Source organism: Chiloscyllium punctatum, chromosome 10 (genome assembly GCF_047496795.1).
Source record: "Chiloscyllium punctatum isolate Juve2018m chromosome 10, sChiPun1.3, whole genome shotgun sequence".
Taxonomy (NCBI): domain Eukaryota; kingdom Metazoa; phylum Chordata; class Chondrichthyes; order Orectolobiformes; family Hemiscylliidae; genus Chiloscyllium; species Chiloscyllium punctatum.
In genome coordinates, this window is record NC_092748.1 from 118,303,028 (window position 1) to 118,375,116 (window position 72,089).

A 72,089-nucleotide genomic window follows, 5' to 3' on the forward strand; every position below is an offset into this window, starting at 1 on the left:
CAGCTCACTAACATCCTTTAGGCAAGAAAACTGCCATATGAAAAAAAATGGGAGAATTGTTGCAAACCTTTGGGTGAAATCTTTGAGTAAGGATACCAGTGCATTGGAGGCAGCTCAGAGAAGATTGGCCAGGTTCATCCCAGGAGGTGAAAGGCTTTTTTTAAGATATGAAGAGAGGTTGAAAACTTTAGGTCTGTACTCACTAGCTTCAGAAAAATGAGAAGAGATCTTTATGAGGTATACAGGATTGAAAAAGTGGATGTAGAGCAAATGTTTCACCTTGTGGCTGAATCAAGAACAAAATGTCAATTCTTTAGGATAAGTGTAGCAGATTTAAAACAGATAGGGAGGAATTACATCTCTCAAAGAGTCATGGAATCTGGAATTCACTCCCCAGACTGTGGTGGATACTTGGACCTGGAGTAAATTTGACAGATAGACAGATTTTTAATTAGTAATGGGTTGAGGGGCTATGGAGAGGGGGCAGGAAAGTGGGCTTCAGGCTGAGATGAGATCATCTGATCATATTAAATGACAGAATGGACTCTTGGTACTTCAGTTACTCTGGTGAGGACCACAATTGGAGCACTGCATACAGTATTGGGCAGCACCTATGGACAGAAATCAAAGTTAACATCTTGGATGCAGTGACTCTTCCACAGAGCTGAACGGTCATCTGACATGAAGCAATTAACTGATTTCTCTCCACAGATGCTACCAGACCTGAACTTTTCAGACAATTCCTGTTTTTATTTAGATTTTCAGCATCTACAGTTTTGTTTTTTTTAAATACAGTATTGGGCTCCTTATTGAAAGAAGGATGTTAATGTGTTGGAAACAGTTCAGGGAAGGTTTATCAGACTAATTCCTCGAATGAGTGGGCTATCTAACGAGGAACAGTTTTACAGGCTTGGCTTGGATCTGCTGGAGTTTAAAAAGAGTAAACCCGCGAAAATCTGATAGAGATATTTTGGAGACTGAACTGAAGAGTTTAATCATTTCAGCCGTAATGTTGCTCACCTGTACAAAACCCAAATGCATACACAATACACAACAAAATCAGAGGCAGCTGTGACATATAAAAGATTTATTGTTTTGGAAGTGCATACAATTTCTGCCACTTTGCAGTCGCACCATCCCTGCTGAGTCAGATCCTGTATTCAGTGTTAATGGCCATGGGAAGCAACAGCATAACATTAATGGATAGGGGGAAGAGAAGTAGCTGAAAGATGGAAAAATTTCTTAATCATGAGTCTGCTTAGGCACCACAAAAACGACAGGAGTTAACTGCAAGCAAAGCTCAGCTGGGAACCAGCTCCCATAATCAGAAGAAGAAGAAATTATTCCCGGTTTGCCCTCCAAAGGGCTCCCTCTGACCCCATGCTGGAGATCTGCGAGAGTATCAGCTTCAGGCTCATCGGCCCAAAGATTTATTATCGGGCTGAAAATGTCTTCCCCCTGTGGGCAGAAGACGACAATCAGAAACAATTCAAGATAACTGCTTCTTCCACACAACCTCCAGCCCTCCCCAGCTTAGTCCACTTATCCCTCACCAGTCTGGTTTTTTCATTTTTAAAATTTTTTTGAGAGTCCTTACACACACACTGCTCCAGCTCCCTCAGAACCAGCTCTCAGAGTGAACATAACCTCTTAAAATTTTTTTGTCCCTCTTTTTACCCCCCCCCCCCCCGCAAAACCGCCAAACTGCGGTAGTGCTTATTTTTTCCCCAGCACCCATGTTGCGTATGTGTGCAGACCAGTCTGGTTTTACCCACGGTCCCCCTTGTTTCCAAGCTGCACAGGGTGTCAGTGCTGTATGGGAGGTCAGACTAATGGTCGCTTCAAGGAGTTTTGTCATCGTGCTGCACACCGAGAACAAACTGCTGGTGAAAACACTGCAATTCGGCCTTTCACTGTCATCATCCCTCCGGCACGTCCTCACAGCACAATCCAGACAGCTGGCAGCCAGTTCCCAACACATCCCAGTATTCCAATAACCAGAGGCATAGAAAATACGGTGTAACTGAAGAAGTAAATGAACATGGTACTCTGCGAAGTTTGGTGGGTTCAATAAAGTTCTTCTCAGAAACAAATTCCCTGGAGTGGGCATGGGGAGACTGCTCACTGTGTTCGGGAATGGAGCGTCTTCCCACACTGTGGAAAGTGAACACATTGGAGGGCATCACCAAGCTCAGCAGAGATGTTTTACCGATCCTTGGAATGCCTTGTGAGAAAAGACTGGACAGACTGGGTCTGTATCCTATGGAGTTTCGAAGAGTTAGAGGTGACTGAATTGAAACATGTAAGATCCCGGGAGGACTTGACTGGGTGGATGTGAAAAGGATGGCTCCTCTGGTGGGAGAATCTACAACTAGGGGCGACTGTTTAAAGTAGAGGGTTGCCCATTTAAAACAGAGATAAACTTGGGAACATGGAACACTTGGACCATAGCACTTGATCCATTTGTCTGTCTGGGGCTGTAGTAACCTTAATTCAACAGGCATTTTAAAATAATTGTTTAATATCCTCGCTTACTCCTTCTGCCTTACACAGCAACTACGAAGTCAGAAAACCTCAAGCTTTTCTACTCCAACATTGAGAAACCAAGCTGAGGTTTAATTTTAGTTTCAGCCAGTGGACTGAAGCACTGAACTTTGAGCATTCTCCATCTGAGGGGAAGAGGGGACATTGTGGTAACGTCATTGGGCTGGTAACCCAGGGCTTCAGACCAAGGTGCTGAGGATACAGGTTCAAATGTGACCATGGCTGATGGTGAAATTAGAATCCAGTAATGAATTTGCAAGAAAAATCTAGCCTCAGGTGACGCATAACCACTGTCCATTGTTGTAATCATCGTCTGGTTCAGGAATGCAATTTGGCAAATTTCCATGGTCTAGCCTACAAGTGACTCCATTAAAAGGGTGAAGATTAGAGGGGTGCTGGAAAAGCACAGCAGGTCAGGCAGCATCTGAGCATAGAAGATAGAACATTACAACACAGTACAGGGGTTGCACCGACTTGTCATACCAATCTGAAGCCCATCTAACTTACACTATTCCATGTATGTCCAATGTGTGGGTCATTCTATTTAACCACAGTTTGCTTGTTAATTCACTTTTGCTTCATGTTGATTTTGAAAATGTGTACAAGATCAATATTTTAAGCTATTTTAGTTTTCTGGATAGTAAACTTTATATCTGATTGCACAAACCCGTGAAGTATTGTGTCACCAACCTCTATGCTTCAAAAAGTTAGCAATTCAGATTCAATCTTCATTTACTGATTTATTGTCCCAATCAGCTTTCCCAATCCAGTCCAAAGTTTAGACCACCATCAAGTACAGTACATGGTTGAGTGGCTTAAGCCCCTCTCCTCCCCCTTCCCACTCCAACCTCCCACCCTCAACACGCAACCCTCCACTCCAACCCCAACCTCACCATCAAACCAGCAGACAAGGGAGGCGCAGTGGTAGTTTGGCGCACTGATCTTTACACTGCTGAAGCTAGATGCCAATTCGCAGACACCTCCTCCTACTGCCCCCTTGACCATGACCCCACCTCCCACCACCAAACCATCATCTCCCAGACCATCCATAACCTTATCACCTCAGGAGATCTCCCATCCACTGCCTCCAACCTCAGTCCCACAACCCCTCACCGCCCGTTTCTACCTCCTGCCCAAAATCCACAAACCTGACTGCCCCGGCCGACCCATTGCCTCAGCCTGCTCCTGCCCCACCGAACTCATCTCTGCATACCTCGACACGGTCCTGTCCCCCTTAGTCCAAGAACTCCCCACCTACGTTCGGGACACCACCCACACCCTCCACCACCTCCATGATTTTCGTGTCCCCGGCCCCCAACGCCTTATCTTCACCATGGACATCCAGTCCCTGTAACAATTCCATCCCCATCACGAAGGCCTCAAAGCCCTCCGCTTCTTTCTCTCCTGCCGACCCAACCAGTACCCTTCCACTGACACCCTCCTTCGACTGACTGAACTGGTCCTCACTCCGAACTTCTCCTTCCAATCCTCCCACTTCCTCCAAACCAAAGGAGTAGCCATGGGCACCCGCATGGGCCCCAGCTATGCCTGCCTCTTCGTAGGATATGTGGAACAGTCCATCTTCCGCAGCTACACTGGCACCACCCCCCAACTTTTCCTCCGCTACATCGATGATTGCATTGGCGCTACCTTGTGCTCCCACGAGGAGGTTGAACAGTTCATCCACTTTACTAACACCTTCCACCCCGACCTCAAATTTACCTGGACTGTCTCAGACCCCTTCCCAGACCTCTCCATTTCTATCTTGGGTGACCGAATCAACACAGACATTTACTACAAACCGACCAATTCCCACAGCTACCTAGATTATACCTCCTCCCAACCTGCCCCCCGTAAAAATGCCATCCCATATTCCCAATTCCTCCGCCTCTGCCGCATCTGCTCTCAAGAGGACCAATTCCACTACCAAACTCAAATGGCCTCCTTCAAAGACCGCAATTTCCCCTCAGACGTGGTCGACGATGCTTTCTACCACATCTCCTCCACTTCCCGCTCCTCCGCCCTTGAACCCCGCCCCTCCAATCGCCACTATGACAGAACCCCACTGGTCCTCACCTACCACCCCACCAACCTCCATATAACATTGTATCGTCCTCCGTCATTTCTGCCGCCTCCAGACAGACCCCACCACCAGGGATATATTTCCCTCCCCTCCCCTATCAGCATTCAGGAGAGACCACTCCCTCCGCGACTCCCTAGTCAGGTCCGCACCCACCACCAACCCAACCTCCACTCCCGGCACCTTCCCCTGCAACTGCAAGAAATGCAAAACTTGCGCCCACACCTTCCCCCTCACTTCCCTCCAAGGCCCCAAGGGATCCTTCCATATCCGTCGCAAATTCACCTGCACCTTCACACACATCATTTACTGTATTCACTGCACTCGATGTGGTCTCCTCTGCATTGGGGAGACAGGCCGCCTACTTGCGGAATATTTCAGGGAACACCTCTGGGACACCCGGACCAACCAACCCAACCGCCCCATGGCTGAACACTTTAACTCCCCCTCCCACTCCACCAATGACATGCAGGTCCTTGGCCACCTCCATCGCCAGACCCTGGCCACACGACGCCTGGAGGAAGAGTGCCTCATCTTCCGCCTAGGAACCCTCCAACCACACGGGATGAATGTAGATTTCTCCAGCTTCCTCATTTCCCCTCCCCCCACCTTATCTCAGTCCCAACCCCCGGATTCAGCACCGCCCTCTTGACCTGCAATCTTCTTCCTGACCTCTCTGCCCCCACCCCCTCACCTCCTTCCACCTATCGTATTCCCAGCGCCCCTCCCCCAAATTCCCTCCCCCCTACCTTTTATCTCAACCCGCGAGGCACACCAGCCTCATTCCTGAAGAAGGGCTTATGCCCGAAACATCGATTCTCCTGCTCCTCGGATGCTGCCTGGCCTACTGTTTTTCCAGCACTACATTTTTCAACTCTGGTACTCCAGCATCTGTAGTCCTCACTTTCTCCTGGCTTAAGCCAATAGTTGCTAGAGAAATTGGGCAAGGTGCTCAGGTCCTTACTACCAATTCACAAAATGGCAAAATGCTTAAATCACCAATTTTCCATGTATTACTTAAAATAGTGGACCACAAACGGAAACAGTGTAGGAATGAGGCTTGGCTTTCAATTAAACACTAATCCAGAAGTCTAATATTAAGACAAGCACTTAGTCTTAAATTTAATATATTTGAACTCAATGTTTAAACAGTTATGTAATCTTGATTTCGAAGCGACTCGGATGCTGCCTGAACTGCTGTGCTCTTCTAGCACCATTAACCCAGTTATGTAATCTTGCAATGCGTTTAAATCATTTATAGATTGAAAACAATTGTGTTGAAAATGACAAGTCAAGCAATGCGTTGACTCAAGTGGCCTCCTTCTTTAGAGACCGCAATTTCCCTTCCCACGTGGTTAAAGATGCCCTCCAATGCATCTCGTCCACATCCCGCACCTCCGCCCTCAGACCCCACCCCTCCAACCGTAACAAGGACAGAATGCCCCTGGTGCTCACCTTCCACCCTACCAACCTTCGCATAAACCAAATCATCCGCCGACATTTCCGCAACCTCCAAACAGACCCCACCACCACCAGGGATATATTTCCCTCCCCACCCCTTTCCGCCTTCCGCAAAGACCGTTCCCTCCACAACTACCTGGTCAGGTCCACGCCCCCCTACAACCCACCCTCCAATCTTGGCACTTTCCCCTGCCACCGCAGGAACTGTAAAACCTGCGCCCACACCTCCTCCCTCACCTCTATCCAAGGCCCTAAAGGAGCCTTCCACATCCAAAGTTTTACTTGCACATCCACTAATATCATTTATTGTATCTGTTGCTCCCGATGCGGTCTCCTCTACATTGGGGAGACTGGGCTCCTCCTAGCAGAGCGCTTTAGGGAACCTCTCCAGGACACCCGCACCAATCAACCACACCGCCCCGTGGCCCAACATTTCAACTCCCCCTCCCACTCTGCCGAGGACATGGAGGTCCTGGGCCTCCTTCACCGCCGCTCCCTCACCACCAGACGCCTGGAGGAAGAACGCCTCATCTTCCACCTCGGAACACTTCAACCCCAGGGCATCAATGTGGACTTCAACAGTTTCCTCATTTCCCCTTCCCCCCACCTCACCCTAGTTCTAAACTTCCAGCTCAGCACTGCCCCCATGACTTGTCCTACCTGCCTATCTCCTTTTCCACCTATCCACTCCACCCTCTCCTCCCTGACCTATCACCTTCATCCCCTCCCCCACTCACCTATTGTACTCTATGCTACTCTCTCCCCACCCCCACCCTCCTCTCCACGCTTCAGGCTCACTGCCTTTATTCCTGATGAAGGGCTTTTGCCCGAAATGTCGATTTCGAAGCTACTTGGATGCTGCCTGAACTGCTGTGCTCTTCCAGCACCACTAATCCAGAATCAAGTGAATGTCTGCTGACATTTATTGATTTGCAAAAGTTTAGATTCTGCATTATCATAATGCACAGAGCAGGAAAAAAAAATAAAATCGACATTTCAGGCATGAAGGGCTTTTGCCTGATATGTCGATTTTTCCTGCTCCTTGGATGCTGCCTGATCTGCTGTGCTTTTCCAGGACCACACTAATCTTCACTCCGATCTCCAGCATCTGCTGTACCCACCTCCTCCATAAGAGAGTGGCTGACTCTTAATAGCACTCATTATGAGGCATTAAGTGCCAGCCCAGCCAGTGATGCCCATATTCCACAAATTTAAAAAAAGTTCACTTGGTTCTTTCCCACCTCTCCCCAGATTTCTGACTCCTCTGGTCACAAGTTCCCTCTGCCTGGAACCTAACCCAAGGAGTCAATCTGCTCAGGTGTACCCACTACCCTGCTCTTAGCCAGTAGGGAGCAAAGCGGTCCTTCGTTTCTTCATCAATGAAAACTATACGATAGCACAACTGCTGCAAGATTCAGCAGAAAGCAAGGATTGAACCTGGACTGAAGACCTTGAAGCATTAAACAGGGCTGTGATCTCTGGTTCTGTATAGGCGGGGTGCTTTACTTTAACTACTAATTTCCATGAGACTGGGTGAAGTCAGCTTGTGGTGAAACTATGTGAGCATATTGCAAATTGGATGCCTCCACTTGAGTAACGTGGTCAGTTGCCCTCCCTGTATCACTCACGCGTATATCTATCAGAAGACCTGACAGTCCTGGATTGCACTGCACTGTCTGTCCACTCTCTAGGCACTGTAGCTACTGGACTATCCCCAAAAGCACTCTGCCGCATAAAGCCAGAGTAGAGTCTGCCATGGAAATACCTGAAGGAAGGGAGAAATACAAAAAAGCACAATAACACAAAGCAACATGCAACAGGCAGAGCTACATGCAAAGCGTACATATGCTGACTGTCACTGACAATATAGGTAGATCCAGTAATGGCCCGTTTCACCCAGAGGTAGAATACTGGTGGGGACAGGTCTGTCACAGTGTTGCACCAGGGTGCAGTACAGTACTAGTGGGGTCAGATCCTTCACGGTGTAACACTGGGGCACAGTATGGTAGTGATGGGGACAGGTCTGTCGCTGTATAACACTGGGGTACAATGTTGGGGTTAGATCTGTCACTAATAATGGGAGTACAGTATGGTAGTGAAGGGAACAGGTCTGTCACTGTAACACTGGGGTACAGTATTGGGGTTAGATCTGTCACTGTTACATGTACTGGTGGGGACAGGTCTCGCTGTCAAACACGGGTACAGGAAGAGTGGGGTCAGGTTCGACAGTGAGGAGAAATCAAATATCTCAGCATACTTGCTTTTACTGTAAATTGCCTGGTTATTGGTTTTAATTTGCTAAAATATAACATGGAAGTTCACTGGATAGTTAAAGTGTGAAAAGGTGTAAAGCATTTTAAAAGGCAATGCAGATACCAAGCAGAGGCAGACGACAATTCATTTTAACAGAGTGGGGTATGCAAAACAGAATTCAAATTATACACAAAAATAATCTTTCATTATAAAAGTTTTCAGGCACAAATGTATGGGATGCAAAGCAGATGGAAAATTCTAAAATGTAGCAACAGGAGGGACAGCAAGGAACATACAGCAGACAAGGAAACTGGTCGAGTCATATTACCCCTCTGGCCAACTCAGCAAAGCCATAGCAGATAGACTGAGCTGTTAGGATCCTGTCTTTCAGCACATCAGGTACAATCATAACTTGATCGAGTTCTTAGTGAAGTCTTTTGCCACTGACTGAAGGCAATGGGCAGCGAGCCTCTCACACAGGCTTCCTGCCTGCTCCCATTGCACTGATTCCCTGCATTCTGCTGGGTCATGTGGGGCAGGACTGAAATAATATCTTATTCTATAAGATTCACTTTGGAAACCTACTACAGATCACTCTTCTACAGAAGAGTCATGTTGGACTCTAAACCATTAACCTGGTTTTTCTGTTTCTTGACAGATGCTAAGTTTCTCCAGCATTACTTTTATTTCAGTTATGTTCAAAGCTGTTTTTCATCTTCAAACATTTCTAGCGGGGAATGGCTACTGAACAGAAACAAGATTCAGGGACCTTTGGAGATTTATTACCCCATTCCTCCTTCACCCTAGTAACTCTCAGACAGTCTCTAGTGCTTGGATTAACTGACTCCAACTGAGTAGGTCCAGAAATGAAAGATCGAATTTTCCCAGCTCTTGCCCTGTGGCTGCATTCCTGTTTCTGTACCAGCAATTAAGCGGCTTAATTCCAACCCCCTCCCCTTCAAAAGGGGACAAATTCCAATAATTCCCATTGAATTAAAAAGTAGAAGAAATTCACCACAGGGTTCTGAATGTTCTGAATTCTTTCTCAGGTTACAGTGGCATATCATAAATCCAATTATTAATCATAGGAAAGTTATTCAATGCTATTTGCAAAACACACATTTTTTCCACTCGAAAGTAAATGTGAGACATCAATATGCCATTTGAAGCACAAAACTGTAGTAGTACAGTTCGGTTGATGCTGCTCCTGCACAAAGGCCTGCCCTTCAGATAACTCTTCCACAGGACATTGCTCCTCTCCCCCACCCTCCCTGCAGGCTCTGCTGCTTTCTACATACGAGATCTGTTTGGACCTCACTTGACAGCAGTGCGATCCTTATAGCAGCGTGGTTTGCTCCAACAGCAGAGACAAGCAGCTCAGGGACAGTGCACTGCTTCATGCTCATTTTCCCTGACCCAGTGAACCAGACAGATGATAAGCAATAATTACTCAGCCCCACCCTCCTGCCTGGTACTCACGACATTGTCTTCATCTCCTTCTTCTCAGTTTCTGGCCGCGCACGGTTCAGCACTTTCAGGAAGTCAGAGGTCTTGGCCCTCATACGAGTGTGGATATAAGCCTGCGAACAATAGAAAGACACAAGAGATTCCCCCTCAAACCAGTCCAATGCAGAACCTCAGGAATATAGACTATTCACCAGGTTTTAGAAGAGTAATGGATCCCCTGTAGGATTGTCCATTGCAGGCTATTTTTGGGAGGGAGAGGTGGAGCAGCCTGCAGATGTGACAAAGAAAGTTGGCAGGTGTTGGCATAGCGATGTTATCGCTGGGCTAGTAACTCAAGGACTAAGGTTCAAATCCCTCTACAGCAGATAATGGATGTTAAATTCAATGAAAATCTGGAATTGACCATGAAGCCATTGTCAATCAATGCCCTTGCGAAAGGAAAACTGCTATCCTTACTTTCAATTCCAGATTTTTATTGAATTCAACTTCCACCATCTGTTGTGATGGAGTATAAACCTTCATATTATCACTGGGTTAGTAACCCACAGATCATTTTGCCAAGACCTCCCAACTTTCTTTGGGCTGGTCAGTTGCATCAAACTGCTAAATCAAAGTCTCAAAATAGGACTGAGACTGGGCAGGCCACCACACAATGACCTAGACACCAAAAACAATGATCACAAATTCAGCTCTGTTGATGCTGCCAAATCCTTCCTACCAACATCTGGGGGCTAGCTTTATAACTGGGAAAGCTGGCTCTCAGCCTAGTTGAGCCACAGTCTGACAGTCACACCATCAGTTCCTAATAAACCAATGATCACTTTCATCTTGGAGAACAAGGGCAGCAGATGCATGTCCTGCAAGTTCCCCTCCAAATCATCACTACCCTGATTTGGAAATACATCACTGTTTTTTCACTGTTGTTGGGTCAAAATCTTGGAATTCCCTTCCCAACAGCATTGTGGATCTATTTACAGCATGCGGACTATATCATGGTTCAAAAAGCAGCTGACCACCACCTTCACCAGGAAAACTAGGCATGGGCAATGTAAAGCCTCGTCTCCTTATGGAATTTGGCTTGTCCAACATTACTATCTGCTGGGACCAGAACGAGTCACAGTCGAGATAAACGTCAGATAAAAGCTCTTTCTGAACTCGTGACTGATGAAAGGGACAGTTGTCAATATACTCTTCCTAAACAAGACAAGGTGGCAGATAACAATACTGAGCTTCAGTGTCTTGCAACTGGTTTAGGTTCATCATTCAGGTCAGCATGCTGAGAGTAATCACTTGGTGTGGCACCAGCACACTTATATCAATGCTTCATACTTCAGGATTGGAGGTGAATCAACTTATTTCAAGTTTTGTGGAAATCCCTGGTTGATTTCTTGTTGGAAAAAAAATTATTGAAAGGTTAATGTGGGCACTGAAGTTATTTTTTCAAAATCAAGGCTTTCCAAGAAGGAAGAACTGCTTGTCTAGTGTAGACAACAACTGGGCCTGTTTGAACAGGGGATGGACGGAGTGCACTCTGGGGAAACAGGGAACCATCTTGTTCAGCTCTGGGTGAAACCCAGAGTGATTGGAAGAACATGTCAATATTATAATGACCGCCAAGACCCCAGAAACAACAGTGAGATTAGTGGCTTACTCTTGCACAGTTAATCACTTCAAAACATTCTATGCTTTAACGTTTTGCCTTGAGGAATAGTCCTAATGGCCAGGATTTTTTTTTAATATAAAAAGTGACTCATGTCAGATTACCCCTTCAGCCTTGATCTTAACAGTATAATTTAACACTGAAGAACCACTTCCCCAAAATACAAAAAAACATGGTCAGAGCATTTTATAGAATCTTAGCACAAGAGACCACAGCCTCAAAAGCAGAAATTACTGGAGAAACAATACAATTACACTGGACTCAAAACATTAACTTTGCTCTTCTCTCCGCAGATGCTGCTTGATCTGCTGAGTTTCTCCAATACTTTTGTTTTTATTTCAGATCTCTAGCACTGTAGTATTTTATTATAACAGTTCTGTAAAAAAAACGTAATCCAGTTAGCCCCAGTGCTCGACTTTGACCGCATACAACCGACAGCATCCCAGTGGTCTTGTATAGGGAAGCAGCACTGGTTATAGCTGAAATTGATCATCAATACAAGCAAAGCACCTCCTCTTCCATCTGTACAGACTGTTTATTCCCACTGTTGAAACACTGGATACTGATGCTCTATTTGTCTCCTCACCTTGGAACACTTGATGTGGTAGTGCAGATAATCCCTGAAGGTGTGGATCAGGTTGATGGTATTGTCACGAGTGTTCGGACTGGTGTGTCGAGGGAACAGCACTGGCAAATAGAAATAAAACTGGTCAGCAGAATGGAGACAACACAGAGCACAACTCCCAGTCGTAGTCCTCTCCACCACACACTTTAACTGAGATAGCCCAGATTCCCAAAAGGGAGCAGCATTACAAAGCTCGAGAAATTGCATAAAGCAATTATGGGATTTCTGACATGTACCAGGCTAGCGACTAATAACAGATAGATTCACAAGTTCACACAGCACAGAAAAGGCCCTTCAGCCCATTGAGTCTGCACTGACAATAACTACCACAAAAGTGGATTAATCCCAATCTCCTGCACTTATCACATATCCTTGAATGTCGTGATAGTTCAAGTACTCATCCAAATTTTTTTTAAAGTTTGTAAGGTTTATAGCCTCCATTACCTTCCCAGACAGTCCATTCCAGATTCCCACCACTTGCTGAGTGAATATGGTTTTTCCAAATCCTCTCTGAATCTCATGGTCCTTACCATAAAACTGTGTCTTCTCAGGATTGACCCCTCAGCCAAGGGGAACAGCTACTCTCTATTCACCCTGTCCACACTCCTCAATCTTATGCACCTCAAATCATGTCCCCCTCAGTCTTCTCTGCTCTAAAGAAGGGCTCATGCCCAAAACGTTGATTCGCCTGCTCCTTGGATGCTGCCTGACCTGCTGTGCTTTTCCAGCAACACATTTTCAGCTCTAAAGAAAACAACCCAAGCTGATCTTGTCTCTTCTTATAGCTCCATTTGTCCATCCCAGGCAACATCCTGATGAACCTCCTCAGTACTCCCTCTAGTGCTATCACATCCATCCAGTCGTGTCTAGAACTACACACAGTACTCCAGCTGTGGCCTAACCAACACGCTGTACAATTCCAACATTAACTCCTTGCCATGACTGATGAAAGCAATTGTCCCACATGCCTTAACTATCGCATTCACATGCTCTGCTAACTTCAGGGATTTGTGAATAATTACCCCAAGACCCCTCTGTTTCTCTAAGCTACCCAGTTTCCTGCCATTCATTAAATACCTCTTCATCGTGCTGCTTCTTCTTCCAAAGTACATCACCTCACACTTATTAGGGTTAGAACACAGAACATAGAAAATGTACAGCACAGAACAGGTCCTTTGGCCCATGATGTTGTGCCGAGGTTTAATCCTAATGTAAAATATAATAACTTAACCTACGCAGCCCTCAATTCACTGCTATCCATGTGAATGTCCAGCAGTCGCTAAAATGCCCCCAATGACGCTGCTTCCACCACCACCACTGGAAACGCATTCCATGCATTCACAACTCTCTGCATAAAGAACCTACCTCTGATGTCTCCTTTATACCTTCCTAATATCTTTAAACTATGACCCCTCGTACCAGTCAGTACTGTCCTGGGGAAAAGTCTCTGGCTATTGACTCTATCCATTCCACTCATTATCTTGTATACTATTTGCCAATGGTTTGACCATCTGAACAATCTATATCTTCCTGTAACCATCTTCCTTGCTATAAATGATACTAATCTGCAAAGTTGTTTAACATTCTCCCCACATTTCCATCCAAATCATTTATGTACATAACAATAAAAAGGTCCCAGTACTGATCCTTATGGTACACTACTGGACACCAGCCTCCAGTCACTCAAACAGCCTTGTGTCCTATTAAGCCACTTCCTGATCCATCTCATCAAGTTTCCCTCAAATCTATATTCTTTAACATTCGCAATCAATCAGTCTCCTACATGGGACCTTGCCAGACGTTTTGCTAAAATCCATATAAACTACATCAACTGAACTTCCCTCATCTACACATTTGATCACATTTAAAAAAAATTCTAACAAATTGTATAACTATGTTAGACATGACCTCCCTCTGAAAGCCATGCTGACTATCCCTAATTAACCCGGGTCTTTCCAAGTGGGCATTTGCTCCTTTAAAGAAGTGAGCAAGTGTGAGATTCTAGTTTCGTACAGAGAATAAAATCACAAGATTTAACAGATTTGAAAAAATGATAATAAACTTTACTACATCAGGTTAGAACAGTAATACTTTGCAAGTTGTACATACAACTTCTATTTTAACATTCTCAATTCATGAGAAGTAAACATGAAGGAACAGAAAATGTGGTCCAACACCTACTTGTTTCAAAGAGGATAAAGCGTAAAAGTTGGGAGGTTTTCCTTAGACATTGTGTGGTACTAGACAGACTATAGCTGGAATACTGTGAAGAGTTTTACACAGTTCTCTAAGCTACCCAGTTTCCTGCCATTCTTTAAATACCTCTTCATCGTGCTTCTTCTTCTTCCAAAGTACATCACCTCACACTTATTAGGGTTAGAACACAGAACATAGAAAAAGTACAGCACAGAACAGGTCCTTTGGCCCATGATGTTGTGCCGAGGTTTAATCCTAATGTAAAATATAATAATTTAACCCACGCAGCCCTCAATTCACTGCTATCCATGTGCATGTCCAGCAGTCGCTAAAATCCAAGGAAAGGTTGGCATTGGAGGCAGTCCAGAGAAAATTCACATAGCTGATACCAGATACAGAGGGATTGTGTCATGAGAGGTTGATTAGGCTGGGCTTGTACCTATTGGAATATAGAATTTAAAAGGCAATCTTATGGAAGCTTACAAGATTCTTAGGGGACTTGATGGGGTAGATACAAAACAGTTACTTCCTCTTATGGGAGGGATGTTGAGGCTGGATTACTAAATATATTAAAGGCTGAGATAGATGGATTTTTAAACAGAAAGTAATTAAGGGTTATGGGAATAAAACAGCTAAGTGGAGTTGAGGATTTCCAGATTGGACGTGATCTCATTGAATGAGAGACTTTGCCTGTATCTTATGATCTCACATTTAACATTTGTAAAGTCCCATGATAGGGAACAAGCTGGATAGAGATTTGGGATGGATAGAGAGGGCGGCATCAGAAACATGGCAGCAGGGACACTCCGACATGTAGCTCCATCAGGAGGCACTAAATACCAAGGGCTCTACATGGCTCATTTCAAAAGTGGAAGAGGTGGTAAAGGGCCTGTGCCATTCTGCTCAAGTCCATTAGTAAGTTTTAACGTTAGATGGAACGGCTAACTGAGAACACGAGCAATTCAACAGATCAAACTGTAACACTTCGACACGTTAACTAGCAGGGCTTTACCTGTCCTCGATTTATTTGATGGGAACAGTGTAATGGGAGTTTTACTCTAAGTCTGTGCTGTCACTGACCTGGGAAAGTTTGATGGGAACAATGTAGGGCGGCATTTATTCTGTATCTCATCCTGTGCAATACACCTGTCTTACAAAGGTTTGATGGAGACAGTGCAGAGGGAAGCTTTACTCTATCTAAACCCATGCTGTCCCTGCCCTGGGAAAAGCATAGAGCAAGGCTTACTCTGTATCTACACCTGTGTGTACATATCCTGAGAGTGTTTGATAGAGTGTGTGTACAGAACATGACTTTATATTTAACCCTGTGCTGGACTGGTCCTGGAAGTGTTTAACATATGGAGAGACCTTCATTCAGGTTACCATCCTTTATGCTCCATTAACTCCATGAAGGCCCTTCCTAAACTCTTGGTTAAAGTTACTGTCCCGCTCCCTAATCAGCTGGGAACATGACCCAATATCTCTGCTCACAAGGAAACCTAACAGTGGGTGATGTGACTGCTGCTGCTGAGGGATTCCTGCCTGACAAATCCAAAGCTGGGGAGCCCTGAAAAAGAAATTGTTAAAAAAATCCTACATTTTAATTACATTTGTATTCAATAATTGCTTATAATCTTAGATTAACGTTTTTCAATTGCTGCATAAAACGTCAAGGTCGAACTTTCTCAAGCTGAACATGGCAGATTCTCAATCTCCGTTCACGCCAAGGATAAATTCATACACTGGTGGTGAGGAGAGAACTTACCGAAAGTGATGTAGCCAATGTTGTCACCCACTGCTGCGTCAGTATCCTTTAGCTCCAGAGGCGGCTCTCTGTGACTGAACAACACCTGCGGAGCTGTGTGACTGGCTCTCCGACCCTCTTTGAACTCCTGAGGTAATTGTAGAAATGAAAAAATATATCAGCAATGCTTACAACATGGCTGTATCCTGGGCTCTATATTCTTCAACTGACTGGCACAAGGGGAGATGTAGTTACCCTAAGATCTTTCACCAGCTGAACAGTGTTTTTCCATCAAGATTTGAAATGATTGTGTTCATTTAAAACACATGCCTCTGACTCAAGGGGGTTACCACACAGGGCACCCAGACCAGGGTTGGAGACTAGTCATTGAAACTCCATTCTCCAGGAGTTGGAGTATTTCCCTGGCACTACAAGCCCTAGCTAACGGAAGGTTATTTAGTCCTGACATGCTACAGTACAACACCCACTCTACTCAGACTGTTCTACATGTACGGTCCTCTCACACCACCACCCACTACCACCCCAAATCCATGCTCCTTCCCCAATGTGTTCCAACGACATTGCTGTAACCACCTGTAAATGTGCAACAACAGATCAATAAAGCACAGGGACAACAGAGGGATCTGCTGAAGTGACACCAGCATTAACCCTCCCATCCTGGCCCGGATTAAAAAAGAAAAAACCTGCGTGCACTGCCCCTGACACTGGCCTATTTCCAGTCTGACACTCAGTTGTTTGAAGAGTTTAAATTACAGTCAGCTAACACACAAATAAAAGGGAGACAAAAGAGACAACATTTCATAGTAAACAAAATGCAACTTTGATCACAAAGACTTGAATCAAAGGGAGAGTTCATAACAAAGCCTCCCTGATGAGCCTTGGTCACATCCGCAGGGAACATTGTTAGGTCATTTTGGGAGGATGCTGTGAGGAACAGAGCATGCAGTGAGGGGCAGGGATACAGCCCAGTGGCCAAGGGCAAACGGTCATGACCCACTCCTCCTACCTGCATGAAGACCTTCCCAATCACAACATCGTCGTCATCCTTGAATACTGTGCTGAACACCACGGTCACTCGATCCTTTTTCGCCTCCACGTACCTGGAAGTCAGCAGGATCACAGCTCAATCACAGGATCAACTTCCCACAGAATTGAAATATATACAAGTGCAACCAGGTAGAGGAACGGTCCAAGTGATTACATTGTCCCATGACAGAGGAGCAGCTGGGTTTGGCTGGGGAAGGAGTACTGTCGGAGATATTATAACTTTGTGTACAGAACCAGAGAGATACTGGGCCACCATGAAAACTCTCCAACAACAATCACATGTGACCCTATAATCTTGCAGGTCAAACGTCCCAGGATCTGCTCTGATCCAATTTGCCAGAAATCCTATACCCTTAACTTGCATGAGTTTGCAATGAAGCATAATTTTCTAAATGTTAAGATGTTATTGTTATTACTGAGACTTGGTTGAGGGAAAGGCATGATTGGCAACTAGACAGCCCAGGATATTGATGCTTCAGGTGGGATAGAGGGGGAGGTAAAAGGGGTGGAGAAGTTGCATTACTGGTCAGAGAATATCACAGCTGTGCTGAAGGAGGGCACTATGAAGGACTCTAGCAGTGAGGCAATATGGGTAGAGCTCAGGAATAGGAGGGGTGCGGTAACAATGTTGGGGCTGTACTACAGGCCTCCCAACAGCGAGCTTGAGACAGAAGTACTTGAAATGCATAAAGGTAGATAAATCCCCCGGACCTGATCACGTGTACCCGAGAACTCTGTGGGAAGCTAGGGAAGTGATGGCTGGGCCCCTTGCGGAGATATTTGTATCATCGATAGTCACAGGTGAGGTGCGGAAGACTGGAGGTTGGCTAACGTGGTGCCACTGTTTAAGAAGGGTGGTAAGGACAAGCCAGGGAACTATAGACCAGTGAGCCTGACCTCGGTGGTGGGCAAGTTGTTGGAGGAAATCCTGAGGGACAGGATTTACACATATTTGGAAAGGCAAGGACTAATTAGGGATAGTCAACATGGCTTTATGCATAGGAAATCATGTCTCACAAACTTGATTGAGTTTTTTTGAAAAAGTAACAGAGGATTGACGAGAGCAGAGCGGTGGGTGTGATTTATATGGATTTCAGTAAGGTGTTCGACAAAGCTCCCCATGGGAGAATGGTTAGATCTCATGGAACACTGAGAACTAGCCATTTGGATACAGAACTGGTGGAAGACAGAGGGTGGTAGTGGAGGGTTGTTTTTCAGACTGGAGACCTGTGACTGGTGGAGTGCCACAAGGATCGGTGCTGGGTCCTCAACTTTTTGTCATTTACATAAATGATTTGAATATGAATATGAACATAGGAGGTATAGTTAGTAAATTTGCAGATGACACCAAAATTCAAACTGTAGTGGACAGCAAAGGAGGTTACCTCAGATTACAACAGGATCTTGATCAGATGGGTCAATGGGCTGAGGAGTAGCAGATGGAGTTTAATTTAGATATTAAATTAGATTAGATTGAGATATTAGATTATTTAGTGTGGAAACAGGCCCTTCGGCCTAACAAGTCCACACCAATCTGCCGAAGCGCAACCCAGCCAGACCCATTCCCCTACATTTACCCGTTCACCTAACACTACAGGCAATTTTAGCATGGCCAATTCACCTAATCTGCACATTTTTGGACTGTGGGAGGAAACCGGTGCACCCGGAGGAAACCCACGCAGACACGGGGAGAATGTGCAAACTCCACACAGTCGCCTGAGGCAGGAATTGAACCCGGGTCTCTGGCGCCGTGAGGCAGCAGTGCTAACCAGTGTGCCACCATGCCACCCATAAATGCGAGGTGCTGCACTTTGGGAAAGCATATCAGAGCAGGGCTTATATACATAATGGTAAGGACCTGGGGGAGTGTTGCTGAACAAAGACCATGGAGTGCAGGTTCATAGCTCCTTGAAAGTGGAGTTGCAGGTAGATAGGATAGTGAAGGCGGCGTTTGGTATGCTGTCCATTATTGGTCAGAGCAAAGAATAGGAGTTGGGAGGTCATGCTGTGGCTGTACAGGACACTGGTTAGGCCACTTTTGGAATACTGCATGCAATTTTAGTCTCCATCCTTTCGGAAGGATGTCGCAAAACTTGAAAGGGTTCAGAAAAGATTTACATGGATGTTCCCAAGATTGGAGGATTTGAGCTATAGGGAGAGGTTGAATATGCTGGGTCGAAGGCTGAGGGGTGACCTCAGAGGTTTATAAAATCTGAAGGGCATGGATAGGATAAACAGACAAGGTCTTTTCCCTGGGGTGGGAGAGTCCAGAACTAGAGGACATAGGTTTAGGGAGAGAGAGGATAGATATAAAAGGGATCGAAGGGGCAACTTTTTCACACAGAAGGTGGTGCGTGTATGGAATGAGCTGCCAGAGGATGTGCTGGAGGCTGGTACAATTGCAACATTTAACATGCATCTGGATGGGTATATGAATAGGAAGGGTTTAGAGGAATATGGGCCAAGTGCTGGAAAATGAGACTAGATTATGTTGGGATATCTGGTCGGCATGGACTAGTTGGACTGAAGGGTTTGTTTCTATACACATGTAAAGAGATTATGGAAAGATACAGGAGCAACAGGGTGGTGATGATGGGAGTTTTTAATTTTCCTAACATTGACTGGGTGGCAGTGTTAGAGGTCTAAATAGAGCAGAATTTGTAAGCAGTATCCAGGAGGGTTTTATGGAATAGTAGGCAACTAATCCAACTCTGGAAGGGGCCATACTGGACCTGGTGCTGGGAAATGAGGTGGCTGATGTTTCAGTAGGGGATTACTTTGGGAATAATGATCACAATTCCATAAGTTTAGAATACTCATGGACAAAGACAAGAGAGGTCCTAAAGGAAGAGTGCTAAATTGGGGGAAGGCCAACTATAGCAAAATTCGGCAGGAGCTGAGGAATGTAGATTGGGAGCAGCTCTTTGAAGGCAAATCCACATTCGACATGTGGGAGGCTTTTAAAGAGGTTGATTATCGTTCAGGAATGTTCCTGTGAAAATGAGGGATAGAAATGGCAAGGTTAGGGAACCATGGATGACAGGTGAAATTGAGAGACTAGCTAAGAGGAAAAAGGATGCGTACGTAAGGTCAAGGTGACTGAAGACAAAGCTTTGGAAGAATATCAGGAATGTAAGACCAACCTCAAATGAGGAATTAGGAGGTCTAAAAGGGATCATGAGATATCTTTAGCAAACAGGGTTAAGGAAAATCCAAAAGCCTTTTATTCAGATATAAGAAACAAGAGGGTAATGAGAAAGAGGGTTGGCCCACTCAAGGACAAAGGAGAAAAGTTATGCGTGGAATCAGAGAAAAATGGGCGAGATTCTTAATGAGTACTTTGCATCGGTATTTACTGAGGAGAGGGACATGACAGATGTGGAGGTTAGGGATAGAGGTTAACAAAGTTTCCAGTGGCCGACAGGCAGACACTAAAATGAATCTTGCTGAAAGCAGAGACCACATCTGCTCGCCATTGCTGGACACTCACGTAGTCTCGTCATCATGGTAGTCAGCATAAGGAGGGAGGAAGTGTTGGGTATTCTAAAAGGCATTAAGTTGGACAAGTCCCCAGGTCCGGAGGGGATCTATCCCAGGTTGAAGGAAGCAAGAGAGGAAATAGCTGGGGCCTGAACAAATATCTTTGTAGCATTTTTGAACACGGGTGAGGTCCTGGAGGACTGGAGAATTGCTAATGTTGTCCCCTTGTTTAAGGAGGGTAGCAGGGATAATTATAGACAGGAGAGCCAGACGTCAGTCGTGGGGAATCTGCTGGAGAAGATACTGAGGAACAGTATCTATTCTCATTTGGAAGAAAATGGACTTATCAGTGGTAGGCAGCATGGTTTTGTGCAGGGAATGTCATGTCTTACCAAGTTCATAGAAGTCTTTGAGGATGTGACAAAGTTGATTGATGAGGGAAGGACTGTAGATGTCATATACACAAACTTCAGTAAAGCATTTGATAAGGTTCCCATGGTAGGCTGATAGAGAAAGTGAAGTCACATGGAGTCCAGGGTGTACTCGCTAGATGGATAGAAAACTGGCTGGGCAACAGGAGACAGTAGTAGTGAAAGTAAGTTTTATCAAAATGGAGAACTGTGACCAGTGGTGTTCCATAGGGATCTATGCTGGGACCACTGCCGCTTGTGATACACAAATGATCGGGAGGAAGGTATATGTGGCCTGCTTAGCAAGTTTGCAGATGACACTAAGATTGGTGGAGTAGCAGATAGTGAAGGGGACTGTCAGAGAATACAGCAGAATATAGATAGACTGGAGAGTTGGTCAGAGGAATGGCAGATGGAGTTCAATCTGGGCAGATACAAATGCATTTTGGAAGATCCAATTCAAGAGTGAACTATACAGTAAATGGAAAAGACCTGTGCAGAATTGATGGTACAGAGGGGTCTGGGTGCTCAGGTCCATTATTGACCTGCGTTGCCACCTTCAGGGAACAGTGTGGTCAAGGCAGCATATGGCTTGCTTTCCTTTATCAGACCGGGTAGAGTACAAGAGTTGGCAGGTCATGCTACAGTGGTATAGGACTTTGATTTGGCTACATTTAGAATATGGTGTACAGTTCTGGTCGCCACATTACCAAAAGGATGTGGATGCTTTGGAGATGGCGCAGAGGAGGTTCACCAGGATGCTGCCTGAAGAGGAGACTGCCAGCTACGAAGAGAGGTTGAGCAAGTTAGGATTAATTTCATTAGAAAGATGGAGGTAAAGGGGGACTTGATGGAGGTCTATAAAATCATGAGGGGTATGGACAAGGTGAATAGCAAGCAGCTTTTCTCTCCCCCCCACCCCTAGATTGGATTCCAAAGTCACTACATTAGGTCACTAGCAGAAAGACTTCTTGTGCTCGATCTGCAAACCCAATAGAGTTTACAATGAGAAATTTACAGAAGGTGGGAAGAGCTTGAAGCAAGGGAGGTTAACAAAGTTTCCAGTGGCCTACAGGCAGACACTAAAATGAATCTTGCTGAAAGCAGAGACCACATCTGGTCGCCATTGCTGGACACTCACATAGTCTCGTCATCACGGTAATGGATCAACGCTCGTTTCTCTCCTTCCTTGCCTTCCACCTGAAAGTTAAAGTACTTCTCAAAAACAGAGGCGAAGCAATTTCTTTTCAGCATGCCAGCCTGGTGCACCAATTCATCTTTGTTGGCTGGAATATTTTCCAGATCAAACAGCAGAGATACATTGTACCCTGAAAAAGACAAAGGCAATCCTCAGTATGGCCCAAATTCAAGAGCTAAGATCATTCCACTCTGCAGCACTGGGTCAGATGCTGAAATAATCCAACAGGGTCATGCCAGTATTTATGCTACAGTCCCCTCCCACTTCCTCACTGAGCCCTATTCCTCTATCCCACGTGCTCCTTTCCAATTTCCCCTTAAATGTAACTTCTCCATTCATCTGAACCACTCTGATAGTGATCTGCACATTCTCATCATCCTCTGCATGAGCTAAAGAGGCCCATCCTCCCATGATATCTATTTGGTATCATTGCTGTAAGTTATTCTTTGGACTTTCGTCAGTGCCTCTTTTATATTACAGAGACACCAGAACAGTTTGCAGGACTCTATGTGAGGTCCAACTAAGCAAATGTGGTATTAGCTTCTCCCATCTATCCTGCTTTATTTGACCTTTCTTTCTGGTCTTAGTAGTAATTTCTAGACCCAGTTTCCCCATGTGACTCCATCATTTCAGATCCTTCAGTTTCCAAAGTAAGTCTCTACTTTTTCTATTAGTCTTGGCATGAGAGTTCCCTCTTCGCCTTGCTCCTGTGACAGCGGGACCCCACTGCCCCCTCTGTCACACTTGTGTCCCTCTCGCTGACCCGCTGTCCCAACCAAAAACCCAACCCCACCCCCCGGCAATTGTGCCACAGTGTCTGATATTTGACTTTTGGTGCAACAAGCTCATATTGACATGGGAATATGCAAATGAATCAAGATCCAACCAACAATTGAGAAACAGAAGAAATGCTTTTGAAGTTATGCAAATTGCAGCACGTCACACAAACTCATACATCGAGTCCAGCAGCTCTTACAAACACTTGTTAACAACCATGGGGTGCTCGGACGATGCTATGTAATCATGTGACCCTGCTGGGCAAAGTTCCTCGATTGTGTCCCTCCTGCTGCAATCTGATTGTGGCCTAATCCAGAACAAACCACCGAGTGATCATCCCACCCAGCTTCCAACTACATTGGGTTGCGTTTGGGTGATTTAATTTGGTTCTGAGGGGATTTAGACATACAATACTAACCGGATCGGAGCAGTGACACCCATGGACTCCAGCGTATGGCTTACCACAGCCCTGTGTATCAGGGAGTCAGAGAGATCAGTACCTCATACAGCAAATGGAAGAGAGTTTCATAATGCTGGACTAAGCATCTACAATTGAATAACCAGCCTCAGGCCGATCAAAGAGGATGTGGAGAAATGGGGAAGCAGTTTTGTTTTGCCTTTACTCCCAGCAAGCAGATGTTCTCAGAATGACAAGTGCCCAATGTAAAATGAGATGTATCAATACCTGGAATAATTGTCATTGAAAACTATTCTTTATTCCATAGCAGTGATTAAACCAGCCCCACACCCACTGCACAAACAGGATACAAAACAGCAGCAGCTAAGCACACAGCTTTGGACAATCTACTTATTTGACATTTTCAGGTTAGGAAACACCTACCCAAACACAACAGTGTAATAGTGCAATGACTGCACCATCATATACAATGCCAGCTCAAATTGCACTGTGACAATGAGAATTTGAATTCACTCAGGACAATTTACAGTCAGAGGGTCAGCAGCTTTTCCCCATACATTTACACTCCTCACTGATTATCCCCCACTCTCCTCACAATCAAACAAAAGTGACTATTTATCACCTCACACAGGAGCCTGCAGTGTAGGTGGAGACGAGGTGGGACAGTGACAGATAATTAGAGCTCAATTCCAAATCAGCCTAATCCTGACTTCACTCAGTCATGTCGAACTATAACAGTTATAAACAGCTAGTGAGTGGGAATTGGAAGCCTGGTCAATTTGACCGCTCATATTTCAGATTCAATGGCTGACATCAATAAATCCCAGTCTGTGCAGACAAGTCATTCATTTCATACAACAGAGAACAGTTAGAAATACTTTACCATCCTCAGGAGCCACAAGGTAAGAGCCATAAACTCTCTTCAGTAACTGCAAAGACAGACCACAGCAGACAGTTAATATGCGAGAGAGGCAAGTTTCTTCATTAAGCTCCCTAATTTAATAGGAGAGTCTGGCAAATTGTTATTCAGCCCAGTACTCAAACTAAAATGCTAAAATCTTTCAACACATCCATTTTACCACTAATTAAGTTCCTTTCAATCCTGAGGATTTGTAAAGATTAGAGAGATCTTTACTTCAAACTACATTGTAAGCACCCCACAAATACTTGTTAGGGACACTGTACAGGGAGTACAGTGTATCCCCGCTGTATCGAGCCTGTGCTGAATCTGTCCTTGGAAATTGTTAAGGAGCAACAAGAGAAAACTACCCGACTCCATCCTCCCCTATCTACTGGCTTCAGATAGATCAGCCCACGGCATTACTGGTGAGAGTTTTCATTCAACAATCATTGTGGAGATAAGGCCCTGTCATGCTATGTAGCACAAAGCTAAATGGGCCAAGTTTCAAATAGATCCAGGAACTCAAAACTGGGTATCACATCCATGAGGCCTCCACGGTCTATCTGCAGAAATGAGACCAACCCCCATAAATAGTAACCTAATGTCCACCTAACTCTCTCTAACCTTGGTTCAGTGAAGAATGCAGAAAAGCATCCAGGTTTCAGTGACAAATGGCAAGCAATATTAATGCCAAGTAATTATCATTTCCTACAGAAAAGGATCAAATCATCCTCCCTTGGCTTTATCACTGAATCTGCTGTTTCAACTTCCTGGGATTACTACTGACAATGAATGGAACTGAACTTAATATAAATACTCAGGTTACAAGTGCAGAGGACAGTAAGCAACTACCTAGCTCCTCAAATCCTGCCCATCATCTACAAGGCACAGGTCAGGAGTGTGATGGAATACTTGCCTGGTATCCCAGCCACACCTTCAGCATTTGTTTCTTTCATCAGCTACAAACACAGCAGCAGTGGACACCATTTACAAGATGTGTTGCACTTACATCTGCCAAGACAAGGTCTTCTATCAGAGTTGGGGGGTCCAAAACTAGAGGGCATAGGTTTAAGGTAAGAGGGGAAGAGTTAAAAGGGATCTAAGGAACAACTTTTTCATGCAGAGTGTGGTGCATGTATGGAAAGAGCTGCCACAGGAAGCAGCAGAGGCTGGTACAATTACAGCATTGAATGGGTATATGAAAAGGAAGTGTTTATAGAGATATAGCCCAAATGCCGGTAATTGAGACTACTGAAGAACCTCGATTATCGGGAGGAGGCCGAGATCCCGATGGAAACATTACATCAAAGACGTGCTCCCAACACTGATTGTGTCTTTGTTTACAGTGATTAAAAGTCAACTTTGCTTACTGAAATGCTGCCGAGAACTGCCCTGGGCTGATTGGAGCCCAGGCACCATCTCCAAAAGACTGATCTCCTGCTCCTCCACCCCCACCCCCCTACATTTTCCCTGGATTTTTACACAGGCATGTATCCCAAATCCCCCTTCCCCAGATAATCTCTCCAATATTGTCCTGTGCAGGATAAAGGTGAACCTGTCAAAAGGTTGTGCGAGACTGTGTGTGTACGCGTGCATGTGGTATTTGGAGACTCATCCTCCCCTCTCTCTGGGAGAGGGAGGAAAGAAGGGGCCAGTGCTGGATGGCGTTGGGGGGGGAGGAAAACAGTGTTGGATGGCGTTGGGGGGGGGGGGGGGGGGCAGTGTTGGACGGCATGGGGGGAGGGGGCTGTGTTGGACGGCATTGAGGGGGAAAGGGGCAGCGTTGGATGGCGTGGGGGGGGGTAAAGGGGGGCAGTGTTGGACAGGGGATGGGGGGGTGAAGGGGGCAGTGTTGGATGGTGTTGGGGGTTAGGGCAGGGTCGGGTGGGGGGCAGTGTTGGACAGGGTTGGGAGGCAGCCATGAGGGTCGTGTTGGATGGGGGTGGGAGTGTGGGGGCTCGTGTGCTGTGCTGCTGCTGCCTGGTCTCCTGAATAGGGAGCGGACTCTGAGCCCCAGAGGAAGGGCATTGAATCAATTCATTGAATAATCAATTATCCGAATGAAATAGTGCCCGTCCATCTTGTTCAGATATTCTGCACATTTATTTAGGATATCTGGTTGGCATGGAGGAGTTGGATCGAAGGAACTGTTTCTATGCTGTATATCTCAATCACTCTATGACTCCATGCCCAATACCATTTTCATCTAGAAGGACAGGAGCAGCAGATTCATGTGAACACCACCTCCTGCAAATTCCTCTCCAAGGCACTTACCACCCTGACTTGGAGATCTACCCCTATCCTTCAGGGTTGCTGGGTCAAAATTCTGAACTGAAATTCAAAATAGGCAAAAAATGCTGAGTTAGCCAGCTATGTTCACATACCACAAAATAATACTTTAAAAAAACTGTGCAGAGCGCATTTTACCCTGTGCTGCCCCTATCCTGGGAGTGTTTGATGGGGGACAGTGTAGAGAGCTTTACTCTGTATCTAACCCTGTGCTGTCCCTGTCCTGGGGAACAGTTGAGTGCATTTTAGTTTCAGTTTGAAACAGGAGATGCTTTACTGTGTACCTAACCTGACCTGTACCTGGGAAATGCATTAAACCTATTTTGAGAGATCGAATCTCTCTCATCCTGATAAAATTCAAAAGTTCAGAAGATAAAATTACTAAAGTAGAACATTGATACTTTTTGATCATACATTGTGAACTGGAGTGGGTGGTGACTCTGCAGAACAAGGTAAGAACCTCACAGCAGAAGCTGATTTAGGAACTGAGTCACAACTTCCTGTCTTACAAACAGCAGAATGAAATACCATAAAAGGATTAGTTCGGGTGTGCTCTTTGCTTAGATGAAGGCTGGTTCTAACCACAGACTACACTTTATAGTTAACTGCACACCCACAAAGCAGAGTTCCCAACACAGCCATGCAGGCACAATCCTGTCTTCCACAAACCCCACATCTCCCAACATCACTATCCCTCATCCATCCAAACCCTGTGCACTATGTGGCTACTGCTGGGTTGGAGCAATGGAGAGGGCATTTTTGGGGGCAGGGTGATTGCAAGTTGAGTCAAGGTAGGATCAATGCAACAATCTCTTCTCATCAGTTGATCAGCTAATTAAATTTTCTACAACACTGCACAGATCATTAGAATGGGCAGTGAACCGGAGAGAAAAGGGTGAGGAAGGAGGAAATTTAGCAGCCACTAAAAAAAAAATAGGCGTAGGGAGGCTAGGACAGGCTTGAGACAGGATCTTCTTAGAAACCAGCTGAACTGAAAGTTATACTAGTTTGATCTTCTCAACTATCAATATCAATCAAATATCCATTTCTCTCAAAATGTAACCAGCATTGCCAGGGAAGCTTTCATACAGCCCCTGATAGATCAGAGGGAACCCTGTGGCCTATGATTCTTGCTACATTGCTGTCGGAAGATGTTCACCACAGATCATCAGTTAACAACTTCACCTTTTGCTGCACTCGAATGAGAATCAAAAACCGTTGACAGGAAGTCATCAAGGAGGGAACTCTGGGTTTTAAATTTACAATTTAAGTGAAAGTAGCCAAAGAGCTTCACATGGTCTGTGGCATAACTTGCTCAGTCAGCTCATGGACAAGATAACAATGAAGATTAATGCAGAAGCAAAGTTCCAAATTCATTCCCAAGGTTTTATTTTTAAAGTTCCACTCTCGGGATATTGTTGTCACTGGTGAAGTCAGTATTTGTTAGCTACCTCTTGCTGCCCAAGATGGTGGTAAGGTGTTACCTTCTCAAACTGCTGGCAGTGTTTTGATATTATGGTTATGAGTCAAACCCCTTCACAGTGTAATCAAGAGTCAGCCACGTTGCTGTAGGTCTGGCAAATTTCCTTGCCTAAAATCATCAGTGAGCCACTGGGGTTTTTATGACCATCCATGGTACCCCCTCCATGGTCAGATAGTGAGCTGATACTGGTCAGCAGAAACTAGGAACTCTAGGGTGCTCAAGGAGGGAACGATGGAGCAGAGGTAAGGAAAGTGATCCTGTGCTCTACTCCAAGACTGGTTTAACAAGTTCTTGGTTTTCCAAGAATGTGACGGTGAGCACAAGGGGGCATAGCTTTAAATTGAGGGGTGATAGATGTAGGACAGATGTCAGAGGTAGTTTCTTTACTCAGTAGCAAGGGTATGGAATGCTTTTCCTGCAATGGTAGTAGATTCGCCAACTAAGTACATTTAAGTCGTCATTGGACAAGCATATGGACGAACATGGAATAGTTTAGGTCAGATGGGCTTCAGATTGCGCTGACCAGTCATACCAACAGAGGGCCGAAGGGCCTGTACTGCGTTGTAATGTTCTATGTTCTATTAACATTCTCATTCATCCAACTATGTGGGAATAAGAACAGTTTAAGAAGCTGGTTTCCTACTTTCAAATAAACACAATCCTTCTCCTCTGTAACCTCATTCAATGAACCTGACCTCCTTCATTCCTGCTTTCACAATCAATCAATTCCCCAGTCACTTCTCTCACTGGGCACATTGCAGTGGATGAATCATAGAATTTGTTTTCCCTGAAGCTTCAAACTCAGGTTATCCCCAGAAAGGGAATATCTCAAATTTCACACCAGGGTGGTGAGACCATTTGGCCCATCATCTTCCTGAAGGTTCTTTCAAAGAACTCGAATAAAGGTAAAATACTGCAGATGCTGGAAAAGTGAAACAAACAAAATGCAAAACTCAGCAGGTCTGGCAGCATCTGCAGGGAGAGAAACTGAGTTAACGTTCAGAGTCTGGTATAACTCTCCTATAGAAATACTATCTCTATTTCTTTCTCTGCAGATGATGCCAGACCTGTGAATTTCTCCAGCATTGCGTGTTTGCTTCTTTGAAAAAGAGCTATCCAATAAACTGCACTTTGAAAGGATAGTGGAGGTAGGTTGAGGTAAGACAAGAATGACCCACTGTGCTAATCCACCTTCACACCGTCTCTGGCCTGGATACCATGAGAGCATAAGTTGTAGGAGCAGCTGTTCAGCCCCATCAGCTCAGCTCTGCCATTCAATGAGATCATGGCTGTTCTGATAATCTTCAACTCCACTTTCCTCCCTTATCGCCTAACCCTTGACTTGCTTACTGATTTCTGGATTAGTGGTGCTGGAAGAGCACAGCAGTTCAGGCAGCATCCAACGAGCAGCGAAATCGACGTTTCGGGCAAAAGCCCTTCATCAGGAATAAAGGCAGTGAGCCTGAAGCGTGGAGAGATAAGCTTATCTCTCCACGCTTCAGGCTCACTGCCTTTATTCCTGATGAAGGGCTTTTGCCCGAAACGTCGATTTCGCTGCTCCTTGGATGCTGCCTGAACTGCTGTGCTCTTCCAGCACCACTAATCCAGTATTTGGTTTTCAGCATCTGCAGTCATTGTTTTTACCTTGCTTACTGATTTGTCCATCCCAGCATTCAACAGTCTGAGCTCTTTGTGATAAAGTATTTGATAGATTGACAGCCTTCAGACCAAATTCCTCCAGATTGCTGTTTTAAATGGGTGACCCTTTACTCTGAGATTATGCACTCAATCCTAGACATTCGCACAAGGAAACAACTTCTTCATATCTAACATGTCAAGTCCCTCATAGTCTTATACATTTCAATAAGGTCACATCTCATTTTTCTAAATTCCAATGAGTATCAGTCTAAATGACTCAAGCCCTCCTCACATGAAAGTCCCTCCATACCTGGAATTAACCTAGCAGTGGTTTGACTTGTATCTTTTAATTTTAGCAAGACTTCCCTATTTAATCTCTGATGTAAAATCCAACAGCCAATTTTCTTTCCCTACTACCCTCTGAACTTGGATGCTAGCTTTTATGTAATTCAAGCACAAGGAGCCCCAACTCCCCCTCTGCAACATAGAACATAGAACATAGAAGAATACAGCGCAGTACAGGCCCTTCGGCCCTCGATGTTGCGCTGATCAAAGCCCACCTAACCTACACTAACCCACTATCCTCCATATACCTATCCAATGCCCGCTTAAATACCCATAAAGAGGGAGAGTCCACCACTGCTACTGGCAGGGCATTCCATGAACTTACGACTCGCCGAGTGAAGAACCTACCCCTAACATCAGTCCTATATCTACCCCCCCTTAATTTAAAGCTATGCCCCCTTGTAATAGCTGACTCCATACGAGGAAAAAGGTTCTCACTGTCAACCCTATCTAACCCCCTAATCATCTTGTACATCTTTTTACAGTATTTTTCCATTTAAATAATATTCAAGTTTTCTATTCTTCCTGCTAATGTTCAAACGTTACAATCCCATCTGCCAAGGTTTTGATCATTTAAGTTTCATGTAAAAACACCAGGTTAATTAAATGAAGTGACATCTGATAGCAGAGTGGCAAGCTCACTCTGCATAGGGTCATATCGATGAAGAATTCATCGATCATTGAAGACCAGAGATAACTCATCATGCAAAATATTTTTGAAGGATTTTTGAGTGTTATGATAATAAAACTAAGGGAGGAAATGCTGGAAATCCTAGGGGTGGAGAGATGGACAACTCCACACATTTGCTCCCAAATGACCCATACTAACAACATCTCATCTTCACATCCAATCCTTCCATGGCCGTATGCTTTTAATCAGTAAAATCCTACAGGCTTCTGAGAGCTCTGCCAATGTCAGTACATCTGATGTTTAATTTCCACTATCTGCAGCTCCCTTCATCCTCAACATCTCTATCTCTCTTTTCATCTTTAAGGCTAGCTACAAACATTTTGGTCACTGGACCTAATATTTTCTTATGTAAATAGTGCCATTTCTTTCCCCCCAGTGAACTTCCATGAGGTGCTATGGGATACCTTATGAATTTAAAGGCTATCCATAAATGCAAGATGTTAATATTTGAGAGCGAAAACCTTCCAGCCAACTTGGTTACAACTTACCTCATCTGCTCCATGGTCCTGCAGCTCTTTGTAGAACTTTAGGGCAATGCTGACCATCACTTTGGTCTTGTCCCCATTTGGGTTGGAAATGTGATAAAGGACGCCATCAAAATCTGGAGCAAAACGGAAATGTAGGAAAACGTTCAAAAGGAACCTTGACACATATTGGTGCTCAGTTAACACACACCCAAGACCCCTCCGAAAAGAAAATCACCCTATCTCTCCAAACCACACAAATGGTGTGCCAGACATGAGAGGTAGAGACAGACAAAGGGATAAACCAGCATCTTCCACTTGGACATTATGGTATCATCTTTGGATGTAGCTGACATTACATTGGGATTAGTTGGGGAGCACAGGAAATGTAATGTGCTCCTCTCTGCCCTTCGGATTCTGCACAGAGCAGAAACCAGAGCACTGTACAGCACAAGCACGGCAGTCAGCTTATAGAACCAGGAACTGTGACACATCTGGAGCTACAACGTACACCAAAAGCTATTAGCAAACCATATACATTAAATGCGACCCCAGGATGACACATCACCTCCCTGGTGCCAGGGTCAAGGATGTAACAGAGCAGCTGCAGGAAACCCTTCTAGGGGGAACAAAAGAGGGATCAGCCAGAGGTCAGAGTCTACATTCTTACCATCAACATCAGTGGGAAGAGGCAGGAGATCCTGAAGGCAGATTTCAGGCAGTTACGAGGAGAAGAACAAAGCAGGATTGCAACAACAGTAATCTCCGGATTACATTCAGCGTTGTATGCGACCTTGTATAGGACAGGAGGATTGGCTGATTGATTGAATACATGGCTGAAGAACTGGTGTAGAAAGACCAACAGATTTCCAAGGATTTGGAACAGATTCTGGTGCAGGACCAGCTGGACAGGATACAGGACTGGGACTGATATCCTCACAGGGAGACTTGCTCGTACTGTTGGGGTGGGTTTAAACTAGTTTGTCAGGGAAGGGAGATGAGAATCTGGGGGTAATCCAAACTGCAAAAAATAGTTGGTAACAGGAAACTGAAAAGAAGGTTTATAGGATCCTTGGGTTTAAAGATGGAGGCTGAGAGAATGAAAGCAAGGAAGTAATGCTACACCTCTACAAATCGTTGGTCAGACGACATTTGGAATGTGTTCAGTTTTGAGCACCTTATTTAAGGAAGGATGTTAAAAACCTGGACAGCGTGCAAAGTAGATTCACTAGAAAGATACTAGGAATGAGGGAATTTAGATGCAAAGAAAGATGAGAAAGATTGGGTTTATTCTTGTTGGAACAGAGAAGATTAAGAAGCGACCTTATTGAGGTGTTCAAAATGAAGAACAATTTTGACAGGGTAAAGAAGGATATTCTGTTTTCATTAGTTGGTATGTCAGTAACTAGTGGTCACAATTTCAAAATGGTCAGTGTGAGATCTAAGAGTAAGATGGGGTGAAACTTCTTTACTCAGTTGTTAGGATTTGGAATGCGCTGCTTGGGAGAGCAGAGGGGACGGATTCATTGGAGGTTTCAAAAAACAGCTGGAGATATATTTGAAAGGGATGAAGTCAGAGGATTATGGAGATAGGGTTGGAGAATGAACTAGAATGGGCAGCTGTTTCGAGAGCTGGTAAAGACATCATGGGCCAAATAGCACCCTTCTGTCCTGTAAAATGCTGTGATTCTATGGCAAAACACCAGGAAGACTAGAAGACAGGAGAAACAAAATTGAGCATCAAGTATGCTTCGAAAGTAGAACAATGTCAAAAAGTGAAAAAGTTAAAGGGCATTCTATCTGAAAGCACACAGTATTCTCAACAAGCATATGATTTGAAGATATAACTGGAGTTACATAGTTATGATCCAATTGCCATTACAGAAACATGGCTGCACCATGACAGGACTGGGAACTCCACATTCAATGTTTAGGAAGAACAGTAAGGTGGTGTTGGGCTAATAAGGAATGGGATCAGTACATGAATAAGGGAGGATCCCAGATCAGAAGAACAATGAATGGAATCTGCCTGGGTGAAATTAGGGAACATTAAAGAGGCAGCAGACCATGGCTGAGGTGATTTCTAAGCCACAAAGTAGCAGTGGGGTGGGGCACAGTATGAACCAGGGGATGAGAGACGTATGTATCACGAGAGTTATCGTGAGTGACTTCAATCGGAACGTAGACTGGGTAAACCAATTGAGCACCAAAGCTGCGGAGGATGAGTTTCTGGAGTGTGTTCAAGATGATTTGCTACAGCAGATGTCGAGGAGTCGACTGAAGGGCAGGCCATTTTAGATTTAGTTTTCTATCTCTCAACCTTCTCAAAAATCTAGTTTTCTGTAACAAAAATGGGTGAGTTAACAATCATGTTGCAAAGGAACTCTTGGCGATGAGTGACTGCAATGTGGCAGAATTTTACATTATGTACATTAAAATGAAGTCGTTCAATCTAAAGCAAGGATGTTAAATGTGAATAAGGACAATTATGAAGATGAGGCACAAACTGGCCGATGTGAAATGCGAAGATGATTTAAGACATGACAATGGACAGTCCTTAAAACAGTACATGACTGACAGCAAGTATACAATTTGTCACATGATGCAAACATTCAATAAATGTTACTCAAGCTTTGCCAACAAAGGATGTCAGGACTGTATAAGATTAAAAGAAATAGCCTAAAAAGTTATTAGAAACAACAGTAAATTGGAAGATTAGGAGGCTTTAGTAAACACAAAGGAGGGCCAAGAAACTGATGGGAGAATAGAATATAAATGTAATCTCAAAAATAACAAAAATGGACAGTGAAAGCTTCTATAGGTATGTAAAAATCAAATCTTCGGCTAAAACAAACGTGGGTCCATTGCAGGCAGATCAGGAGAATTTATAATGTGGAAATAGAGATATTAGATTAGATTCCCTGCAGTGTGGGCACAGGCCCTTTGGCCCAACCAGTCCATCCCGACCCTCCGAAGAGTAACCCACCCACATCCATTTCCCTCTGACTAATGCACCTAATGCTATGGACAATTTAGCATGGCCAATTCACCTGACCTGCACACCTTTGGACTGTGGGAGGAAACCGGAGCACCCGGAGGAAACCCACGCAGACACGGGGAGAATGTGCAAACTCCACACAGTCGCCAGAGGCTGGAATCGAACCTGGGACCCTGGTGCTGTGAGGCAGCAGTGCTAGCCACCATGCCGCCCTGGTAGAGACCACAGAATCCCTCCACAGTGTGGCAGGTCATTCAGCCCGAGACCGCACTGACCCTCCCGATAGCACCCATTGCACCTCACTCCCATAACCTTGGCTAACCGACCTAATCTACAGATCCCAGGACACGATAGGGCAATTTAGCTCGACCAATCCACCTAACCTGCATATTTTTGAACAATGCGAGGAAAATCACGCAGACATTGGGAGAATGTGCAAATTCTGCAGAGACAGACACCCGAGGGTGGAAATGAATCAAGTCCCAGCAACTGTGAGGCAGCATCTTCTGGAACTAGAATTCTAAGTAGTGAGAGATAATTTGGAGATGAAGACAATTTTAATTAGTATCAAATGTTTCACTGGAGATAATAATGGGGTTGAAAGTTGATAAATCCCAAGTCTATATCCCAGAATGTTGAAGGAGGTGGCTTTAGAGATAATCAATTGCAGAATCGATGGAATTTTAGAAGATAATCAATGATTCCAGCAGATTGGAAGGCAGCAAACGCTATTTAATTGAGTGAGAGAAAGAAAGCCAGGAACTACTATCCTGATTCTATGACTTTACCTGTCAGTGTGACATCAATAGTAGGGATTGGGCAGTGAGCATGGACCTGTATTCCCTAAAGTTTTGAAGAATGAGGGTTGGTCTCATTGAAACTTCCAAAATATTAAAAGGGATAGCCAGGGCAAATGAAGGTAAGCTGTTTTCCCCTGGTTTGGGAGCCTAGAACTAGTCACCATAATTTAAAAACAAAAGGATATACAAAATAAGAATGTTTTTGTTGCAAACCCTTGGGATTCGCTACCCTAGAGGGCTATGGAAGCTCAGATTTTGAGCATTTTTAAAGGTAAAGATTGATAAATTCCTGGAGATGGCAAACAGGGTTATGGGGATGGGGTGGGTAAAAGACAACAAGTAGCAGGCAGGCACGAGTGGGTGAATGGGTGGGCGACAGGTTTAGACAGTAGATTTGGATTGGCTCAGACTTGGAGGGCCGAAGGGCTTGCCCCTGGGCTGTAAATTTTCTTTGTTCTTCTTTGACTCACTCCTGTTCACATATGGAATGCTGCGTTTCATATACAGAGGCATCATGTACAAGTAGTAGGGAGGCGGTGCTGAACATTTGTAAAGCATTCATTAAATTCTAAAGGGGAGTCCTTGAACGGGTGCAGAGGAGACTAACTAAAGTGCTTCAGTTTAGCTACAAGGTGGGACTGGAGAAACTGGGGCTGCTTTCCTTGGAGTAGAGGAGCTTGACAGGAGATTTGATCAAGCTGTATCAGTTTGTGAAGGAATAGATAAGTCAAAAAAGGGATGGTGCTGCCATTGGCTGATGGCAGAGTTTAAGGCTTTTGGGCGAGACATACAGGTTGTGAGGAGGATGATGATGAGTAGCAATATCCTGAGACACGCTCTGCCCATGATGAAGTGGAAGCAGAGACGATGAATGATTTCAAAAGGAGACAGGACGGGCACTTAAGAAAATAAACTCTCCCAGACTACTGGGATAGACAGGGTGAATTGGAGTGAATGGATTGCTCGACAGAGAGCTGGCATGGACTTGACCATTTCCTCACGTGCTGTTATGACTCAAAAGACGTCAAGGCAGAAGCAACCTACACTGAACCGACATGCGGACCCTCACACCAAGCTGCTACCATAGCAGTGATATCAGCGGAGAGATAGCCAGGCCAAAGCTTACCTGCAAATGTCACTTCCACTGTGTCAGGTTTGTTCCTGCAGAGAAAGAAAGTGTTAGCTCAGACAGGAATTTAAACAGCAATATACACCCACATAACTAAAATTGTAATTTCAATCAACTGTAGTCCCCATCTCTAACAGTCCTTCTCACTAGGAAGGTCTGTGCATTATTTGACTGTGTTCTCAGGGTCTGATCAATGTCTCTCCCGAAACTGATGCAGCAAAAGGAGATTATTTGCACCTTGCTGTGTGCACCTGCCCGCATGACGTGACTTCTCTGTGTTATCTGAAACAATGATCCCAAGTGATGTAATGCCTTTTTACCAATGCAAATTTACACAAAGGATTAATGCAGCTGTGTGCGTGTACCTCTCCAACAAGATTCAAATCTCTCATTCTACACACATTTCCTTCTCCTGGTGTTGAAACTTGGGGCCATTTAACTGTCTGACTCACTGATTCTTATCCATAACTCAACCCTGTGGGTTCACCCCACACAGACAACTCTAACCTCTCACCAGGGGTTTGGTATGATTTATTGTTGTCACACGTACAACAATGAAACAGACTGATAAGCTAGAAGAGATATCTGTTAGGAAGGAAGATGTGTTGGACATTTTGAACAACTTGAGGATAGACAAGTCCCCCGGGCCTGACGGGATATATCCTAGGATTATGTGGGAAGCAAGAGAGGAAATTGCAGTACCGTTGGCAATGATCTTCTCGTCTTCACTGGCAACGGGGGTGGTACCAGGGGACTGGAGAGTAGCGAATGTTGTGCCCCTGTTCAAAAAAGGGAATAGGGATAACCCCGGGAATTACAGGCCAGTTAGTCTTACTTCTGTGGTAGGCAAAGTAATGGAAAGGGTACTGAGGGATTGGATTTACGAGTATCTGGAACGGCACTGCTTGATTAGGGACAGCCAGCACGGATTTGTGAAGGGTAGGTCTTGCCTTACAAGTCTTATTGAATTCTTCGAGGAGGTGACCAAGCATGTGGATGAGGGTAGAGCAGTGGATGTAGTGTACATGGATTTTAGTAAGGCATTTGATAAGGTTCCCCATGGTAGGCTTATGCGGAAAGTCAGGAGGCATGGGATAGAGGGAAATTTGGCCAATTGGATAGAAAACTGGCTAACCGGTCGAAGTCAGAGAGTGGTAGTAGATGGTAAATATTCAGCATGGAGTCCAGTTACAAGTGGAGTTCCGCAGGGATCAGTTCTGGGTCCTCTGCTGTTTGTAATTTTTATTAATGACTTAGATGAGGGAGTCGAAGGGTGGGTCAGTAAATTTGCAGATGATACAAAGATAGGTGGAGTTGTGGACAGTGAGGAGGGCTGTTGTCGGCTGCAGAGGGACTTAGATATGATGCAGAGCTGGGCTGAGGAGTGGCAGATGGAGTTCAACCCTGCCAAGTGTGAAGTTGTCCATTTTGGAAGAACAAATAAGAATGCGGAATACAGGGTTAATGGTAGGGTTCTTGGTCAGGTGGAGGAACAGAGGGATCTTGGGGTCTATGTACATAGATCTTTGAAGGTTGCCACTCAGGTGGATAGAGTTTGTAAGAAGGCCTATGGAGTATTATCGTTCATTAGCAGAGGGATTGAATTCAAGAGTCGTGAGGTGATGTTGCAGCTGTACAGGACTTTGGTTAGGCCACATTTGGAGTACTGTGTGCAGTTCTGGTCGCCTCACTTTAGGAAAGATGTGGAAGCTTTGGAGAGGGTGCAGAGAAGATTTACCAGGATGTTGCCTGGAATGGAGAGTAGGTCGTACGAGGATAGGTTGAGAGTTCTCGGCCTTTTCTCGTTGGAACGGCGAAGGATGAGGGGTGACTTGATAGAGGTTTATAAGATGATCAGAGGAATAGATAGAGTAGACAGTCAGAAACTTTTTCCCCGGGTACAACAGAGTGTTACAAGGGGACATAAATTTAAGGTGAAGGGTGGAAGGTATAGGGGAGATGTCAGGGGTGGGTTCTTCACCCAGAGAGTGGTGGGGGCATGGAATGCGCTGCCCGTGGGAGTGGTAGAGTCAGATTCATTGGCGACCTTTAAGCGGCATTTGGATAGGTACATGGATGGGTGCTTAATCTAGGATAGAAGTTCGGCACAACATCGTGGGCCGAAGGGCCTGTTCTGTGCTGTATTGTTCTATGTTCTATCTATGTTCTATGTACCTAAGTACAGTGAAAAGTTTTGCTTTGCATGCAGTACAGGCAGGTCATACCACACAAAGATCACAGGGTGATTGAACAGAGTGAGGAATACAAAGCTATGGCTGCAGAGAAGGTCCACAAGAAGCAAGATCAACATTAGATTTGAAACCAGAGTGTTTTGTTCAGAAGTCTAATAGCAGGGAAGACACTATTTTTGAACTTATTGATATACGTATTTAAGCTTTTTATCTTCTGCCTAATGGAAGAGATTAGAAAGAAGTTTGCTGATCTGTCTTGCTTTGAGAGCCCAAGGTTAATTCTGCCTCCACCCCTATGCCCACACACAATGTGATTTTCAGACCATCCCCAGCAACCTAGCACAGGGCTCAAATCTAATAGAGACCAGATCCGTAGTGTGATGTGATCAGACACTCAGTTCCCTGTGCTGTTGTTAGTGACTAGCTTTTATTAACAATTAGCTTTTATTTAAAAAATAACAATAGAGAGTGTGGAGAACAAGCTGGTTTCCCAGGAGTGCAATGCAAAGTCAGTTTTGACATTTACTGCTTCGCCCTCTCCTGACTGGGGAAACCAAACATGCAAAAAATCAAGAACAGGTACTCAAGTTAACTCTCAGCAGTGAACAGCCTACATTCAACATGGTTTTAACTCCCGACTTCTAACAATTCATTTTATTTTCGAACTGTTTTGTACCTCAAACCAGCTCAGTTGCGCTGGTAAGATTTGGTACAATTTAGATCCCCTATTTCGATGCCAGACACAGGCTGCAACCAGGCCATGAGTTTCACAGGCACAAAGTGCCCTGGCTATCTTACCCATGGGACCCAAGTGCCAGTTCAGTGTGGGCACAGAGATTACATCCTCCCTCAGTACCAGATGTCAGGTAAGAGGAGTGCACAAAAGTTTCCTTACTGATCTGAATCAGAACATCATCGGTTCAAGCCTGTTCCAGATTCATGAGAAATAATTCAGACTGACAACTGAAAGTAGTGCTGCACTGATAGAGCAACAATCCCTTCTCATTCACCAATCTACTGTCCCAAGAATCAGTCTACTGAATTACTGATGCACTCCTGCTAATGGCATTTTTAAGTAAGGAGATTCAAACTGCACACAATACTCCTGATGTGGTCTCACAAAAGCCCTATATAGCTGCAGTAAGATGTCCTTGTCCCTATACATAAACCTGAATGGTTGCTGTGTCTGCTTGCTTCCTGTCAGTAACCAGTGTACCAGGACACTCAAATCCTTTTGGACATCAACATTCCCAAATCCATTGCTTTGGAGATGATGGAAAAGTAGTTTGCCTGGATTAGAGAACATGAGCTATAAGGAAAGGCTAGAAAAACTTGGATTATTTTCTTTGGAACAGCGAAGGCTGAAGGGAGACTTGAGATGCAAAGATTGGGTTGATGTTCAGAATCCTTTTCCCCCAGAGTTGACATGTCTAATACTAGGGGATGTACCTTTAAGGTGAGGGGTGAAGTTCAAAGGAGAGGCAAGTTGTTTTTACAGAGAATGGTAGGAATCTGGAACACACTACCAAGGTTAGTGGTGGAGGCAGATATGTTAGGGGCATTTCAGGGGCAAAGAGTCTTGGGTGGGATGCCAACTGGCTTCATGGCCACTTGTTTTCACACTGGGGATTCTTTGATAAATTCAATGACGATGTTGTCCAATCCCACTGATATTTTCAACATTTTCTGATATTGAAACAGATCGAGTCAACTCTAAGTTAACCAGTTGGTACTTCCCTGTATTCTCCTTCCCACCTTTTCTAAACAGTGGAATTATATTTACTACACTCCCAGCAGCTGGCACTGTAGAATTTTCAAAGATGATAACCAATACGTTCATTACTGCCACTGGCATGTAGGTTATCAGGCGAGGGAGTTATATCTATTTTCAGTTGTATTAATTTATCCAGTATTTTTTGAAATTTCACCCTCACTCGATCCTTGGTTCCCTATCATTCCTGGGAAGTTCTTTTTCTGTGAATTCAAAACTAAAATCTTTGTTGTCAATCATACTCCTCCTATATTCTTCTTCACTAATATTTTTCTTTTTATGTACTTATAAAAGTTTTTACAGTATGCTTTATATTCTATAGAATACTACAGCACAGAATAGGCCCACCATATAGAATCATAGAATCCCTTCGGCCCAACAAGCCCACACTGAGCCTCTGAAGAGTTTCCCACTCAGACCCATTCCCCTACCTTATTACTTTACATTTAACCCAGACCAATGCACATAACCCTACATCCCTGAACACTATGGACAATTTAGCTTGGCCAATTCACCTAACCTTTGATTTGTGGGAGGAAACCGGAGCACCCAGAGGAAACCCACACAGACAAGGGGAGAATGTGCAAATGTCACACAGAATCTCCCGAAGCTAGAATCAAACCCAGGTCCCTGGCACTGTGAGGCTAACCACTGAGCCACCATACCACCTATATTTGCGCCAACCATGATGCCATTCTGAACGAAACCTATCTGCCAGCACATGGTCTATATTCCTGTATTCCTTGCTTGCCTCGACCTAAATGCCACAAACGTGTCAAAAGATTTGCTTCTACCACTTCCCTTGGCATGGTGTTTCAGGCATCTACCACCCTCTGTGTAAAGAAATTTCTTGTATATCTGCCTTAAACCTTAGCCCCTTGTTATTTGGCATTTCCACTCTGGGATAAAGACTCCAACTAACCACCCTATCCATGTCTCTCAATTTTATATACTTCTGTCAGGTCATCCTTCAGCCTCTGACGTTCTCGCAAAAACAATCCAAGTTTATCCAACCTCTCCTTACAGCTAATACACTCCAATCCAGGCAACATCTTGTAAACTCTCTTCAAAGTCTCCACATCCTTCCTGTAGTGCGACCAGAGGTACACACAATACCCCCAAACTCGAGCTAACTAAAGGTTTACACAGGTGCAACATGGCTTGCCAATCTTTAGACTCAGTGTTCTGACCGATGAAGACAAGCACGCCATACACCACCTTTACCACCTTATCGACCTGTGCTACCAGTTTCAGAGAGCTCTGGACTTGCAACCCAAGATCCCTCTGTTTATCAACATTCCTCAGGGTCCTGCCATTTACTGTAGAATTTCCTGTCGCATTTGACCTCAAAAATGCATCACCTCACACTTGTCCAAATTAAACCCTGTCATTTCTCTGACCAAATTTCCAACTGAAGTATATCTTGCTGTATCCTTTGACAACCTTATTATCACAACTCCAATTGTCATGTCAGTGATCCAAACAGCTATATTTTATTTCATCCAATTATTTATATATAAAATTATAAACAGAGGTATCAGCACTGATCCTTATGCAACATCACTGGGCACAGGCCTCCAGTCAGAAAAACACTCTTCTACAATTACCCTCCATCTCCTATGGCCCAGACAATTTTGTATCCAATTCACCAATGATCCCATGCAACTTAATCTTCTGGAACAGTGTTCCATGAGGGACCTTATCAAATGCTTTATTAAAGTCCATGTTGACAACATTCACTGCGCTATCCTCAGTTATCTGTCACTTCCTCAAAAAAAACCCAGTCATGCTTGTGAGACAAGATCTCCCCCACAAAGGCATGCTGACTATCCCTAATAAGTCCATTATTTGCCAAATGTGAGTAAATCCTGTAGTTAAGAATCTTCTCCGATAATTTCCTTACTGCTAATGTAAGGCTCAGTGGCCTATAATTTTCTGGATTAACCTGCTGCCCTATCTAAACAAAGGAACACTGACTAATCTCTCGTCTTTTGGAACCTCAGCTATGGCTAAAGATACAAATATCTCAGTCAAGTTCCCAGCAATCTCCTCCCCTGCTTCATTATCCTGAAATAGGTCCCATCAGGTCCTGGGGTCTTCGTATTTTTCATGACACCCACACCTCCCTCCTCAATATCGACTGACTCTGGAATATTAAAGTACTCCATCCGAGACTCACCATGTTCTCCTTTGTGGACATGGATGCTAAGTACACACTAAGGGCATAAACTCCCTTTGTGCTTAATTGGACCAGAGTCAGCCGCTTGCTTCTAATATACATATGAAATGCCTTGGGATTCACTTCAATCCTACTTGCTAAGGACACTTCATCGCTCCTTCTAGCCTTTCTGATTTGTGTAAATCCTTCTCTGCTTCCTTTATTTCTCAAGGGCCTTCTCTCATTTCGGTTTCCTTAACCTTACATATGCTTCCCTTTTCTTTTTGACTAAACTTCCAATATTTCTTGTCACCCAAAGTTTCAGAATCTTGCCATCCTTATCCTTCATTTTCACAGGAATAAGTTTACTCTCATTCTCACGGTGAGGAACCACTGAGAGCGGCCATGGAGTAGCACTGGACAAGATAGGCACCCAGGGAGTAGGGTGGATCAGCTCATATTTAAGACAGCCTATTGTTACAGAGCAGCTGGTCAACTAGGTGAGCTTCACGGTGCTGAGTACAGGATTTGTAAGTGATTAAAAGATCAATGCCCTTGGAGCCTGCATTGCAGCATGATCCTGTAATACTACCTGACATTCACCTACCCACCTCAATGGGGCCACTGTGAACCATCTGATCATTCTCCACATGTGGAGCAGGGATCAGGCGTTGATTAGGAATACAGGTGTATGTGGCAGCCATTTGTCCCTTCCAATCAATCACTCAGCCATTCTACACCAGGTAGGATGTATAGTTCAACATCAGATGGTTTCTACCTCAGCACCTCCATATCCTTCAGATGCAATCAGGGGTGAACACAGTAATATTGCCAAAGCATTTATCCAATCTGTACATTGCAAGGTCCTAGAAGCAACACTGATACCAGAGATCAAGTGGTCAGCCTCAGCCATGGGGCAAACAACCATCTACTGGGGACACGGGATGGCTGAGGGATGACACAGAGCAGAGCAGAGGCTGGGTGGGGGGAGTGCAGAACAGTGAGCAAAGACGGGGGGGGGGGGGGGGGGGGGGGGGGGGAGAGAGGGAGGAAGTAGAGAACAGTGAGCAGAGACTGGGTGATAAATTTAGATCCAGGCAGCTTCAGATGATCAGGGCAGACATGGGACAGAGAACAGAGGAGGGGGAAAGCAAAGAGGAGATCAGAGTACCCCAGGGCTGGGTTAGCGGGGGGGGGGGGGGGGGGGGGGGGGGGTAGAGGGGGGGGGGTGGGGGTTAGCGGGGGGGGGTGGGGGTAGAGGGGGGGGGTGGGGGTTAGCGGGGGGGGGGGGGTGGGGGTAGAGGGGGGGGTGGGGGGTAGAGGGGGGGGGTGGTGGGTAGAGGGGGGGGGGGTGGGGGGTAGAGGGGGGGTGGGGGGTAGAGGGGGGGTGGGGGGTAGAGGGGGGGGTGGGGGTAGAGGGGGGGTGGGGGGGAGAGGGGGGGGTGGGGGGGGAGAGGGGGGGTGGGGGGGGAGAGGGGGGGTGGGGGGGAGAGAGGGGGGGTGGGGGAGAGGGGGGGTGGGGGGGAGGAGGGGAGGGGGGTGGGGAGGGGGGGTGGGGGGGAGGAGGGGTGGGGAGGGGGGAGGGGAGGGGGGGTGGGGAGAGGGGGGGTAGGGGTGGGGAGAGGAGGAGGAGGGGGGGAGGGGAGGGGAGGGGAGGGGGGGAGGGGAGGGGAGGAGGGGGGGAGGGGAGGGGAGGGGGGGGGGAGGGGAGGGGAGGGGGGGAGGAGAGGGGAGGGGGGATGGGGAGAGGAGGGGAAAGGGGGTGGCAGGGGGCAGGGTGGGGTGGGGGTGGGGGTGGGGGTGGGGGTGGGGGTGGGGGTGGGGGTGGGGGGGGGATGGGGGTGACCGGCTCAGGCCGGACCCGGGGCCTCCCGCTGATACAGAAACAGTCCCCGGGCCCGTACCCCGCGAGCGCATTCTCCAACTTGAGGCTGAGGGTCTCCTCCACGATGCGGTTGTTAATCTCCAGCAGGATCATGGCGGCAGCGGCAGGGAACCCGGGCTCACTCTCGGCCTCTCCTCAAAACCCAGAGTAACCGGAAACAAGGCCCGGACACGCCCGCAGAACCACTTCCGCATCCGCTCAGCGCGGCATAGAGGCCTTTCACTACCCCGCGGCATCCTGGGATATCTCACCACCATTGTTGCATTCATTTCTCCAGCTTCCTGAAAACCTTCAGAGAGATATCGTCATCTCTGCAGAGGTGAGATAGGTGGGCAGAGGAGAGAGGGAGATGTACGAAATTAAACAGATCAGCTAAACATTCGGTTGATGGATGCTTTCTCAACGCCTTTAAAAACTCGAGCAATAGCTTGAGGCCTCTGAACTAGCATATGAACCTGGACGACTTAGAGGGTAACAGTTGTTAAGCAAACACAGAGGCAGAGCAAGTGAGGAAGAGGGAAATGAGGTAAAATATAGATTTGTCATAGGGTGAAAGGTGGGAAATATTAAAAGAAACAAAGCGTTGAGTAGAGGAAATGTACATCTTGAGGGTCATTTCTGATTCGATGCCTTTGCAGCAATAACCAGCATGAAGCAGGATGGATTGTCCCTTCCCAGTTTTTCAACGTCTTCATTGCTGCAATGCTGAAGGCAGCCAGAGATACATGTCTGCAGATATTAACACTAGGTTCCATTCAGGGAAGCTCTTGGTCTCTTCAGACTGCTGCTTCTGAATCCTTCCCACAACAGAAAACATCCAGACTATTGAAACCACATTCTTGTGTGCTGTCAAAGACAAATTAGTATCTCCAAAACTGAGGTTATGCTCTAGCCAACATCAAATAGCGGCTATGAAGCACCAGCCATAATTGTATATGTTACAATTTTCAAGGTTATAGAAACAATATCATAACATGACTGCAGTATAATAGAAAAGTCACTTGATGAAGATATCCATGTATGCATTCAGAAATCATAATGCATTTTGTCTATAATTGAGTCCATGGTTATGTATGAAATTCACTGAAGTCTAAATCAAATTCTGTTCAGCTGTTCTTAACAGCCTGCTGTATGGCAGAGAACACTTGGTATAACTTGTAAATGTTGATGTTCAGAGATACTGAATGCAGAAAGAGGGTATAGGGTCATATTAGACCATAAGACATAGGAGCAGAAAATAGGCCATTCATCCCATCGAGTCTGTTCTGCCATTCAATTATCCCTGATAAGTTTCTTAATCCCACTCTCCCGCTTTCTCCCCATAACCCTTGATCACCTTGATACTCGAGAACCTACCTATCTCAGTCTTAAATATACTCAATAACCTGGCTTCCACAGCCTTCTGTGGCAGTGAATCCCACAGATTCACCATTGTCTGGCTGAAGAAGTTTCTCCTTATCTCTGTTCTAAAAGGTCTTCCCTTCATTTAAGGCTGTACTGCTGGGTTCTAGTCTTCCTACCAATGGAAATATTTTCTCAAAATCCACTCTGTCCAAGTCATTCAGTATTCTAGGCAGAAGTGGGTACTGCAGATGCTGGAAATGCTCGAGATTAGAGTTGTGCTGGAAAAGCACAGCGGGTCAGGCATCATCCGAGGAGCAGGAAAATCGATGTTTTAGGCAAAAGCCCTTCATCAGGAATGAGGCTGGGAGCCTACGGGGTGGGGAGATAAATAGGAGAGGGGTGGGGCAGGTGGGGCTGGTGGGGGAAGGTAGATGAGAGTGCGCTGGGTGAATGGAGGTGGGGGGTAATGGTGATAGATCAGAGGGGAAGGTGGAGTGGATAGGTAGGAAGATAGATAGACAGGTAGGACAGGCCAAGAGGGCAGTGCTGAGCTGGAAGGTTGGATCTGGAATAAGGTGGGGGAGGGGAAATGAGGAAACTGGTGAAATCCACATTGATGCCCTGGAGTTGGAAGGTCCCAAGGTAAAAGATGAGGCATTCTTCCTCCAGGCGTCGGATGGTAAGGAATTGGTGATGGAGTAGACCCAGGACCTGCATATCCTTGATGGAGTGGGAGGGGGATTTGAAGTGTTCAGTCATGGGCAGTGGGCTTGGTCAGTGCGAGTGTCCTGGAGGTGTTCTCTGAAGTGCTCTTCGAGAAGGTGTCGTGTCTCCCTAATGTAGAGGAGGCTGCATCGGGAGCAATGGATATACTAAATGTCCATTGATGGATGTGGAAGGCTCCTTTGGGGCCTTGGATAGAGGTGAAGGGGAGGTTTTGCAATTTCTGCGGTGGCAGGGAAAGGTGCCGTGAGGGGAGGGTGGGTTGGTGGGGAGTGTGGACCTAATGATCTAGTCAAGAGGAAGAAGGAAGCTTACTGAAAGTTGAGGAGGCAAGGATCAGACAGGGCTTTAGAGGGTTACAAGGTAGCCAGGAAGGAACTGAAGAATGGACGTAAGAGAGCTAGAAGGAGGCATGAAAAAACTTTAGCAGGTAGGATTAAGGAAATCCCTAAGGCATTCTATGTTTATATAAGGAACGAGAGGATGGCCAGAGTGAGAGTAGAGCCAATCAGGGATAATGGAGGGAACTTGTCCCTGGAGTTGAAGGAGACAGGGGAGGTCCGAACGAATACTTTGCTTCAGTATTCCTTAGTGAGAGGGTGTTGTTTGTGAGGACAGTGTGAAGCAGGCTGATGTTAAGAAGGAGGATGTGCTGAAAATTTTGAAAAACATAAGGATAGATATGTCCCCTGTGCCAGATGGGATATACCAAGATTACTACAGGAATTGAGAGAAGAGATTGCTGCATCTTTGGCAATGATCTTTGCATCCTGACTGTCCAGTGGAGTAGTGCCAAATGATTAGAGGGTGGCAAATGTTATTTCGTTGTTCAAGAAAGGGAATAGGGATAATCCTGGGAATTACAGGCCAGTCAGTCTTACATCAGTGGTGGGAAAATTATTGGAGAGGATTCTGAGAGACAGGATTTATGATGACTTGGAAAACCATAGTTTGATTAGAGATAATCCACGGCCTTATTGAATTATTTGCGGCTGTGACAAAACATTTTGATGAAAGTAGAGCAGTGGTGTATGTGGATTTTGGCATGATGTATGATAAGATTCAGAAAATAAGGAAGCAAGAGATACAGGGAAATTTGGCTGTCTGGATACAGAATTGGCTGGCCTATAGAAGACAGAGAGTGGTATAAATGGAAAGTATTCAGCTTGGAGATCAGTGACCAGTGGTGTTTTTGCAGGGATCTGTTCTGGGACCTCTTCTCTTTGTGATTTTTATAAACGACTTGGATGAGGAAGTGGAAGGGTGGGTTAGTAAGTTTATCGATGGCATGAAGGTTAGTGGAGTTATGGATACTGTATAGGGCTGTTGGTTGCAATGGGACACTGACAGGATGCAGAACTGGGCTGAGAAGTAGCAGATGGAGTTCAACCTGGAAAAGTGTAAAGTGTTTTATTTTGGAAGGTCAAATTTGAATGCAGATTACAGGGTTAAAGGCAGGATTCTTGGCAGTGTGGAGGAACAGAGGGATTTTGGGGTCTATGTCCCTAGATCCATTAAAGTTGCCATGCAAGTTGATAGGGTTGTTAAGAAGGCATATGGTGAGTTGGCTTTCATCAGCAGGGGGATTGTGTTTAAGAGCCGCAAGGCTATGCTGTAGCTCTATAGAGCCCTGGTTAGACCACACTTGGAATATTGTGTACAGTTCTGATCGCCTCATTATAGGAAAGATGTAGAAGCTTAAGAGAGGGTGCAGAGGAAATATACCAGGATGCTGCCTGGATTAGAGGACATGTCTAATGAAGAAAGGTTAAGGCTTTTCTCATTGAAGCGAAGAAGGATGAGAGGTGACTTGATAGAAGTGTAAAAGATGATGAGAGGCATGGACAGAGTGTATAGTTAGAGCCTTTTACCCAGGGCAGAAATGGGGGCATCATCTTAAGGTGATTGGAGGAAAGTTTAGGGAAGATGTCGGAGATTGGTTCTTTACACAACAGTGGTGGGTGCGTGGAATGCACTGCTAGCGGTAGTAGTCAAATCAGATACATTAGGGACATTTAAGCTACACTTGGATAGGCACATGGATGACAATAAATTGAAGGGGATGTAGGTTAATTTGATCTTAGAGTAAGACAACATCAGTGGCCGAAGAACGTGTACTATGCTGTACTGTTTATTAGACTGGTTTCTTGATTGAGGGGGTTAACAATGAAAAGCTGAGTAAATTGGCTCTCTATTCTCTGGAGTTTAGAAGAATCAGAGATGACCTAATTCGCTTGCAGGATTCTGAAAAGACATGACAGGATAAACACCAAGAGGTCATCTTCCCCAGATCATTGGGAATTTAGAACACACGGACACAGTCACAGCAAAAGGAGCCAATCATTTATGACTGAGATAGGGAGAAATGTCTTCACTTAGAGGGTTGTAATCTTTAGAATTCTCTATCCTGGAGGATATCCATTGTCCAATGAATTTAAGGTTGAGTTAGAAAGATTTTTGCTGTTTCTGGGAATCAAGGGGATTGGGAAGTGATCAGGAAAGTAGAAGTGAATGATCAAATCAGCCATGTTTATTTTGAATGCAGCAGCAGGATCCATGGTGAATTCCTGCTCCTACTTTCTGAGACTTGCTTGGGTCTACTACAGATGCCACATCAAAATTCTGGAATTCTTCCACCAATGTGTCTGAGGGCTGGCATGAGAATTCAATGTTAAGACAAAATCACGATGAGGTCCTTTGTCTTGCTAGGATCATGAACTTAAAAAATTCAACACAGGTGAGTAGGCCATGTCTCTGACATGGATGTTTACAAAATCCTCACGTAATTCATCTTTGGGAAACCATCTTGGGACAATTTACATTATGGTGGTCAGTACAAATAATACATGAGCATGTTAATAGAACATTACAGGGCAGTACAGGCCCTTCGACCCTCAACGTAGGCCGACCTGTGGAACCAATCTGAAACCCACCTAACCTACACGACTCCATTTTCATCCATCTGTTTATCCAATGACCATTTAGATACCCTTAAAATAGACGAGTCTGCTATTATTGCAGGCAGGATGTTCCATGCCCCGACTACTCTCTGAGTAAAGAACTACCTCTGACATCTGTCCTATATCTATCACCCCTCAATATAAAGCTATGTTCCCTCGTGCTTGCCATCACAATCCAAGGAAAAAGGGTCTCAGTGTTCACCCTATCTAACCCTCTTATCTTATATGTCTCAATTAAGTTACCTCTTAACCATCTTCTCTCTGATGAAAACAGCCTCAAGTCTCTCAGCCTTTCCTCATAAGACCTTTCCTCCATACCAGGCAACATCCTAGTAAGTCGCCTCTGAACCCTTTCTGAAGCTTCCACCTCCTTCCTACAATGTGGTGACCAGAATTGTACACAATACTCCAAGTGCGGCTGCAGCAGAGTTTTGTACAGCTACAACATGTTAAAAAAAAAAGTGTGACAGTTTCTGCATTGCAGATCACCTCTTTTGGATAAACACTGCAGGCAATGACCACATATGGAGGCAAGCTGAGGATCTACCTGCACCAAACTTACAAGATCTGCTGTTGCCCAGAGCAAGGTGAGAAGTGATACCCCAGTAACAGGTTTTGTGTATCCACACTCATCTAACATCTTCATTCACGAGTGGGACCATGAATGCTAATAAAGCCTCATGGGATTATCATTGGACTATTCATCCAGAGGCACAGGTAATGTTCTGAGGACCCCACTTTGCACCCTACCACAGCAGATGTGAAATTTGAATTCAATAAAAATTTGAAATTAAAAGTCTAATGGTGACCATGAAACAATTGCCAATTGTCAGAAAAAATCCATCTGGTTTACTAATGACCTTTAGGAAAACTGTCATCCTTACCTGGTCTGGCCCACATATGACTCCAGACCCACAACAATGTGGTTGACTCTTAACTGCTATCTGGACAACTAGGGATCGACAATAAATTCTGGCCTAGCCAGTGATACCTCCATCCTGTGAATGAATAAAAAATAAAAGTTGACCACTAGTTGATAATCTGGTGATCTGAGCTTGACCATAATTTTACTTTCCAGAACCCATTCCAAATCTCCAGGATATTTAGTCCCCATCTCCATACATTGCAGTTTATCCAAAATGCTGTTGCACCTATTCGATCTGCACCAAGTCCCAATCCCATATTTTGCTAACCCACATAAATTCTGTCCTCCACTGCTTCCAGTTTAAACTCTCTGCATGATCTCTTGATCTATAATCACCACCAGCCCTATAACCTTCTGACAACTTTGTGCTCCTCTTCTTTATCTTATTACAAACAAGAGGTTTACAATCTGGAATGTTATCTGTTACCTTTAACTTTGATAAAATTAAAGATGCCATGTAACTTGTTCTTAAATCAACCTGACATAGACCTGGGTTATGTTACTGTTAGAGATTAAGGGGGAGCTTAAAAAAAGAAGGTGTAATGTGTTCGCGCTTGGAGATGTCGGCAGCAGCAGATGTGTTTACAGTAGTTAGATTGATAGTCTCCAAAGTCCGAGAAAGATGTTCAGAGTGTCATCCTGTAAACTGAGCATTTGCTTCCATAGTCAGAAAAGAACACTTGAATCTCAAGGATAGCTTATCAGCATTTCCATCTGGCTACAAGCTCCATTAGATTCACAGTCACTTTGAGATTAGCTTTAAGAAAGTAAGTATGTCTAAGATATTCCTGAAACTCACAGAAACAGTCAGTCTGCCTGGATCCAGGAAAGAGGTTACTGTTAGAGGCTGAATATCTCTATGGCTTACCAGGCAGAAATGTGGATGGGAGCTTGAAAGGAGCATGAATATTTGAAGAAAGATTGGAAGCTTGCCCTACTTCTTACCAGAGGAAGGATCTCCACAAAAGCTGGCACCATGATAGACAATTCTTCGAATACTTAAGGGGCATACATCTGCTATGTTTGTTTTATGGCCATGCTCATTGTGAAAAGGGGAAGTTCTGTTCTGCAATTTGAGAGCGAGAGAGAGAGAGAGATTCTTATAATCCATAAATATATATTTAATATATATGTTCTCAAAAGAATGGTGAATGGCTTGGAGGGGGACTTACAGTTGGTGGCATTTCCATGTATCACCACCCCTTGTCTTTCTAGATGATAGAGTTCACAGCTTTTTAAAATGTTGTGTAGGGTGGCTTGGTGAGTTAGCTGTGCATCTTGTAGATGGTTTGCACATCCATCACCGTGTGCCAGTGGTGAGGAGTCAGTGCTCAAAATGTGCCAATTGGATGGATTCTCTCCTCTGGAGAGGAATATTAGACGGTACTATGGCAATCTACAATCTTGTGTAAACCAACAAAATACCAAAAGGCATAGGCAGGGTAGGAGCTAATCAGATGTTGCCCCTGGGCTGGGGAGTCTAGAAGCAAGGGACACAATTTCAATATTAGTCAATTTTGGTTTGATTCATTGCAGTCACATTTACCTAAGTACAGTGAAAAGCTTTGTGAGCAGTACAGGCAGATCTTAGAATCCCTACAGTGTGGAAACAGGACCTTCAGACCAATAAGTCCACACCAAACCTCCGAAGAGTATCCGTCCCAAACCCATTCCCTATATTTACTCCAGACATGCACCTAACCTACACATCCCTGGACTCTATGGGCAGTTTTAGCATGGCCACTTCACCTAACCTGAATATCTTTTGGATTGTGGGAGGAAAGCGGAGCACCTGGAGGAAACCCACAAATACATGGAGAGAATGTGCAAACTCCACACAGACAGTTACCCAAGGCTGGAATTAAACCCAGGTCCCTGGTGCTATGAGGCTGCAGTGCTAACCACTGAGCCAAGGTGCCATTCCTGATCATAGCAAACAAGGACATACAGATCACAGGGTGCTTTGACAGAATGAGGCAATCCAAGATTATGGCTGCATAGGAGGTGCTCAAAGCAAGATCAACATTATTTGCACTCAGAATCAAGATGAGATGAAATTCTTTTACTCAGAGGGTGGGGAATCTTTAGAATTTATCATCTAGTGGGCTATGGAAATTCAGTCAATGAGTACTTTTAAAGTACAGGTGGAAATATTTAGAACATAGAACATAGAACATAGAACATAGAACAATACAGCACAGAACAGGCCCTTCGGCCCACGATGTTGTGCCGAACTTCTAACCTAGATTAAGCACCCATCCATGTACCTATCCAAATGCCGCTTAAAGGTCGCCAATGATTCTGACTCTACCACTCCCACGGGCAGCGCATTCCATGCCCCCACCACTCTCTGGGTAAAGAACCCACCCCTGACATCTCCCCTATACCTTCCACCCTTCACCTTAAATTTATGTCCCCTTGTAACACTCTGTTGTACCCGGGGAAAAAGTTTCTGACTGTCTACTCTATCTATTCCTCTGATCATCTTATAAACCTCTATCAAGTCACCCCTCATCCTTCGCCGTTCCAACGAGAAAAGGCCGAGAACTCTCAACCTATCCTCGTACGACCTATTCTCCATTCCAGGCAACATCCTGGTAAATCTTCTCTGCACCCTCTCCAAAGCTTCCACATCTTTCCTAAAGTGAGGCGACCAGAACTGCACACAGTACTCCAACTGTGGCCTAACCAAAGTCCTGTACAGCTGCAACATCACTTCACGACTCTTGAATTCAATCCCTCTGCTAATGAACGATAATACTCCATAGGCCTTCTTACAAACTCTATCCACCTGAGTGGCAACCTTCAAAGATCTATGTACAGAGACCCCAAGATCCCTCTGTTCCTCCACCTGACCAAGAACCCTACCATTAACCCTGTATTCCGCATTCTTATTTGTTCTTCCAAAATGGACAACCTCACACTTGGCAGGGTTGAACTCCATCTGCCACTCCTCAGCCCAGCTCTGCATCATATCTAAGTCCCTCTGCAGCCGACAACAGCCCTCCTCACTGTCCACAACTCCACCTATCTTCGTATCATCTGCAAATTTACTGACCCACCCTTTGACTCCCTCATCTAAGTCATTAATAAAAATTACAAACAGCAGAGGACCCAGAACTGAACCCTGCGGAACTCCACTTGTAACTGGGCTCCAGGCTGAATATTTACCATCTACCACCACTCTCTGCCTTCGACCGGTTAGCCAGTTTTCTATCCAATTGGCCAAATTTCCCTCTATCCCATGCCTCCTGACTTTCCGCAAAAGCCTACCATGGGGAACCTTATCAAATGCCTTACTAAAATCCATGTACACTACATCCACTGCTCTACCCTCATCCACATGCTTGGTCACCTCCTCGAAGAATTCAATAAGACTTGTAAGGCAAGACCTACTCTTCACAAATCCGTGCTGGCTGTCCCTAATCAAGCAGTGTCTTTCCAGATACTCGTAAATCCAATCCCTCAGTACCCTTTCCATTACTTTGCCTACCACAGAAGTAAGACTAACTGGCCTGTAATTCCCGGGGTTATCCCTATTCCCTTTTTTGAACAGGGGCACAACATTCGCTACTCTCCAGTCCCCTGGTACCACCCCCGTTGCCAGTGAAGACGAGAAGATCATTGCCAACGGTACTGCAATTTCCTCTCTTGCTTCCCACATAATCCTAGGATATATCCCGTCAGGCCCGGGGGACTTGTCTATCCTCAAGTTGTTCAAAATGTCCAACACATCTTCCTTCCTAACAGGTATCTCTTCTAGCTTAACAGTCCGTTTCACACTCTCCTCTTCAACAATACGGTCCCTCTCGTTCGTAAATACTGAAGAGAAGTACTTGTTCAAGACCTCTCCTATCTCTTCCGACTCAATACACAGTCTCCCACAACTGTCCTTGATCGGACCTACCCTCGTTCTCATCATTCTCAGGTTTCTCACATACGCATAAAATGCCTTGGGGTTATCCTTGATCCTATCCGCCAAGGATTTTTCATGCCCTCTCTTAGCTCTCCTAATCCCTTTCTTCAGGTCCCTTCTGGCTATCCTGTATCCCTCCACTGCTCTGTCTGAACCCTGTTTCCTCAACCTTATGTAAGCCTCCTTCTTCCTCTTTACTAGACATTCAACCTCCCTCGTCAACCAAGGCTCCCTCACACGACCATTTCTTTCCTGCCTGATAGGTACATACATATCAAGTACACGTCGTATCTGCTCCTTGAAAAAGTTCCACATTTCCACCACATCCTTCCCTGACAGCCTATGCTCCCAACGTATGCTCCTCAAATCCTGTCTTACAGCATCGTAATTTCCCTTCCCCCAATTGTAAAATCTACCTTGTTGTGCGCACCTATCTCTCTCCATAACCAAGGTGAAAGTCACAGAATTGTGGTCACCATCACCAAAATGTTCACCCACTAACAAGCCCACCACTTGTCCCGGTTCGTTACCGAGTACCAAATCCAATATGGCCTCCCCTCTGGTTGGACATTCTACATACTGCGTCAGAAAAGCTTCCTGGACACGCTGCACAAACACTGCCCCATCCAATCTACTTGATCTAAAGAGCTTCCAATCAATATTTGGGAAGTTGAAGTCGCCCATGACTACGACCCTGTGGCTTCTGCACCTTTCCAAAATCTGTTTCCCAATCTGTTTCTCCACATCTCTGCTGCTATTGGGGGGCCTATAATAAACACCCAACAAGGTGACTGCACCTTTCCTATTTCTGACTTCAGCCCATACTACCTCCAGAGGCAGATCCCCCTCAAACTTCCTTTCTGCAGCCGTTATACCATTTCTAATTAGCAATGCCACCCCCCCTCCTTTATTACCACCCTCCCTAATCTTACTGAAACATCTGTAACCAGGAACCTCCAACAGCCATTCCTGTCCCTCATCTATCCATGTTTCCGTGATGGCCACAACATCGTAGTCCCAGGTACCGATCCACGCCTTAAGTTCACCCACCTTATTTCTGATACTCCTTGCGTTGTAGTATACGCACTTGAGCCCATCTCTGTGTCTGCAAGTAGCCCCTGTCAGTGCTACCTTCTCTACAGCCTCCCTACACTCTTGGGCATCCTGACACACAGCTAGCTTACTTGCTGGACTACAAGTCCGGATCCCATCCCCCTGCCAAATTAGTTTAAACCCCCCCGAAGAGTGCTAGCAAACCTACCCCCCAGGATATTGGTGCCCTTCTGGTTCAGGTGCAACCCGTCCTGTTTATACAGGTCCCACCTTCCCCTTCTAAATACCAATGACATAAAAGAATATGGGGATAGTGTGGAGATAATAAGCATTGGATTGAAGATCAGTCATGATGTTCTGAAGTTTATAATATAAATAAACTTTGCAAAATGGGCTTGTAAATTGCAGACTGTTTTTATTATAGATGAATACTACATGGTACACTTCTGTGGGAATTAAAGGAGCCCACAAACCCCTGAAAAATAGGAGTAAATTGAGTTCAGGAGAAGGAGAATTTGGGGGTATAAGCGCACAAATCACCAGATATAGTGATGCTGGTTAATAAAGCCTTAAAATACGAATGCAAATCACTGGAATTTACTTCTAACGGAATAGAATTTTAAGGGATTGAAATTTGGTAAACTTGAATCACACCTTGTTTAGACTATACTGAGAGCAGTGTTCCCAGTTCTGGTTGCCATATTACAACATGCATATAGAAACACTGGATAAAGTACAGTGAAATTTACAAGCATGTAGCTCGAACTGGATGAATGGAATTGCCAGGAAATAGTGTAGTGAGAGATGACCAGATAGAGGTCTTTATAATTATTATTCTGCCCAGGTGAGAAACGATAGAATGGCTCTTATTTTTTCCTACTCATAATTTGACTACAACAAGTCAACAATATCCTTTTTTATCCTGTCAACATTGTTCATACTTTTGATCACCTCTATAAGGCCATCTCTTAATCTTTTCTGCTTCAAGAAGAATAAGCCCATTTTTTCTAATCTTTCCTTGTATCCAAAATCCTTCATTTCTGGTATCATTCTGGTATATCTCCTTTGAACTGTCTTGGACGTTAACAGCTTTCCTTAAGTAAGGTGCCTAGAACTGAACATTGAACAGTTAATTAGCTTATCGCATGACCTCCTGTCACCAACGAACCAGTTACCCCAATAAGGTCATAGCAAGTTGACATGATAGTTTAGACACGATTAGACTATGGCTGGAAGTGTTCTCTTCTCAATCATTATGCAAAGTGACTGGATCTAATGGACTGTTCCAGACTAGCTGCTTACACAGCTGTTGTCTGGATGTTTTGTTAATGGATCTGGAGCTGGGGGTTCTCCTTATTCTTCTTCTCTTGGGTGGTTCTCTCTAATAGCCTGACTGTGCTGTTAATGGCTTTGGAAGCTGTAGGGCACAGGTGAGAGAAGCAGAAAGTCCTGTTGATGATGAGGTGAAGTAAAGTGTGAAGAACCTCATATGGAGCATGAACACCTCTTGGGCAGTTGGGCCAAATGGTCGCTTTCTCTGGTTTAAATTGTGGTGAACCAAAACCTTTGGAACAGGTACATGAACAGGTTCAGAGGGAGATGGGGGAAGGTGTCTGAGAATGTGATAGGTACTGAATTGAATTTATTGTCACGTGTACCAAGGCACAGAAAAAGCTTTGTCTTGTGAGCAATGCAGGCAGATCACAGAGTTAAGCAGCATAGATAAGTAAATAATAGGGAAACAGCAGCAAAAACAAAAACACAGGTGCAGGTGAATGTTAAGAGTTTGAGTCCATTCAGTACTCAGGGTAGAAACTGTTGTGAAACCGGCTGGTGCGTGTGTTCAGGCTTCTGTACCTTCTCCCCGATGGTAGAGGTTGTAGAAAAACATAGCCAGGGTGGAATGGAGCTTTGAGAATGCTGGTGGCCTTTCCTTGACAGCGAGCCTGGTAAATGGATCCTATAGATGGGAGGTTGGCCTTTGTGATTGTCCAGGCCGAGTTCACCCCTCTCTGTAACCGTCTCGATCCTGAATGGTACAGTTGCCATACCAGGTAGTGGTACATCCAGACAGAATGCTCTCGACAGTGCATCTATAAAAGTTGGCAAGGGTATTCACTGCCATGCCAAATTTCCTCAGCTGCCTGAGGAAGAAGAGACATTGTTAGGTCTTTGTAACCAGTGTGTCCACATGAAGAGTCCAAGAAAGCTTGTTGTGGATGACCACTCCCAAGATCTTGACACTCTCCAATCGTTCCATCTCTGTGCTGTTGATGTATAGGGGAGCATGAGTAACATCCCGCTGAAAGTCCATAATGAGTTTCTTGGTTTTGCTGGCATTGAGAGCTAGGTTGTTCTCAGTGCACCATTTTTCCAGGTCTTCCACCTCCCAACTGTAGTCTGTTTCATTGCCATCTGAGATTTAACTGACGATGGTGGTGTCATCAGCGAACTTGTAAATGGCATTAGTCTGGTATTTGGCGATGCAGTCATGGGTATACAGTGAGTACAGTAGGGGCTGGGTATGGAAGATGAGTTGTTCTTCCTCCAGGCGTCGGGTGGATAGAATTTAACAGTGGAGGAGGTTCAGGACTTGCATGTCCTTGGTGGAGTGGTAGGGGGAGTTGAAGTGTTCGGCCACGGGACGGTGGGATTGTTTAGTGCATTTGTCCCAGAGATGTTCTCTGAAACATTCTGCAAGTTGGCGTCCTGTCTCCGCAGAGGAGACCACATTGAGAGCAACTGACACAGTGGATGATGTGTGTGGACGTGCAGGAAAATGTCTGTTGGATGTGGAAGGATCCTTTGGGGCCTTGGATGGAGGTGGAAGGGGGATATGTAGGTGCAGGAAATGTGGTGGAATCAGGTTCAATCGAGGCATTCAAGAGAGAACTGCATGTTTTTTGGATAAAATTGATGAAGAGGGATATGGGGCAAAGGCAGGAGATTGGCACTAGGTAATAGAGTTGGACTAGATAACAGAATTGGTGCAGGCACAGTGGGCCAAATGGCCTTCTTCTGCACCATAACAATTTGTGATTCTATGATTGAAGGAAAGAATGAGTGAAAAGAAAGAGAAAACTGATGAGACAGAAAGGAAACACAAAAAAAAATCAATTTTTAAAACTCCAAAAACAACATACATAAATAAGAGTGAATACTTCAGATTGAAGCTTTTCTGGGCGACTGAGTTTAATTGACACTGTGCTAAAATGCAGACAGTGTTGAATAGGTGCTTATGCTAATACAGTTCAGCTCTAATTTTCTGTGAAGGGTTTAGTAGCAGCAGAAATGGAAATCCACCAATTTCTTAAAAATAACTGAGATGAAGGGTGACATATCATTTGTACTTTAAATTCCTGAAGCCTGATCTAACTATTATCGTTTCATTTATTACATTGCTTCTCTCATTTTTCCTAATTTATGATTAAGAACCCAACAATCATTTCCACACTGAACTGGCGCAGTTCAGTTCAATATGGAAATTCAATAAATGAGGAAGAATTTGGATACTCTGTTAAGATATTCCTCAAACTTTCGATGTAGTTCACAGTCCACACACAAAGCTCCACTTGTCCACCTGTATCTCAGTTCTCATATTTCATTTATAGCATTCCAGGAACTTCCTTTTCAATGTTTAACCCCTTCATGTATCACTTGGCTTTCCCTGACCTCTCACTTTCCAAACCATGTAACACTTTCTTTACCTTTTCTGAAAGATCATCACAATTTAATTCAAGACTGTTCATGCAGGATAGCCCATGGTGAAGAACAAATACTGACAGAACCAGAAGGCAGTGGCTGTCGGGCAGCATCAAGGAGATAACAATGAGTTTTAGTTTGAATTGCAGTCTCTGATTTTCAAACAGTAAGTCCAAGTTCTACATTCTTCCAAAGGAGAAACATGCTCTTCCTGCCAAAACCCCTCAAAATCTTACATATTTCAATCAAGGGACTTTTTAACCTTCTAATATCCAATCAATACAAACCTCACCTGTTCAACTTTTCCTCATAAGACAATACCCTTTCCAGGTGTTAGGCTGGTAAACCTTCTCTGACCTGCTTCCAATGGATTATTATCCATCCTTAAATGAGGAGACCAATACTGTGTAGTACTCCAAATGGATTATCACCAGTGCTGTGTATAACTGAAGCATAACCTCCCTACTATGGTAGTTAGTTCCTCTCTTGATAAATGGTCACATTCTATCAGCTTTCCTGCACAATGTACAAAGACACCCAGATCCCCCTCCATTTCAGAGATTTGCAACTTCTCACTATTTAGATAATATTTTTATTTTTTATTTTTCCTGTTAAAATAGATAGTTTCATATTTTCCCACAATTCAGTCAAATATTTGCCCACTCTCTAAACCTATATACCTTTATTGTAGCCTCTTCACGTCCTTTTCACAATCTACTTTCCTACATATCTTTGTATCATCAGCAAATTGGTAACTATATCTTTGGTTCCTTTATCCAAATCAGATTTATAAATTGTAGATAGTTGAATTCCCAGTTCCAATGCCTATGGCACACCATTTGTTACATCTTGCTAACCTGAAGAAAGGCCCATTCTGCCCCCTGTTGGCCAGCCAATCTTCTCTCCATACCGATATGTGCTCCCCTACATCACAAGCTTTTATTTTCCACAATAATATTTAACGTGGCACCTTGGCTATACTGTCTTTAGAAATCTACAGTACACCCCCTTTATTCTCTTTATCCATGGTCCATGTTACTTCCTGAAGAAGGGCTGATGCCTGAAACGTCGATTCTCCTGTTCCTTGGATGCTGCCTGACCTGCTGCATTTTCCAGCAACACATTTTCAGCTCATCCATGTTACTTCCTTAAAGAATGCCAAAGCTTGGTTAAATATAATAGCCTTTCATGGAACCATTTTGACTTTGCTCGATTACTTTGATCTTATCTAAATGTCCAGCTAAAACTTATGGAATCATAGAGTCATACAGCATGGAAACTCATCTGTGCTGACCAGATATTCTAAACCAATCTCATCCCATTTTCCAGAATTTGGCCCATATTCCTTCACGCACCCATCCAGATGTCTTTTAAATATTGTAATTCACCTCCACCACCTCCTCTGGCAGCTTGTTCCATACATGCATCACTCTTCCACTCTCTGCTAAAACTGATGCCCTCTAATTTTCGACTCCCCTACTCTGGGAAAAAGACCTTGGCTATTCATGACTTTATAAACATCTATAAGGTCACCCCTCAGCCTCTGGTGCTTCAAGGAAAAAAGCCCCATCCCATTCAGTCTCCCCCTGTCGCTCAAACTCTCCAATCCTGGTAACACCCTTGTAAATCTTTTCTTAACCCTTTCAAGTTTAATAATATCTTTCCAATAGCAGGGAGACCAAAATTAAATGCAGTATTTCAGAAGTGGTCTCACCAATGTCCTGTACAGCTGCAATATGATGTCCCAATACAATAACACATTGCATTAATAAAGCACCTTTAACATCAGCAAACATCCCATGGCTTCTTTAACAATACCTTTGAACATTTTCCCAATGATTTGGATGCGAGCAGAAGATGACACCAAAATTGGAGGTGCAGTGGACCTCAGCTGGGCCAATGGGCTGAGAAGTGGCAGATAGAGTTTAATTCAGATAAATGCGAGGTGCTGCATTTTGGGAAAGCAAATCTTAAATGATAAGGTCCTAGGGAGTGTTGCTGAACAAAGAGACCTTGGAGTGCAGGTTCATAGCTCCTTGAAAGTGGAGTCACAGATAGATAGGATAGTGAAGAAGGTGTTTGGTATGCTTTCCTTTATTGGTCAGAGTATTGAATACAGGAGTTGGGAGGTCATGTTGTGGCTGTAGAGGACATTGCTTAGGCCACTGTTGGAATATTGCATGCAATTCTGGTCTCCTTCCTATTGGAAAGATGTTGTGAAACTTGAAAGGGTTCAGAAAAGATTTACAAGGATGTTGCCAGGGTTGGAGGATTTGAGCTATAGGGAGAAGCTGAACAGGTTGGGGCTGTTTTCCCTGGAGTGTCGGCGGCTGAGGGGTGACCTTATAGAGGTTTACAAAATTATGAGGGGCATGGAGAGGATAAATAGGCAAAGTCTTTTCCCTGGGGTTGGGGAGTCCATAACTAGAGGGCATAGGTTTAGGGTGAGAGGGGAAAGATATAAAAGAGACCCACGGGGCAACGTTTTCACGCAGAGGGTGGTACGTGTATGGAATGAGCTGCCAGAAGATGTGGTGGAGGCTGGTACAATTGCAACATTTAAGAGGCATTTGGATGGGTATATGAATAGGAAGGGTTTGGAGGGATATGGGCCGGGTGTTGGCAGGTGGGACTAGATTGGGTTGGGATATCTGGTCAGCATGGACGGGTTGGACCGAAGGGTCTGTTTCCATGCTGTACATCTGTATGACTCTATGGCAGATATTAAATTGTACTTTCCTGCTTCTGTCTCCCTCCCTTTTAACATTTGCTAGCATGCTATCTAACTGAATCTTCCCTGTGTCTAGGGAGCTTTGAAAAACCACAATCAATGCATCCACTGGCCACCTTATTTTACAGCTTTAACAAATTAACTCAGTACCATTTCTCTGTAATTGTAAATTTCATTTTGTGGTTTATAACTGCTTCTGAGATACACTTGAATATGCATGGTATCTTTTCAACTCATATGCATATCTTTGTTTTCCATTATTAATTCTCCAGGCTCAATTTCTTTTGGACCACATCACCTTGTTCACTCTTTTAAAAATATTGATAGAAATTCTTAATATTTCTGGATTTTATATTTCTTTTTCTAAACCTATAATTTCCCACTCCTCATTAGTTTTTCAAAAATCATTCTTTAATTTTTTTTCATATCTTGTCAAATCTCATGGCCAGACCACCTTTTTTGTACAAGTATATATATACATTGTATAGAGGGCACATTGAGGGCACCTTTCAAACACATGACCACTTCCATCTAGAAGGATAAGGGCAGCAGAAACCCCCTGCAAGTTTCCCCTCCAAGCCCCTCACCATCCTGACTTGGAAATATATCACCGTTCCTTCAGTGTCACTGGGTCAGAATCCTGGAATTCCCTCCCTAAGGACATTGTGGGTCTACCCACAGAACATGGACTGCAGCGGTTCAAGAAGGCAGCTCACGCCCACCTTTTCAAGGGGCAACTAGAGATGGGCAAAACATGCTGGCCCAGCCAGTGATGCCCATGTCCCATGCATGAATATAAAAAGGACATGTGCTGTATTTTATGATCAACCCAACTTCAAATATGTTGATGGAGCACTGTACCATACAGCTCTATATGGTGTAGGGATGCTCCAATGCTGTCAGGTGTAGCTTCCAGGAATTATAGCCAGCAGAGGTGAAGAAATGGCACTATAATTCCCAGTCAGGATGGTGTGCTTGGAGAGCTGATGCAGATCTGACAGGCCAAATGGGCTTCTTCTGCACCTTAGAGACCTTTCATGTAAAGTGGAGACATGCCCTCTGTGTATTATACGTATATATCTTCTGTGATTCTGTGGGTGGTTTGGAGGGGAACTTGCAGGTACCAATGTACCTGCTGCCTTTGTCCTTCCAGGTTATGGAGGTTGTGGGTTTGGAAGTGCTGTCTAAGAAACCTTTATGATTTGGTTTGATTTATTACAGTCATATATTGAGAGAGACAGAGTGAGAGAGTAGATTTTATTTGTCATTTCTACCAAATACAACTGGAACAGTAAAAAACGAGGCAGTGTTCCTCCAGGACCAAGGCGCTACATGGATAGCACAAACTACACAATCATACAAAGGGCAGCAATAAAGTGCATAAGAAGTGCAAAACACACAAATTACAGTGTAATGAAAGAATGATAATTAATAGACATTGTTCTAGCAGCAATTCGAAGTCGTGCAAAGAATTTCAGATGGGAAAGAGTCCGATCACAGTGTTTAGGAGTTTGATGGCTTGGGGAAAGAAACTATTGAAGAAACTTGGAAAAGACCTTCGCCATTGACCCTATCCATGCCCTTTCATGATTTTATAAATGTGTATAAGGTCACCTGTCAGCTTCTGATACTCCAGGGAAAATAGCCCCAGCCTATTCAGCCTTTTCCTATAGCTCAAACCATTCAACTCTAGCTGTGTTTTCAAACTTCTGTATTTTTGTCTGATGGAAGAGGGAGGAAAAGGGTATAACCAGGGTGGGAGGGGTCTTTGATTATGTTGGCTGCTTTCCTGGGTAATGGGAAGTGTAGACGGAGTCAGTGGATGGAAAGCTAGTTTTCATGATGGATCGGGCTGCGTTCACAACTCTCTGCAGTTTCTTGAGGTTTTGGGTAGATCAGTTGCCATATCAAGCTGTGATGTATCCAGATAGGAGGCTATCTATAGTGCATCTATAAAAATTGGTGGACATGCAAATTTCCTTAGCCCCCCCCAAGGAGGTAGAGGTGCTGGTGTACTTTCTTGACTGTGGTATCAACGTGGATGGACCAGAATCGATAGTTGGTGATATTTACTCCCAGGAACTTGAAGCTTTTGATCACTTCCACCTCAGCACCATTGATACGGACAGGGGTGTGCCTTCACTCCATTCCTGAGGTCTATGACCAGCTCCTTTGCTTTTCTGACATTGAAGGAGAGTTTGTAGTCTTTACATCATGCCTCTAAACTCTCTCTCTTTCCTGCACTCTGTCTCATCATTGCTTGAAATCTGACCGACTACGTTGGTGTCATCAGCAAATCTGTAAATGGAGTTAGAGCTGAATTTAGCTACTCAGTTGTGTGTGTATAAGGTGATGAATTGTTACAGTGCATCTTGCAGATGTTACACACCGCTGCTACTGTGCATCAGTGGTGAAGGGAATGCTTGTTGAAGTTAGTCAATCAAATAGGCTACTTTCTCTAAATGTGCTCTTGGGGCTGAACCCATCCAGCCAGGCAGGAAGTATTCTACCATGCTCCTGCCTTTAAGACTGTAAGTGAGACATACAACAATACCCAGCCTGGAGATTTTCTGAAGGGAAGAAGGACTCCAGGAAGGGTCTAATGCTCTTTGGTACTGAGGAACACCTTGTGCAATGGTGCTCTGGCTTGGTTCTGCCCAAGGAAGTACTTGGGAAATATAATATAATGAACACTAAATGGGACCCTCCCACGAGCCAGTAATTTAATTAATTGGTTATTTTGTGCAGAAGAGTGGGAGAGTAATAAGCCCAGGACACAGGTGTTCAATTGGTAACTGGTGAAGATTGCTTAGAGTTTCTTAGCGACACTCCCTCATACTCGACAAAAATATTCACTCCTGGTGATTCATTGCCAATATCTTGGATTGTGCTGTGTGGGAAAAGTATCAATGACTTGACAGAAAATCATTTGTGGTTCCTGTGCAATCCCTTGTTTTGTTTGGACTTATGATTTCCCAGGTTGTAAATTCTTTGTGGTGACATTGAATTCTCCAGCCCTGGAAACAAAGCACAGTTTCTGATAGAGTACCTACCTCCCTTCCTCTGAACTGGAGCCCCTGGGCCTCAAACCTATCTTTGTGCTCCTCTCCCAAGATCCATTAATATAATAGATTCCAAGATATAGTGTGCAAAGGGATGGGGGAAAGGTGGGAGATTGGCACCAGGTAATGACGTCCATTTGAAGAGCCAATGCAGGCACCATGGGCCAATTTACCTCTTTCTACACTGTAGCAATTCTGTGATAGGAAACCTGCACTTGTATCTGGGAAACCTCTCTCAACCTGACTCTCACACTCCTGCATCTGGGAAACTTGTCTCTATAACCTATTTCTCACACTGCTGTATCTGGGGATGACCCTTGAACCCCTTTGCTTCATTTAGGGAACCCTTCTCTCCCACTCCTGCTTCTGGAAAGATCTCACGAAATCCTTCTTTCTCCCATTCCTGTATCCAGGGGTGGTTTCTCACAACCTTGTCACATACTCCTGTATTCAGGGAAGGGTTTTGTAACCCTCTGTCTTCCACTCCTGTATATGGGGAGGTCTCTAACCCCTTGTCTCCCACTCCTTTGTCTAGGGAGGTCTCTCTAACCCCTTGTCTCCTACTCCTGTATCTGAGGAGGTCTCTCTAAACCCTTTTCTCCCATTCCTGTATCTAGGGAGGTTTCTCTAAACCCCTTGTCTCCCACTCCTGTATCTGGGGAGGTCTCTCTAACCACTTGTCTCCCACTCCTGTATATGGGGAGGTCTCTCTAACCCCTTGTCTCCCGCTCCTGTATCTGGGAGGTCTCTCTAACCCCTTGTCTCCTACTCCTGTATCTGGGGGGGGTTTCTCTTACCCCTTGTCTCCCACTCCTAGGTTTGGCAAGATGTCTGTAAACTTCTGTCTCCCACTCCTGGATCTGGAAAAGGCTAACCCGCTGTCTCCTATGCTCCTGTTGCACGCTAGAAAAACATGACTGTCCGTGATCATTTTGGTGCTGCGTACCTTTGTCCACTTCATTAGGCTGGAAGTAGTTACGATGAATACACAGGTTCATAGACAGAAGCTGAGTAGAGGAAGAGGCAGAAGTATCATTTTAGGAAGTGGTTTCTATTGAGATTCCCAGTAAAATCTTTCCTGGGTCTTTGGAATCTTGGTGTCGAGACCAAATGGGGTCTCACAGGGCCTGTACTAGGGCTGAAAGAACAGGGATCAATTGCCAAGAAGCAGCTTTCTAATTGGGTGGGAAGTAAAGCCCACAGACCAAATCAAATGGCCTGATTCTCTAAACTATTGCCAAAGGGAGAGGTGCAAAGGGACAAGTCATGTATGGAATGACAACTCTCAATGCAGGCACCCTGGCAGGGGTAAAACAGAATCGAATATTTGAGAAGAGGAGAATGATAAACCAGTTGGATTGAAGGATAACCCATCCCCAGTTGCTTTGTTTGGATGAAGTGTTAGTCTTTACAGTCAACAGTTCCCTCTTTGAGGGGTGATACCTCTGGTTCCTGTGCCCCACCCCCCATACTACCTCCAGAAGGTTGCCTGTTGCAGCTGGCATCCTGGACCATGGCTGAGGGGGCACTGGAGTGTAAAGTTGCTCAGTAGCAGCAGTGTGTACCATCTTCAAGATGCACAGTGGGAATTCACCAATGATCCTCAGACAGAGGATTCCAAACCCATGACCACTTCCATCTAGCAGGACAAGGGCAGCAGATACATGGGAACACCACCCTCTGCAAGTTTCCCCTCCAAGCCACTCACCATCCTGACTTGGAAATATATTACCATTCCTTCAGTGTCGCTGGGTCAAAATCATGGAATTCCTTCCGTAAGGGCATTTTGTGTCTACCTACAACAGCGGTTCAAGAAAACAGCTCACCCTCACCTTCTCAAATGGCAACTAGGGACGGGGTAATAAATGCTGGCCCAGCCAGTGACACCCACATCCCATGAGTGAATAAAATTGGTGATCCATCTCTGCACACTGGGCAACTGATCCACTTCCTAGCTGACTCTGGGAATTGTTCCGAGAGGCTGTATTGTGTTTGGGAACTACTCTCTGGTTACACTGAGCTGGATTTCATGTAGTCTGTCATGGTGAGAACTGTGGTAGCTGCAACCAGTTGGTGGGTGAAAGGTCCCATTTTGGGTTCTCAGTGGCCAGGAAACCTCCACTGATTTAATCAGTGGGTGGTGTTGACTGAAATGGCTTCCTTGATTACTGACAGCAGGATGTCAACTAGTTCCATAAACGAATCAATAGATCCCTGTTATCCCTGAGCCCACCTCAGGTCTGCTGTTTCCTCCCTTACATATGCAATATTACACGCACCTGTTTTGAAACCAGGTTACCCTTCTCCTTCCAAAATCATTGACAAATATGCTTTTGTTAATCTTTATATTCTACAATTCATTTTTGTATGTTTCACACCAATTATCATTTTAAAAAATTTCCTTTACTGTCCTTCATATCTATCTTAGGCCCTTCTATCTGCATTGTCTGTTCCACTTCTGTATACACTTTATTTTCGTTACACTGTTTGTTGATTATGGTTGTTATTTGATTATTAAAGCTCTCACCCCTCAGGCTAAATGATAGTTGAACACATCCCAGTTTTACCCATTAATGGCTGTGACCAGTCAGTGTTGTTATTCTTTGTCTTATTCTATGTATTCACACAGGAAAACAACAAAGACAATGTTGTCAAGGAGAATGTTGAGATACAGGCTACTGGACTGGATGAGATTGAGGTGTATAAGGAAGAGGCGTTAGCAATTCTGGAAAGTGTGAAAATTACTTATTTATCTATTCCCTGGCCAGATGGGATTTATCCTAGGATTCCCTGGGAAGCCAGGGAAGAGATTGCAGAGCCTTTGGCTTTGATCTTTATGTCGTCATTGTCCACAGGAATAGTGCCAGAAGACTGGAGGAGAGCAAATGTTACCCCTTGATCAGAAGGGGAGTAGAGACAACCCTGATAATTATAGACCAGTGAGCCTTACTTTGGTTGTCGGTAAAGTGTGGAAAGGATTATAACAGGTAGGATTTATAATCATCATGAAAGGAATAATTTGGTTAAGGATAGTCAACATGGTTTTGTGAAGGTTAGGTCGTGCTTCACAAAACTCATTGAGTTCTTTGAGAAGGTGACCAAACAGGTGGATGAGGGTAAAGTGGTTGATGTGGTGTATATGGATTTCAGTAAGGTGTTTGATAAGGTTCCCTGTGGTAGGCTATTGCAGAAACTACAGAGGCAGGGGATTGAGGCTGATTTAGCAGTTTGGATCAGAAATTGGTGAGTTGTAAGAAGACAGAGGGTGGTGGTTGATGGGAAATGTTCATCCTAGAGTTTAGCTACTCGTGGTGTACTACAAGAATCTGTTTTGGGGCCACTGCTGTTTGTTATATTTATAAATGAGCTGGATGAGGACATCGAAGGATGGGTTAGTAAATTTGCGGAGACTAAAGTTGGTGGAGTTTTGGATCGTGTTCCAGTTGTAGGATGTTGTAGATTACAGAAGGACATTGATCAGCTGCAGAGCTGAGCTGAGAGGTGACAAATGGAGTTTAATGTGGAAAAGTGTGAGGCGTTTCACTTAGGAAAGAGCAACAGGAATGCAGAGTAGTGGGCTAACCGCCCCGTGGCTCAACTGGAACACCCGCAACAACCAAATCCACTGCCTCGTGGCTGAACACTTCAATACCCCCTCCCACTCCACCAAGAACATGCGGGTCCTGGGCCTCCTCCATCGCCAAACCCTAACCACTTGATACCTGGAGGAAGAATGCCTCATCTTCCGCCGTGGGACCCTGCAACCATATGGGATCAATGTGGATTTCACCAGTTTTCCCATTTCCCCTCCCCCCACCTTTTCCCAGTCCCAAGCCTCTGACTCGGCACCGCCCTCTTGACCTGTCCATCTTCCTTCTCACCTGTCCCCTCCACCCTTCCCTCTGATGTATCGCCTTCCCTCTCACTCCTTCATCTATCTATTGCATTCACAGCTATCTTCCCCCCAAACCCCACGCTCCCCTCCCATTTATCTCTCAGTCCCACTGGCCCACAGCTTCATTCCTGATGAAATGCTTATTCCAGAAATGTTGATTCTCCTGCTCCTTGGATGCTGCCTGACCTGCTGTGTTTTTCCAGTACCACACTTCGACTCTGACCTCCAGCATCTGCAGTTCTCACTTTCTCCTACTGGGCCAATGGTAATGTTCTTGGTAGGGTAGATGAGCAGAGAGATCTCGGTGTCCATGTGCATAGATCCCTGAAAGTTGCCACTCAGGTTGATAGGGTTGTTAAGAAGGCATACGGTGTGTTAGGTTTTCTTGGAAGAGGGATTGAGTTTCGGAGCCATGAGGTCATGCTGCAGCTGTACAAAGCTCTGGTGTGGCTGCTCTTGGAGTATTGTGTAGAGTTCTGGTCTCTGCATTATAGGAAAGATGTGGAAGCTTTGGAAAGGGTTCAGAGGTGATTGTCTGGTACAGAAGGAAGGTCTTAAGAGGAAAGGCTGAGTTGATTTGAAGCTGTTTTGGTTAGAGGGAAGAAGGTTGAGAAGTGACTTAATTGAGACATACAATAAGATCAGAGAGTTAGACAGGGTGGACAGTGAGAGCCTTTTTCCTCTGATGGTGATGGATAGCACGAGGGGACATGGCTTTATATTGAAGGGTGACAGATATAGGACAGATATCAGAGGTGGTTTCTTTACTCAGAGAGTAGTAAGGGTGTGGAATATCCTGCCTGCAACAGTAGTAGACTGGCCAACTTTAGGGGTATTTAAATGGTCATTGGATAAACATATGGATGATAATACAATAGTGTAGGTTAGATAGGCTTCAGATTGGTTCCACAGGTTGGCGCAACATCGAGGGCCGAAGGGCCTGTACTGCGCTGGAATGTTCTATGTTCTATGTAAGGTCAGCCTGATGAAAATCTAGAATCTTAGAAACCACGTTAAATTTCTCATTTTCAGACCTAATATTGGTTAACCATATTACCATTACCATGAGATTCACCATCCCCAACCTCTAGATTGTTAATCAAGTTTGGTGCATTATTCAAGTCTGAATACATGAACATGATGATAATGAAAGCAAAATGTTTAATTTTGGTCCCTTTATCTAAGGAGAGATAGGCTGGTATTGGAGACAATCCAGAGAAGGCTCTCTGTACTGATCCCTGGTACGAAGGATTTGTCATATGAGGTGAAGTTGAGTCAGTTGGGCCTGTACTTATTGGAGTTTAGGAGAATGACAAGTGATCTTATTCTAACATACAAGATTCTTAGGGGACTTTACAGGGTAGATGTTGCCCCTTGTGGGGGAATATAGGACCAGAGGATTTCATCTCACAATAAGAGGTTGCACATTTAAGTCAAATGAGGAGAATTGTTTTTCTCTCAGAAGGGAGTGAATCTGTGGAATTCTTTACTACAGAGGCTGTCAAGGTTAGGTCATTCAGTCTATTCAAGCCTGAGACAGACAAAATCTTTCAGCGGGCTCTGTGGAAATGGCAGGAAAGCAGATTATGATCTCACTGTAGACAGTGAATCTCTGAAATACAAATGTCCAAAAGCAGACTTTCTTTAGCACTTTCGGTTTGTACACCAACATGTCATGGATTAGACACTTGATGTGGAATTTTACCTAAAAATCTTGCTTGAAACCACTGTCTCTGACACCACTAATTCTGAACATCCTTCTCAAAATATCACACTGTTCACACATACGTGTATTAGCGAGACCTTGCAAATGACAGTGGACTTAACAAACTGTTATTGTGGTAGGTGTATTAATGCTTCATCAAATAATGAGTAGAGGATGGTCATGAGAATGTGCTCAGTTTCTATCCTCTGATGAGAAATGCTTGTTTTTAAGCTGGTGTCCTTAGGGACTGATATAGAGCTGCTCTGTGCAACCCATGGTACAAGGCAATGGAGATTCACTCCTCATCTGGTCCCTGAGAGATAAAGACACATTTGGCTGGGAAACCACAGCAATCTCACGCACAGTGAATGTAATTGCTGCTAATATCGACTCACTGAACTTTGTTGCAATCTCTGCTGTTAATTGAGACAGCAGTTTCGGTTGCTGTGCCAAACACAGCTGTGGTCAGGTTTTACTAACATTGGAATCTCCCCCACCCTAAACATATTGGTTGTGTGCTAAACAATCCCACAGAAGAATGTCTAACTCTTGACTTCATCAGTCTGTAATGTTAATGGAGAACAGGAATCCTTGGATATAGAGTAGATGCCATGTTTTGTGTCTTAGATGTAAACCAGATGCTGACAGCAATCTCTGAACTTCCAGCAGGTTCCATGACATGAAGAGAGCATCACACTCAGTAGCAGTAGCTGCCTGGGTGGATAAAGGGAAGAAAACATTTAGCCTAGAAATTCAGCACCAGCATCAAACACTGCCTTTCATGGTGTTAGGTACAAAGTAAAGCTTCCTCTACACCATCCCTATCAAACCCTCCCAGGACAGAAAAGCACAGGGTTAGATAGAGAGTAAATCTCACACTACACTGTTCCTGTCAAAGACTCTCAGAACAAGTGTAGCATGAGGTTAGATACAGAGTAAAGCTGTCTCTACACTGTCCCCATCAAATACTCCCAGGACAGGGACAGCACAGGGTTAGATACAGAGTAAAGCTCCCTCTACACTATCCCCATCAAACACTCCCAGGACAGGGACAGCACGGGGTTAGATACAGAGTAAAGCTCGCTCTACACTGTCCCCATCAAACACTCCCAGGACAGGGACAGCACGAGGTTAGGTACAAAGTAAACTGTCTCTACGCTGTCCCCATCAAACACACCCAGGACAGGGACAGCACAGGGTTAGATACAGAGTAAAGCTTCCTCTACACGGTCCCCATCAAACACACCCAGGACAGGGACAGCACAGGGTTAGATACAGAGGAAAGCTACCTCTACACTATCCCCATCAAACAGCATCAGTAACATCTCTCTCATGTTGAGGACAGATGGTATCAGTGAAAGTCAGCTACATCTCATTGTCTGTAAATTAAAGTTCAACCTGTTTCTTTTTAATATCCAGCTGTGTACGCTCGTAAAAACTGCCCAACCTCAGGAAGGAGGAGGTGAGAGGTGGTCAGAATGTTATTGGCACAAGTCTGATTGATGGGCTCTTGAAATTGTAGAATTTGGAAGTATGATATTTGAGCGTTGTTATTTATTTTGCTGCCTTTGATTGTACACTACCGGTAACTTTGGAACTCTGCCTCAGAAGGCAGTTGAATCAGGGTCATTGAATATTTTTAAGAAGGAGTGGATCAAACATTAGAATGCGGAATTTGAAACACAAACTGATCAGCCACATTCATATTAAGTGGCGCTGTGAGCTCAAGGGGCTGACTAGTTTCCTTCTGCTCCTATGTGTTTGTGAATTAATCACTGTAAACTCTTAGATAATCATGCCAGGAATCTAGTTGCTTAACTCCATTGCTTGAACATAGGTAACATTTCTCACCAGCTTATCACAGATGCTGCAGTGGCTGGTGCTTGATGCTTTAGAGTAAATCCAGCGCTAATGGGGTTTTTTACAATGTGCTCTTCACCCTTTTAAT

At 44.7% G+C, this 72,089-nt stretch overlaps 1 protein-coding gene and 1 non-coding gene across 2 annotated transcripts; both read right to left on the minus strand.

The window, feature by feature from the left end:
• Positions 1-1,072: 1,072 nt before the first annotated feature.
• Positions 1,073-44,303, minus strand: arpc2 (actin related protein 2/3 complex, subunit 2). The gene is made up of 10 exons (XM_072580042.1): positions 44,145-44,303; positions 36,117-36,151; positions 31,217-31,329; positions 24,265-24,310; positions 22,130-22,316; positions 17,058-17,151; positions 16,052-16,178; positions 12,052-12,152; positions 9,818-9,918; positions 1,073-1,458 (listed from the first exon to the last, which is right to left on the minus strand). Exons 1-10 carry the CDS (start codon positions 44,216-44,218, stop codon positions 1,434-1,436), a joined length of 903 nt encoding a protein of 300 aa, XP_072436143.1. The 5' UTR covers positions 44,219-44,303; the 3' UTR covers positions 1,073-1,433.
• LOC140482536 (small nucleolar RNA SNORD89) lies at positions 1,818-1,931 on the minus strand. The gene has a single exon (XR_011961740.1). It is a non-coding gene; the product is annotated as a small nucleolar RNA SNORD89 (small nucleolar RNA).
• Positions 44,304-72,089: the final 27,786 nt, after the last annotated feature.

Coding starts and splice junctions, on each gene's coding strand:
- arpc2 (XM_072580042.1), bottom strand. CDS start 44,218: ATGATCCTGCTGGAGATTAACAACCGCATCGTGGAGGAGACCCTCAGC. Junction 17,152..22,129: donor TACCGTGATGACGAGACTAT/GTGAGTGTCCAG, acceptor GCTGACTTCCAG/GTACGTGGAGGCGAAAAAGG. Junction 1,459..9,817: donor AAGGAGATGAAGACAATGTC/GTGAGTACCAGG, acceptor TTCTGCCCACAG/GGGGAAGACATTTTCAGCCC.